Source organism: Oncorhynchus nerka, linkage group LG17 (genome assembly GCF_034236695.1).
Source record: "Oncorhynchus nerka isolate Pitt River linkage group LG17, Oner_Uvic_2.0, whole genome shotgun sequence".
Lineage (NCBI taxonomy): Eukaryota > Metazoa > Chordata > Actinopteri > Salmoniformes > Salmonidae > Oncorhynchus > Oncorhynchus nerka.
In genome coordinates, this window is record NC_088412.1 from 43,045,630 (window position 1) to 43,117,718 (window position 72,089).

The following is a 72,089-nucleotide window of genomic DNA, read 5'->3' on the forward strand; positions in this document are numbered from 1 at the left end:
TTTCAAAGCCCCCAACCTGAAAACTTCTAATAACACTATCACTACTCTGGACAGGTCTGCCCTCAGTTCAAGCTCAAAACAAGCGCTTGATGCAGTGAACCATGATGCAGTGAACAGGATGGCATAAGGAGGAGAAAGAAATGCAGCCGAGAGGTTTTGTCAGCTCATCTAATGCTCCTTTTAGCCTGTCTAATTGACCTGCATTGCCCTTGGCTATTCTCCCTGCAAGGAAAAATGTACTGTAGCTACAGTAGCTATACTACTATATGGCAGCAACCAGGCAAAAGCATTGTAACCTTTACTGGGGTCTATTGTGATGGATGGTGCTTATAGCTTATTGGCTGGCTCTGTGATAAATTAATATGAGTAATCACCTCTCAGAGACGCCTCTCTTCCTCCCCTTCTCTCTTTCTCCACCCGCCTGTTTTTGTATTTTTTTCTCTTTTTCTTTCACATATGCATACATTACAGTATGTGCAGATTACATTGAATGTATATAAACCTACTGTAACCGACTGTACAGTACCAGCAATTAAATTCCAGCCTTATCAACATGATTTCTCTCCGTTACTCCTTCTGTATTAGTATGATGACCCACATCCACTCTCATTAATATGTGTCACACAGGGTGTACGTGTGTGTGTGTGTATGTGTATGTGTATGTGTGTGTGTGTGTGTGTGTGTGTGTGTGTGTGTGTGTGTGTGTGTGTGTGTGTGTGTGTGTGTGTGTGTGTGTGTGTGTGTGTGTGTGTGTGTGTGTGTGTGTGTGTGTGTGTGTGTGTGTGTGTGTGTGTGTGTGTGTGTGTGTGTGTGTGACAGACAGAGAGAGAGAGAGAGAGAGAGAGAGAGAGAGAGAGAGAGAAGGCATGCATTATGCGTATTACGACAACGCAAAGTGTATATGGTATAACCTGCCATCTCAGATTAGTGCTACAGTGAAATTGGACATTTTTACAAATAAATAAACAATGAAAAGCTGAAATGTCTTGAGTCAATAAGTATTCAACCCCTTTGTTACAGCAAGCCTAAATAAATTCAGGAGTAAAAATTGGCTTAACAAGTCACATAATAAGTAGCTTGGACTCACTGTGTGCAATAATAGTGTTTAACCAGATTTTTTAATAGCTAACTCATCTCTGTACCCAACACATACAATTATCTTTAAGGTCCCTCAGTTGATCAGTACATTTTAAACACTGATTCAACCACAAAGACCAGGGAGGTTTTCCAATGCCTTGCAAAGAAGGGCACCTATTGGTAGATCAGTAGAAGCAAAAGCAGACATTGAATATCCCTTTCAGCATGGTGTAGTTATTAATTACACTTTGGATGGTGTATCAATACACCCAGTCACAACAAAGGTACAGGCATCCTTCCTAACTCAGTTGCTGGAGAGGAAGGAAACCGCTCAGGGATTTTACCATGAGGCCAATGGTGACTTTAAAATAGTTACAGTGTATAATTGCAGTGATAGGAGAAAACTCCACAATACTAACCTAATTGACAGAGTGAAAAGAAGGAAGCCTGTACAAACTGAAATTATTCCAAAACTTGCATCCTATTTGCAACAAGGCACTAAAGTAATACTGAAACAAATGTGGCAAAGCAATTCACTTTTTGTCCTGAATACAAAGTGTTATGTTTGGGCAAATCCAATATAACACATTACTGAGTATCACTCTCCATATTTTCAGTTATAATGGTGGTTGTATCATGTCATGGGTATACTTGTAATCATTAAGGACTAGGGAGGTTTTCAGGATAAAAAAACAAATGGAATGGAGCCAAGCACAGGCAAAATCCTAGAGGAAAACCTGGTTCAGTCTGCTTTCCACAAGACACTGGGAAAGCAATTCATATTACAGTATGAATATAACCTAAAACAAGAAGCCAAATCTACACTGAAGTTGCTTACCAAGAAGACAGTGAATGCTCGAGTTACAGTTTTGACTTAAATCTATTTGAAAATCTATGGCAAAACCTGAAAATAGTTGTCTAGCAATTATTAACAAAAAATTGGACAGAGCTTGAAGAATTTGTTAAATAATAATGGGCAAATGTTGCACAATCCAGGTGTGGAAAGCTCTTCAAGACTTACCCAGAAAGACTCACAGCTGTAATTGCTGCCAAAGGTGCTTCTACAAGTAATGACTCAGGGGTTTGAATACATGCATTAGATGTTTCTGTATTTAAGTTTCAATAAATTAGCAACAAAATATAAAAACATGTTTTCACTTTGTCATTGTGGGGTATCGTGTGTAGATTGGTGAGAGAAAAAAAACTTGTTAAGAAGGCCGGGGGAGTATGTTTCATGATTAACGACTCATTGAGTAACTGTAACAACATACAGGAACTCAAGTCCTTTTGTTCACCTGCCCTAGAATTCCTCACAACCAAATGCCGACCGTATTATCTCCCAAGAGAACGCTCCTCGGTTATCGTCATAGCCGTGTGTATACCCCCGCAAGCGGATACCAAGACAGCCCTCAAGGAACTTCACTGGACTTTATTCAAACTGGAAAACATATATCCTGTTGCTGGGGATTTTAACAAAGCAAATTTGAGAACAAGGCTCCCTAAATTCTATCAGCATATCAATTGCTGTACACGAGCGAGTAACAGGCTCGATCATTGCTATTCTAACTTCCCGGATGCATACAAGGCCCTCCTCCGCCCTCCTTTTGGCAACTATGACCATGACTCCATCTTGTTGCTCCCCTCCTATGGGCAGAAACTTAAACAGGAGGTTCCCATGCTTAGATCTATCCAACGCTGGTCTGACCAATCAGATTCCACGCTTCAAGATTGCTTCGATCACGTGGACTGGGATATGTTCCAGGTAGCCTCAGATAATAACATTGACGTATACGCTGACTCAGTGAGTGAGTTTATAAGGAAGTGTTTCGGAGATGTTGTACTCACTGTGACTATTAAAACCTTCCCTAACCAGAAACCATGGATTGATGGCAGCATTCACGCAAAACTGAAAGCACGTACCACCGCATTTAATCATGGCAAGGCGACTGGAAATATGGCAGAATACAAACCGTCTAGTTATTAAGGCAATCAAACAAGCAAAGTGTCAGTATAGAGGCAAAGTGGAGTCGCAATTCAACGGCTCAAACACAAAATGTATGTGGCAGGGTCTACAGACAATCACAGATTACAAAAAGAAAACCAGACCCGTCGCAGATATCAACGTCTTGCTTCCAGACAAATTAAACAACTTCTTTGCGCGCTTTGAGGACAATACAGTGCCACCGAACACTAGTCACTTTAATAATGCCACTTTAAGAATGTTTACATATCTCACATTACTCATCTCATATGTATATAATGTGTACTGTATCCTTCACTATTTATTATTTATTATCTATTGCATCTTAGCCACTCTGTCACTGCTCATCCATATATTTTATACTTCTATATTCTTATCCCATTCCTTTACTAGATTGTGTGTATTAGGTTTTGTTTTGGAATTGTTGATATTACCTGTTAGATACTGCTGCACTGTCGGATCTAGAAGCATAAGCATTTCAAGTCGCTCGCAATATCATCTGCTAACCATGTATATGTGACCAATAACATTTGATTTGATTAAACTCTGTTTTAAAGGCACCATTGGCCTTAAAGGTGAATTACCTGAGTGGTTTCCTTCCTTTCCGGCAACTTAGTTAGGAAGGACGGCAGTATCTTTGTAGTGACTGGGTGTATTGATACACCATCCAAAGTAATTCATTACTACACCATGCTTAAAGGGATATTCAATGTCTACTTTTAAAACATTTACCCATCTAGCAATAGGTGCCTTTCTTTGCGAGATATTGGATAACCTCCCTGGTCTTTATGATTGATTCTGTGTTTGAAATTCATTGTTCGCCTGAGGGACCTTACAGATAATTGTATGTGTTGGGTACAAAGATAAGGTAGTTATTCAAAAATCATGTTAAATGCTATTATTGCACGTACTGTAGAGTGACTCGTTCCCCAAGTGGAGTCCAACAGATTTGGTATACCAGTTTTTACCCATCAACATGGCCGGATTAAGAAATCATAGGCTTTCTTTTTGTTATAGCCCAGATAACTTATTATCTGACTTGTTAAGCACATTTTTCTCCTGAACATATTTAGTCTTGCCATAACAAAGGGGTTGAATACTTGTTGACTCAAGACATTTCAGCTTTTCATTTTGAATTAATTTGTAAAAATGTAAATTGTTCAAAAATAACTCCAATTTGACATTATGAGGTAGTTTGCAGGCCAGTGAAAAAAAATCTACTTAATCCATGTTAAATGCAGGCTATAACACAACAAAATGTGGAAAAAGTCAAGGGGTGTGAATACCTACTGTTATTGTATGAATATAAAGTAACTGTATGCATATAAAATATTGTTGATACAATTGAGTTTCAGGACAAACTTAAAATGTATGATCAAGTAAAACAAAACAAAACGTATTATATTTCAGCAATGTCTAAAAATGTGTTCAACATGGGGAAAATACTACAGTTCCCATAATGTGTTCGTTTAACAATGAAATTGACCCTGAGGGCTTAAAAAGAAGTCAAACAAATGAAACGTTTGGTGGAAATAAGATTGGCTTTTCTAAGCATTAAGGTTAAAAGAATATATGAACATTGTTTCCAGAGAAAACATTTCAACTCAGTTTTTCACAATTCCTGAAATGTAATCCTTGTAAAAATTCCCTGTCTTAGGTCAGTTAGGATTACCAGTTTATTTTAAGAATGTGAAATGTCAGAATAATAGTAGAGAGAATGATTTATTTCAAGCTTTTATTTCTTCAATCACATTCCCAGTGGGTCAGAAGTTTACATACACTCAATTAGTATTTGGTAGCATTGCCTTTGAATTGTTTAACTTGGATCAAATGTTTCGGGTAGCCTTCCACAAGCTTCCCACAATTATTTGGGTGAATTCTGGCCCATTCCTCAATGACAGAGCTGGTGTAACTCCAATACTTTGACTTTGATGTCCTTACCGTAAGTCATTTTGCCACAACTTTGGAAGTATGCTTGGGGTCATTGTCCATTTGGAACCAAGCTTTAACTTAACGTAATTTTCCTTCCTCGTGAAGTCATCTAATTTATGAAGTGCACCAGTCCCTCAACAGCAAAGCACCGCCACAGCGTGATGCTGCCACTCCGTGGGATGGTTTTCTTCGGCTTGCAAAACTCCCCATTTTTCCTCAAAACATAACAATGGTCATTTTTGTTTCATCAGACCAGAGGACATTTCTCCAAAAAGTACAATCTTTGTCCCCATGTGCAGTAGCATACCATAGTCTGACTTTTTTATGGCGGTTCTGGAGCAGTGGCTTCTTCCTTGCTGAGCGGCCTTTCAGGTTATGTCGATATTGGACTCGTTTTACTGTGGATATAGATACTTTTGTACCTGTTTCCTCCAGCATCTTCACAAGGTCCTTTGCTGTTGTTCTGGGATTGATTTGCACTTTTCGCACTAAAGTACGTTCATCTCTAGGAGACAGAACGCGTCTCCTTCCTCAGCGGTATGACGACTGCGTGGTCCATTATGTTTATACTGGCGTACTATTATTTGTACAGATAAACATGGTACATTCAGGCGTTTGCTCCCAAGGATGAACCAGACTTGCCTCCCGGATGGCGCAGTGGTCTAAGGAACTGCATCGCAGTGCAGACTTGTCTACAATTTTTTTTGATCAGGTCCTACACCCAAACAAGGGCACTGCGTTCATCCACTTCTGGCCTGCTCGCCTCCCTACCACTGAGGAAGTACAGTTCCCGCTCAGCCCAGTCAAAACTGTTCGCTGCTCTGGCCCCCCAATGGTGGAACAAACTCCCTCACGACGCCAGGACAGCGGAGTCAATCACCACCTTCCGGAGACACCTGAAACCCCACCTCTTTAAGGAATACCTAGGATAGGATAAAGTAATCCTTCTCACCCCCCCTCCCCCCCCCCTTAAAAGACCTAGATGCACTATTGTAAAGTGGCTGTTCCACTGGATGTCATAAGGTGAAAGCACCAATTTGTAAGTCGCTCTGGATAAGAGCGTCTGCTAAATGACTTAAATGTTAAATGTAAATGTAATTTTTTATGATTTTTCCATGATGTCAAGCAAAGAGGCACTGAGTTTGAAGGTAGGCCTTGAAATACATCCACAGGTAAACCTCCAATTGACTCAAATTATGTAAATTAGCCTATCAGAAGCGTCTTAAGCCATGACATAATTTTCTTGAAATTTCCAAGCTGTTTAAAGGCCCAGTCAACTTAGTGTATGTAAACTTCTGACCCACTGGAATCGTGATACAGTGAATTATAAGTGAAATAATCTGTCTGTAAACAATTGTTGGAAAAAATACTTGTGTCATGCACAAAGTAGATGTTCTAACTGACTTGCCAAAAGTATAGTTTTTTTTAACAAGAAATTTGTGGAGTGGTTGAAAAACGAGTTTTAATGACTCCAACCTAAGTGTATGTAAACTTTCGACTTCAACTGTATATATTGGGGCGGCAGGGTAGCCTAGTGGTTAGAGCGTTGGACTAGTAACCGAAAGGTTGCAAGTTCAAATCCCCGAGCTGACAAGATACAAATCTGTTGTTCTGCCCCTGAACAGGCAGTTAACCCACTGTTCCTAGGCCGTCATTGAAAATAAAAATGTGTTCTTAACCTCTTCCTTCTACCCCCTAATTTTTCAAACATTCTGTCATTTCCGGTCACAACTTGCAGGCTTGTTTTCGAGTTGCTGTGCGTTTTGTTGCCAACCTATTTTGTTACCTGACAACTTTACGGTTTTCACTTTTTAATTACCGTTCATATATTTATTTATTTTTTCCTCAACTTTTTCACTCCGGACGCTTTATCTGGACACGATTCGTCAGGACCTCCAACAGCCGAAGCTAAGTAGTAACATTAACATGATGCCTTCTAATTGCAGCCGCTGTGCTCGCCTTACGGCGAGGATAGCTGTACTGCAAGCCCAGCTTCAGACGCAATCGTTAGGCAAGGGTAATTTCAGTGTAGGAAAGGATGAAACAGCGTCTGTGCCACCAGTAAGTACAGATAGTAGTATAAATCCCCTGGCACAGTCCCCGCAGCCGGACAATTTTCTCACGGTTTCTGGAAGGAAATGCTGTAGAAACGCTCAACCGGTGTCGCTCATTCAGCCGACAGAAACTTTCAACCAGCGGGTGGTTGTCAGAGGCCGAGTCTTCTCTGGTCTCTACTCCTCCCGTTACGGGGTCTGAGACGCCGAAGCTTCCCACCATTAGCTCTGACAAATTGAAAACTCTAGTCATTGGCGACTCCATTACCCACAGTATTAGACTTAAAGCGAATCATCCAGCGATCATACACTGTTTACCCGGGGGCAGGGCTACCGACGTTAAGGCTAATCTGAAGATGGTGCTGGCTAAAGCTAAAACTGGCGAGTGTAGAGAGTATAGAGATATTGTTATCCACGTCGGCACCAACGATGTTAGGATGAAACAGTCAGAGATCACCAAGCGCAACATAGCTTCTGCGTGCATATCAGCTAGAAAGATGTGTCGGCATCGAGTAATTGTCTCTGGCCCCCTCCCAGTTAGGGGAGTGATGAGCTCTACAGCAGAGTCTCACAACTCAATCGCTGGTTGAAAACTGTTTTCTGCCCCTCCCAAAAGATAGAATTTGTAGATAATTGGCCCTCTTTCTGGGACTCACCCACAAACAGGACCAAGCCTGACCTGCTGAGGAGTGACGGACTCCATCCTAGCTGGTGGGGTGCTCTCATCTTATCTACCAACATAGACAGGGCTCTAACTCCTCTAGCTCCACAATGAAATAGGGTGCATGCCCGGCAGCAGGCTATTAGCCAGCCTGCCAGCATAGTGGAGTCTGCCACTAGCATAGTCAGTGTAGTCAGCTCAGCTATCACCATTGAGACCGTGTCTGTGCCTCGACCTAGGTTGGGCAAAACTAAACATGGCGGTGTTCGCCTTAGCAATCTCACTAGGATAAAGACCACCTCCATTCCTGTCATTACTGAAAGAGATCATGATACCTCACATCTCAAAATAGGGCTACTTAATGTTAGATCCCTTACTTCAAAGGCAATTATAGTCAATGAACTAATCTCTGATCATAATCTTGATGTGATTGGCCTGACTGAAACATGGCTTAAGCCTGATGAATTTACTGTGTTAAATGAGGCCTCACCTCCTGGCTACACTAGTGACCATATCCCCCGTGCATCCCGCAAAGGCGGAGGTGTTGCTAACATTTACGATAGCAAATTTCAATTTACAAAAAAAAAAAAAATGACGTTTTCGTCTTTTGAGCTTCTAGTCATGAAATCTATGCAGCCTACTCAATCACTTTTTATAGCTACTGTTTACAGGCCTCCTGGGCCATATACAGCGTTTCTCACTGAGTTCCCTGAATTCCTATCGGACCTTGTAGTCATTGCAGATAATATTCTAATCTTTGGTGACTTTAATATTCACATGGAAAAGTCCACAGACCCACTCCAAAAGGCTTTCGGAGCCATCATCGACTCAGTGGGTTTTGTCCAACATGTCTCTGGACCCACTCACTGTCACAGTCATACGCTGGACCTAGTTTTGTCCCATGGAATAAATGTTGTGGATCTTAATGTTTTTCCTCATAATCCTGGACTATCGGACCACCATTTTAATACGTTTGCAATTGAAACAAATACCCCAACCAAGGAACATCAAAAGTCGTGCTATAAATTCACAGACAACACAAAGATTCCTTGATGCCCTTCCAGACTCCCTCTGCCTACCCAAGGACGCCAGAGGACAAAAATCCGTTAACCACCTAACTGAGGATCTCAATTTAACCTTGCGCAATACCCTAGATGCAGTTGCACCCCTAAAAACTAAAAAAAATTATCATAAGAAACTAGCTCCCTGGTACACAGAAAATACCCGAGCTCTGAAGCAAGCTTCCAGAAAATTGGAACGGAAATGGCGCCACACCAAACTGGAAGTCTTCCGACTAGCTTGGAAGGACGGTACCGTGCAGTACCGAAGAGCCCTTACTGCTGCTCGATCATCCTATTTTTCTAACTTAATTGAGGAAAATAAGAACAATCCGAAATTCCTTTTTGATACTGTCGCAAAGCTAACTAAAAAGCAGCATTCCCCAAGAGAGGATGACTTTCACTTTAGCAGTGATAAATTCATGAACTTCTTTGAGGAAAAGATTATGATTATTAGAAAGCAAATTACGGACTCCTCTTTAAACCTGCGTATTCCTCCAAATCTCAGTTGTCCTGAGTCTGCACAACTCTGCCAGGACCTAGGATCAAGAGAGACGCTCAAGTCTTTTAGTACTATATCTCTTGACACAATGATGAAAATAATCATGGCCTCTAAACCTTCAAGCTGCATACTGGACCCTATTCCAACTAAACTACTGAAAGAGCTGCTTCCTGTGCTTGGCCCTCCTATGTTGAACATAATAAACGGCTCTCTATCCACTGGATGTGTACCAAACTCACTAAAAGTGGCAGTAATAAAGCCTCTCTTGAAAAAGCCAAACCTTGACCCAGAAAATATAAAAACTATCGGCCTATATCGAATCTTCCATTCCTCTCAAAAATTTTAGAGAAGGCTGTTGCGCAGCAACTCACTGCCTTCCTGAAGACAAACAATGTATACGAAATGCTTCAGTCTGGTTTTAGACCCCATCATAGCACTGAGACGGCACTTGTGAAGGTGGTAAATGACATTTTAATGGCATCGGACCGAGGCTCTGCATCTGTCCTCGTGCTCCTAGACCTTAGTGCTGCTTTTGATACCATCGATCACCACATTCTTTTGGAGAGATTGGAAACCCAAATTGGTCTACACGGACATGTTCTGGCCTGGTTTAGATCTTATCTGTCGGAAAGATATCAGTTTGTCTCTGTGAATGGTTTGTCCTCTGACAAATCAACTGTAAATGTCGGTGTTCCTCAAGGTTCTGTTTTAGGACCACTATTGTTTTCACTATATATTTTACCTCTTGGGGATGTTATTCGAAAACATAATGTAAACTTTCACTGCTATGCGGATGACACACAGCTGTACATTTCAATGAAACATGGTGAAGCCCCAAAATTGCCCTCGCTAGAAGCATGTGTTTCAGACATAAGGAAGTGGATGGCTGCAAACTTTCTACTATTAAACTCGGACAAAACAGAGATGCTTGTTCTAGGTCCCAAGAAACAAAGAGATCTTCTGTTGAATCTGACAATTAATCGTCTCAAATAAAACTGTGAAGGACCTCGGCGTTACTCTGGACCCTGATCTCTCTTTTGAAGAACATATCAAGACCATTTCGAGGACAGCTTTTTTCCATCTACGTAACATTGCAAAAATCAGAAACTTTCTTTCCAAAAATGATGCAGAAAAATTAATCCATGCTTTTGTCACTTCTAGGTTAGACTACTGCAATGCTCTATTTTCCGGCTACCCGGATAAAGCACTAAATAAACTTCAGTTAGTGTTAAATACGGCTGCTAGAATCCTGACTAGAACCAAAAAATTTGATCATATTACTCCAGTGCTAGCCTCTCTACACTGGCTTCCTGTCAAAGCAAGCGCTGATTTCAAGGTTTTACTGCTAACCTACAAAGCATTACATAGGCTTGCTCCAACCTATCTCTCTGATTTGGTCCTGCCGTACATACCTACACGTACGCTACGGTCACAAGACGCAGGCCTCCTAATTGTCCCTAGAATTTCTAAGCAAACAGCTGGAGGCAGGGCTTTCTCCTATAGAGCTCCATTTTTATGGAACGGTCTGCCTACCCATGTCAGAGACGCAAACTCGGTCTCAACCTTTAAGTCTTTACTGAAGACATCTCTTCAGTGGGTCATATGATTGAGTGTAGTCTGGCCCAGGAGTGGGAAGGTGAACGGAAAGGCTCTGGAGCAACGAACCACCATTGCTGTCTCTGCCTGGCCGGTTCCCCTCTTTCCACTGGGATTCTCTGCCTCTACCCTGTTACGGGGGCTGAGTCACTGGCTTACTGGGGCTCTCTCATGCCATCCCTGGGGGGGTGCGTCACCTGGGTGGGTTGATTCACTGTTGTGGTCAGCCTGTCTGGGTTGGCGCCCCCCCCTTGGGTTGTGCCGTGGCAGAGATCTTTGTGGGCTATACTCGGCCTTGTCTCAGGATGGTAAGTTGGTGGTTGAAGATATCCCTCTAGTGGTGTGGGGGCTGTGCTTTGGCAAAGTGGGTGGGGTTATATCCTTCCTGTTTGGCCCTGTCTGGGGGTGTCCTCGGATGGGGCCACAGTGTCTCCTGACCCCTCCTGTCTCAGCCTCCAGTATTTATGCTGCAGTAGTTTATGTGTCAGGGGGCTAGGGTCAGTTTGTTATATCTGGAGTACTTCTCCTGTCCTATTCGGTGTCCTGTGTGAATCTAAGTGTGCGTTCTCTAATTCTCTCCTTCTCTCTTTCTTTCTCTCTCTCGGAGGACCTGAGCCCTAGGACCATGCCCCAGGACTACCTGACATGATGACTCCTTGCTGTCCCCAGTCCACCTGACTGTGCTGCTGCTCCAGTTTCAACTGTTCTGCCTTATTATTATTCGACCATGCTGGTCATTTATGAACATTTGAACATCTTGGTCATGTTCTGTTATAATCTCTACCCGGCACAGCCAGAAGAGGACTGGCCACCCCACATAGCCTGGTTCCTCTCTAGGTTTCTTCCTAGGTTTTGGACTTTCTAGGGAGTTTTTCCTAGCCACCGTGCTTTTACACCTGCATTGTTTGCTGTTTGGGGTTTTAGGCTGGGTTTCTGTACAGCACTTTGAGATATCAGCTGATGTACGAAGGGCTATATAAATAAATTTGATTTGATTTGATTTGTTAAAAATCGCGCAACATTTCAGCGCCCTGCTACTCATGCCAGGAATATAGTATATGCATATGATTAGTATGTGTGGATAGAAAACACTCAGACGTTTATAAAACTGGTTAAATCACGGCTGTGGCTATAACATAACGTGCGTTTCATCGGAAAGCGCAGGAAAATCTGATCACTGAAAATGGAAAAATATATCCCTGCGCGACTTGAACCCATTGATAAAGGTGAACCACAATTAATGGGGCTGAGGTTGCAGTACCTACAGCTTCCACACGGTGTCTAGAGTCTTGTCATTTGCCTACTATTTGTTTCTTGGTCAAACAGATGCAAGGCAGCGCAGTTCTTCAGGTCTCGGACCGGATATTTTGGTTGAGTTTCTACCCGGACATTTTTCCAGACGGACAGCTATAGAATATACTTCGTCTTGTGATTAATTTGATCGCTTATTAACGTTTACTAATACCTAAAGTTGCATTACAAAAGTATTTCGAAGTGTTTTGTGAAAGTTTATCGTCGACTTTTTGAATTTTAAAAAATGACGTTACGTTATGAAACGCTTTTTTTTCGTTTATCACACAGTCTACATATAACGATATCTAGGCTATATATGGACCGATTTAATCGATAAAAAGAACCAATAGTGATTATGGGACATCTAGGAGTGCCAACAAAGAAGATGGTCAAAGGTAATGAATGTTTTCTATTTTATTGTGCAGTTTGTGTAGCGCCGAATATGCTAATTATTTTGTTTACGTCCCCTGCGGGTCTTTTGGGGTGTTACATGCTATCAGATAATAGCTTCTCATGCTTTCGCCGAAAAGCATTTTAAAAATCTGACTTGTTGCCTGGATTCACAACGAGTGTAGCTTTAATTCAATACCCTGCATGTGTATTTTAATGAACGTTTGAGTTTTAACTAATACTATTAGCATTTAGCGTAGCGCATTTGCATTTCCAGAGCTCTAGATGGGACGCAAGCGTCTCAGTAGGAGCAAGAGGTTAACTGACTTGCCTAGTAAAATAAAGGGAATAAAAAATTTAAAAACGTTAGTATGATGGGCAGAATTCTCTGGACTATATATATTCCACATTTTGCTATGTTACAGCCTTATTCTACAATGGATGTAATTGTTTTTTTCTTCTCATCAATCTACACACAATACACCATAATGACAAAGCAAAATAAAACATTTGCTAAAATGTATATATATATATATATATATATATATATATATATATATATATGCAATATCACAATATCAAGCTCTGTCAGGTTGGATGGGGAGTGTCGCTGAACAGCTATTTTCAGGTCTCTCCAGAGATCGATCGGGTTTAAATCCGGACTCTTGCTGGGCCACTCAATGACATTCAGAGACTTGTCCCAAAGCCACTCCTGCATTGTCATTGCTGAGTGCTTAGGGTCGTTGTCCTGTTGGAAGGTGAACCTTCACGCCAGTCTGAGGTCCTGAGCGCTATTCTTGTTCTGAGAAATGAAGGCTATTCCATGCGAGAAATTGTTAAGAAACTGAAGATCTCGTACGACACTGTGTACTACTCCCTTCACAGAACAGCACAAACTGGCTCTAACCAGAATAGAAAGAGGAGTGAGAAGCCCTGGTGCACAACTGAGCAAGAGTACAAGTACCTTATAGTGTTTAGTTTGAGAAACAGACGCCTCACAAGTCCTCAACTGGCAGCTTCATTAAATAGTACCCGCAAAGCACCGGTCTCAACATCAACAGTGAAGAGGTGACTCCGGGATGCTGGCCTTCTAGGCAGCATCCCGGAGGGAACTTGCTTCCATTCAGCCACAAGAGCACTAGTAAGGTCGGGCACTGATGTTGGGCGATTAGGCCTGGGAGAGAGAGAGACCTGAAAGAATTCAGAGGAATGGAAATGGAAAATGAAGCTCGAGAACATGAGTGACAGAAAAGATGGAGAGAGGGAGTGTGCTATATTTACAAGTTCAGCCTCAACGCAATGCAAGCGGGAGAAACCATTGTGGATGGAATAGAGAGGGCAGGAAGGCTTAGGAATGTGAACCCATTGACCTATAGGGGTGACCTTAGAAGGCCTTCCATTGCAGAATAATATAACAGCGTGCCCTCGAATTCAGATCTGGACCTTGAAGCCAGTTCCACTGCTTTTTAAAATAATTTCCCTCTTATGAGGGCCTGATTTAGACCTGGGACACCAAGTGGGTGCAATTCATTATCTGGTAGAACAGAAAACCAGCAGTGCTCCGGACCTCGTAGGGTAAGATTTGAATAACCCTGACATGGTGGTTCTCTATTGGCGTATCAGGATCCACTGGTTGGTTAGGGCCAGTCCCTCTTGGGTCACGGCTAAAGAAACATGGCTTAGTTTATCCAATGGGTAATTTAAGCCTGTTCAGCTTTAGTTGGGTCACACACAATCCAAAAACTCTAGGCAGCTGCCAATGATTTGTCCAACATTAGCATAGATCCTTATTACTAAATATGTCAAGACACTCATTCCTTTATTCCTTCATGATCACTAGGTTGATATGCCATTAGGTCAGCTCTCTCACCCCATATTCTGCAGACATCATCTCTTTCAGGATGACTGTTCTCTGTGACAGATCTTTTCTGTGTTAGGTACACTGAAGCTCTGTTGTGACTTACCAGGGACAGAAACATATGGCTGCAGGTGATTCATTCACTCCAGGAATTCAGATTCCTATCATTCACAGTTAGCTCTGGATGGAGCAAGACCAATATGATACTGAGGTCATGTCTAAATAGGATGCAAAGCCTTGTAACCACTACAGAATGGACAGAGAAAAGGGACCAGACAATCTTTATTTGGATCTACACATATCAGCCAACATGATAGTAGTTGTGCTGTACATTTTTGTGCTGCAATTTTATTTTCAAATGGCCTGAGACATAATTAAGAATAATACTATACAATAGAATATAGCATCCACAAAATGCCTGTTCTGTATCTGCTTGTTGTGACTGCAGAAGATAGCTATTTGAAAGAGCACTCTCCAAGTGTTCTATCCCTCTTATAGTTTCCAGTTAAATGATAGAACGAGGAACAATTGTACCCTACGGCCCTCTTCAGTTGAAACTGCATGCTACAACCTCACGACCAAGATATTCACTCCTGCTATGAGCAGTACACCAGCTAGCAGTTGCCCTTAGGCACAGAACTCGGATCAGCTTATCCTCTCCAAATCCCTAACCTTAACTATAAGGGTGAAAAAAGAAACATTGACCTTAGATCAATGTCTAGGGGTAACTTCACCACACAGGGAATATTATCCACGGCCTGTTAGCATTCCTAGTCAGGACCATAACAGTGTTTGTGGTGAACAAAGAGAGATTAAAAGGGTACAGCACATCAACAGCCATATTTCTCTCCACCAGCGGTTTGCCTCATCCTCCCTGCTGGATTTATTTCAGATTCGCATAGAACATCAAGAGTAACTTTCCGGGAAATAATCCCAGGGCACATTCTTCAGCAGTGATGAAAGAACAACAACGACAACGACAACAAACAACAAAGTACCTTGAATGCGGCTCATAATTGAAGTCTGTATTAACAGACTCTTGGCAGACAGTTGGTTTGATGAGGTACACTGTGTGCCCATCGAACAGTGAGAACTCAAGCTAAAAACAGTGGTCTAAGCCCTTGAAATGGGGGACGAAAGCAGAGGCCACCGGGTGGTCCTCTACAAGCACAGACTGGTGAGGTGTAGACATTTAGGCCGGGATTCAATCCGATCGCGGGTTATAGGCATTGTGGTTTTTAAATCAGCAATTTTCGATTGAGCCGGCATATGCAGCGTTTACCGTGAACGGGATCTCCACGAACATTGCCTTTAAAAGCTGCAATGCCTATAACCCACGATTGGATAGAATCCCGGACCTAGTCTATCTATGCCCAGTCTGAAGTCAACCCCTGGACCCCACATCCAGCTTAAAATTGCTCTCCTACAGAGTTCTCTGCCCCTCACCGGGAGGGCATTACCTGGAGCACACTTCCTCTATCTCAGCACAGGATGTGAGGTTACATCAAAACAGGAAGAAAAGAACAGAGGCCAGAGAGGAGCTCTGAGGTGGGCTTCTCACACACAGAGCTCTAAACACGCAACTTTGAGAATGTTGCTAGATCATTTATATCAGAACTCAGGATAAGACCCAGATGCAGATAGAGTTGAAGTCGGAAGTTTACATACACTTAGCTTGGAGTCATTAAAACTCCACAAATGTCTTGTGTCAGTTAGGACATCTACTTTGTGCATGACACAAGTAATTTTTCCAACAATTGTTTACAGAAAGATTGTTTAAGTTATAATTCACTGTATAACAATTCCAGTGGGTCAGAAGTTTACATACACTAAGTTGACTGTGCCTTTAAACAGCTTGGAAAATTCCAGAAAATGATGTGATGGCTTTAGAATCTTCTGATAGACTAATTGACATAATTTGAGTCAATTGGAGGTGTACCTGTGGATGTATTTCAAGGCCTTCCTTCAAACTCAGTGCCTCTTTGCTTGACATCATGGGAAAATCAAACGAAATCAGCCAAGACCTCAGAAAATAAATTGTATATCCACAGTAAAAGGAGTCCTATATCGACATAACCTGAAAGGCCACTCAGCAAGGAAGAAGCCACTGCTCCAAAACCACCATAAAAAAAACAGACTACGGTTTGCAACTGCACATGGAGACAAAGATCGTGCTTTTTGGAGAAATGTCCTCTGGTCTGATGAAACAAAAATAGAACTGCTTGGCCATAATGACCATCATTATGTTAGGAGGGAAAAGGGGGAGGCTTGCATGCCGAAGAACACCATCCCACGGGGGTGGCAGCATCATGTTGTGGGGGTGCTTTGCTGTAGGAGGGACTGGTGCACTTCACAAAATAAATGGCATCACGAGGAAGGCAAATTATGTGACTTTATTGAAGCAACATCTCAAGACATCAGTCAGGAAGTTAAAGCTTGGTCGCAAATGGGTTTTCCAAATGGACAATGACCCCCATGCATTCTTCCAAAGTTGTGGCAAAATGGCTTAAGGACAACAAAGGTATTGGAGAGGCCGTCACAAAGCCCTGACCTCCTTCCTATAGAACATTTGTGGGCAGAACTGAAAAAGCATGTGCGAGCAAGGAGGCCTACAAACCTGACTCAGTTACACCAGCTCTGTCAGGAGGAATGGGCCAAAATTCACACAAATTATTGTGGGAAGCTTGTGGAAGGCAACCCAAAACGTTTGAGACAAGTTAAACAATTTAAAGGCAATGCTACCAAATACTAATTGAGTCTATGTAAACTTCTGACCCACTGGGAATGTGATGAAAGAAATAAAAGCTGAAATAAATCATTCTCTCTACTATTATTCTGACATTTCACATTCTTAAAATAAAGTGGTGATCCTAACTGACCTAAGACAGGGAGTTTTTACTAGGATTAAATGTCAGGAATTGTGAAAAACTGAGTTTAAATGTATTTGGTTAAGGTGTATGTCGACATCCGACTTCAGCTGTAGCTAGTCACAGATGTTTTTTGACCCAAACAGGGGGTAGGCAAAAGACAGGTCAAAGGCGGGCAGAGGTCCGTAATCCAGGGCAGAGTCAATAAGATACAGAACAGCAGGGAGAGTCAGGACAGGCAGAGGTTGGTAAACAGGTCAGAGTCAGGCAGGTACAGAACGGCAGGCAGGCTCGGGGTCAGGGCAGGCAGAATGATCAGAACTGGGGAAACAGAACTTGAGAATGCAGGGAGATGAGAAACATGCAGGTAAGACCTGACAAGACAAGACTGGGGTTAATGAGGAAGATGGCCGACACCTGGAGGGGGGTGGAGACAAGCACAAAGACAGGTGAAACAGATCAGGGTGTGACAATTTACTGTCAATTGATCTAAATAAATCTACTCAAATCTATCACATACTAGACTAGATGTTTGGCACCATATTCCAGAACAACCCTAATTGTCTTTCTCAGTTATCAGATCCATGAGGGAAAAGCAGGTTGAACCTGGATGCTGTGAAATGAGGTGGGATGCTAGAACGGACCATGTGAGTGAGTAATAAACTGAACAAACCCACCAGTCAGCAAAGCAGGGCACCACCATACAGTACATAATGAAACCTAATTTACCATCCTAATGACCTGCACGCCCAGAAAGCAGGGTAATCTAGCCACAATACTCCTGACTGTCTGCCTGCCTGGGTTCTCCTCTCTCCTCTTAGTACACCATGCAGAAATACTACCCTGATTGCTCTATCTAACTGGAGGCTGATTGAGAGAGAGAGAGAGAGAGAGAGAGAGAGAGAGAGAGAGAGATGAAGAACAGATGTGCAGCATGAGTGATGACAGTCAGAGAGGTTGGCTGCTCCTGAGGTGATTACTGTGCTCTGTGGAGACTGCAAAAACACACAAACAACAGTCATGAACACAATACACCACACAAGTTAAGAACACATTTTTTGTACACACTCATACACACTCAGGAGAACACAGGTGCACACACACATACACACGATAGCACGCGCACACACACACACACACATAATGCCATTAAAACAGGTCCATGGATACCCACCACATGCTTTTTAATGAGCAATTTCTAAATGTAAGGCTTCTAATTATAGAAACACTCAGGATCAAATGGGCCACATGATAGGGAAGCCATGTCTTTAATGGCCCTACCTACAGTACCTGCTGTGGGTCTAGTAAATAAAACACAGATCTGTTCATCTAGAGGAACATAGTCTGCATTGTAAAACTGACCAGAGAGCAGCGGAGCTATGATTGTGTTTGTTGAAGGGCAGCATGGGGACGGAAGCATGTGCGAGAGCTCGTACCATCTCTGGATAACCATCACAGAGCTGATTATCCTGCATATGTCCTTGCAGCCCTGTGCAACTCCCATCTCAATGACACTGCACACGGATGCAATGTGAGCACATTTTGATTTAGCCATAGACAACCAGATGCTAAGCCACACAAACAAACACACAAACAGCGCAAATGTACCCTCATTTGCTCTACCAGACACCCAGACGGTCTAGCAGCGACTGATGTAATGAGGATACAGTCCAGACAGTGATCATATAATCCCATTACATCTACATTACTGAGGTCGTACGTAGTAAGTACTCCTATAAATGAGAGACAAGCCACCACAGTCATAACACAGCTTTTTGCCTGCATGTAGACAACTACAGCCTACTGAACATGAAGAGATGGAAAGAATGAGAACACAGAACACAATATGGCTTTGTGTAAAAACTGGAACATTGTAACTTTGGCTCAAAGCGGAGCACTGAAATAGCTGCTGCTGAGCCAGTAGGTGTGGTACCATGGCAACAAGAGGCTCAAGTTTGATGTCACAGCAGATCACCATGGCAACCGGCCCAGATCGCCTGTCACAGCGTGAGGTCAGTGTTGCTATGGAAACACACAGACTTTCTTTCTTTTTTGCCTAGTGAGCAACTGAACAGTAAAGGGGAGGGGGAGAGAGAATGAAAGAGGTATGAGGGGGAGGGAGAGAAAGAGAAGAAGGGTGAAGTGAAGAGTGAAGAGATGGGGAGAGAGATAGGGAGGGAGTGAATATGGGGAGCAAGAGTAAAGAGTGAAATGGGGGAGTGTCAGTGAGAAAAATATGCATATTCAGAACTGCACCAAAGACCTGCCTGTAGTAGTACTTCTGCTTGCTTACAGGAACAGGCAACCAGCGCACAGAAACAGGTGCTGCCTTTGGTTAAAAGAAACCATTTAAACAATGTTCAAAGATTATGCTGCTACTTAACCTCTTCTCCATGCAGTCATTCTACAAGCACAAACACAACCATCCAAGCAAACACACGCCACACACACACACACACAACCTTCATTGCACACAGACTGCACACACCGTAATCATTCACAATACATGCTTTGCAGCAGCATGTCTGTGATAAATGAATAAGTTGCTAAAATGTTCAAACTTAAAAACGGGCATTGCATTCCTGCATTATTCAATTATAGCATAGGATTCCATGAAGTCAGAAAATTATCACAGTATTAGATTAGATAACCCCCTAGAATATATCAGGGCTCTAAGAGTTCCATAGTTATGCAAGGGGCGCCATCAGGTGGGGAAAGGGTGGAACTACCTGGTCACGTTGTAACTGCGTCAAGTAATTGAGTACCACAGTATGAGTCATAATACCCATAAAACCCAGTAGTAAACCCAGAAATGGTTCCAATCAGTTTTTCCCCATTCAGTCTTTTTACGACAGAGACTTTAGAACGACTTCATTTAAGGTCTGTGTTTCGTGGAGGCTTACCCTGGCGTGATGTTTTGATAACCCCGCAAATCTCTCTTGGGCAAGGTCACTTCTTTCAATATATTTGCCTGTAATTACCCCCACCCCAAAAAATGCTAATAATGTGGCACATCCTGTCTCACACTTTGACATCATCCCTCTGTTTTTTTTTGTGAACTAGCTAATCTTAAATCTCTCGATCTGAAGCAAGGATGGTTCTGTGCTATGAACCGGATTGTAACCACCACTCCGATAAGTACTTGTGCATTTTATTTTTTTCCGACCTAAACAAGAGATGTTTTCCGATGTGAACAAGAGACATCGCTGCAGCTGTGTGATAAGACAAGCCGTTTGCTAGCTGCTTTCAAGCTATTTTGACTAGTTCAAATATCTGTGGTTAACTAGGTGATTGTAAAAAAATAGATAACCTAGATAGATAACCACTGACTGTAGTTACATGTAGAACGCAGGTCAACTTCCTTACAAGTAAAAAGAAAACCAGCATAATGATACTTATGGGGGGGGGGGGTGATTCAGGCCAGAATTAAGCCTCCTGAAGCTACTGATACCTCTCACCAAGTCACCTAATGTCTTACTAGTGCCATAAAATACCACCATGAATTAACATAAACTTGTCTCCATTGAGTCTTTTTCTAACGCATCAAACTGCCGATGCATTCAGGTCACGTTCATGTCAGTTTGCTTGTAAGTTTATTATTAAAGATCTCACCATGAACACCTTAAACGTCTAAATTTGTAAGTCGCTCTGGATAAGAGCGTCTGCTAAATGACTTAAATGTAAATGTAAAAAATCAGTGCCAGAGTAATATAATCAATTTCATTTGTCTATTTAGCTAAAATAGGCATATCACCTCCAATACAAAAATTATTAGGCTAGTTGATTTGCAGCCAGCCACAATTACTGTGTAGATATGCCTATTTCTCAAATCAAAACGGACACAAGGGCTTCTTTGTTGGAGGTAGCCCTATTCAGAAATAGGAGGTTGCCTAGTGGTCTCTAGTGACGCATTCAAAACAACTTTGAACTCGGCAATCTCTGACTTCCAACTTCACTGCCTTCAAAACAACTGGGAACTTGGGACAAAAATGAGCTAAGACTGGGAAAAGTAGTTTTGCACGACTCGGAATTCAAATTAAGAAACTCAGGCATCTTTCTGTGACTTGAAAATCACTGATGTCATGATTTGACCACAAGTTCCCAGTTTACCACAAGTGTACCATTACGATTAATGGTATTTACTATCTTCTGCTTTTATGAATAAACAGATTTATGAATAAATAGATGCCCCCCCCACACACACACACACAATGTTACTTATCTTACAGATAACAACGTCAGCTCATTTACACTCCATTCATATGCAAATACATTTTTAATCATACACTGCCTTGTCTGGTTGGTATCTTTTCATTTTAAGCTGGCCTTCCCTTATCTACCCTGAAAGAATATTATTTCAGTAGTCCTCTTTATGATAAAAAAAATCACAACTCATTAGTACACCCTTGTGGTTCAAAATATATCTGTTGTAGGTTCTAGTATGTAACAATGAATAATATTGACCTTACAAATACCATTAAGGGATATGTTACAATTTACAATAATGAACACCTTATGAAACAGCTCTGAAAACCAACCTGGCAATATTTAAGATTTAAATATATAAACATTTATCTTTTTTTGGTACATTGCCTAGAGAGTTTTCAGCTATACTTTTCGTGGCTGTTTATTTACCACCACAGACAGATGCTGGCACTAAGACCACACTCAGTCAGCTGTATAAGGAAATAAGCAAACAGGAAACCACTCACCCAGAGGCGGTGCTCCTAGTGGCCGGAGACTTTAATACAGGGAAACTTAAATTAGTTCTACCAAATTTCTACTTGCAACCAGAGAGAAATAATTCTAGATCACCTGTACTCCACACACAGAGAAGCGTACAAAGCTCGCCTTCCATTTGGTAAATCCGACCACAACTCTATCCTCCTGATTCCTGCTTACAAGCAAAAATGAGAGCAGGAAGCACCAGTGACTCGGTCAATAAAAAAGTGGTCAGATGAAGCAGATGCTAAACCACAGGACTGTTTTGCTATCACAGACTGGAACATGTTCCAAGATTCTTCCGATGGCATTGAGGAGTACACCACATTAGTCACTGGCTTTATCAATAAGTGCATCGAGGACGTTGTCCCCACAGTGACTGTACGTACATACCCCAACCAGAAGCCATGGATTACAGGCAACATTCGCACTGAGCTAAAGGGTAGAGCTGCCACTTTCAAGGTGCGGGACTCTAACCCAGAAGCTTACAAGAAATGCTGCTATGCCCTGCGATGAACCATCAAACAGGCAAAGCGTCAATACAGTGCTAAGATTGAATCATACACAGGCTCCGACGCTCGTCTTATGTGGCAGGGCTTGCAAACTATTACAGACTACAAAGGGAAGCACAGCCGCGAGCTGCCCAGTGACACGAGCCTACCAGAAGAGTTAAATCCCTTCTATGCTCGCTTTGAGGCAAGCAACACTGAGGCATGCAGGAGAGCATCAGCTGTTTCGGACGACTGTGTGATCACGACCTCCGTAGCCGATGTGAGTAAGACCTTTAAACAGGCCAACATACACAAGGCTGCTGTTGGGCCAGACGGATTACCAGGAAGTGTGCTCTGTGCACTTGACACAATTATGAAATTGCCTATCCCAGTTACTAATAAGCATAAACCAATTAAGAATATGACTGTAAAAACGGTTAAAAAAAGAGATGGCAAATAGGTCTGGCTGTACAACCGATTGGCAAACATAAAGCAAATTGAGAAAGTATGTGAATAAAAAGAAGAAGAAACTACACTGTGAAAGAAAGATAATTGTGACTCACCACCTGGATTCGGTCTGATGTAGCAAAATGTGAAAATGTGTTTTTTACATTGGATAAAATTAGAGACTCAGAGCTACAAAATTGTATATCATACACTGCATTTGAGAAACAATGGGAAAGTAATTCTGCTTTGAAAGTTGATCAATTTGAAAACTCACTTTTGAGAAAATCGCCTTTGAATGTTTTCGTATCTAGTGAAGAGCTCTTCTTTGTCTACACCCATTCAGCATCGTTCACACCCTCTTAAGCTTTAGCCCCACCCATCTTGTTTCACTCTCGGAGCGCACACTTGACACTCTGGCCGATGATTTGTTTACCTTTGGATAACATGAAAAACAGCCTAACCAGATCTGCTGACAACAATTTCATGACGCTTTTTTTGTAGACATTTACTGACAGCGGCCATATTCAACGGGTGTTGTACACACGTCAAGTAACGTTAGCTAACAAGCCAGCCAGCTAACGTTAGCTAGTTAAACAACAATGAACAAAGTGCCTTAGCAGCAAGCTCGTCTCTCATTAAAAAAAGTGTCAATAATTTGCCCCTTGGTAACCAGCGCACTTCTGTATGTTGTAAAAGGGTTACATGGCCACTGCAGTATACCCAAGTGGTGATGGGAGTAACTGCTTGCACGCACGTTACCACTCCACTATTTCTCCCTGTCATGGCTTTTGCTCCATCAGTACAGATACCAACACATCTTGACCACCAAAGTCCATTTTATGCACAAAGTTGTCCAGTACTTTAAAAATATCCCCTCATGTTGTCCTGGTTTCCAGTGGTTTGCAGAAGAGGATTAGTTAATTGACCCCATATAAACGCAACAGACATATACCAGGAGCTGTGCCAGGCCCGCCACGTCTATTGACTCATCCAGCTGCAACGCATATAATTCACTGGCTTGTTTGCGAAGCAGTAACTGTTTCAAAACATATCCTGTCATGTCACTGATGCGTCGTGAAACAGTGTTGTTTGATGGAGACAATGTCTGTATAGTTTTTTGGGCCTTTTCCCCCAGCATTGTCCCAGTCATATCCGTGGCAGCAGGAAGAATTAAGTCCTCCACAATAGTATGGGGGTTGCCTGTCCTAGCCACTTGGTAGCTCACCATATAAGACGCTTCTAGCCCCTTCTTATTAATAGTATCTGTTGCTTTTATACATGTCTTACTACGCAAAAGTTGTCTTTATTCTCGCTCAAAAAACTCCTGTCTTATTTTTCAAATTGTCATGTTTTGTTTCTAAATGTCTGCGCAAGAGTGAAGGTTTCCCACGAGTGAGTAACGGTTAATTTATTTGGATGTTAATTATTTGACAAGGCTACCTGTATTTGACATTGTGTTGTTATTTCGCTGAACACTAGATGGTTAAAAAAATCAATTGCCAGTTTTCCGTTAGAAAATATAAATGTAGGTGGCGCAGTGGTCCAAGGCACTGCATCGCAGCGCTAGCTGTGCCACCAGAGACTCTGGGTTCGCGCCCAGGCTCTGTCGATGCCGGCCGCGACTGGGAGGTCCGTGGGTCGACGCACAATTGGCATCGTCCGGGTTAGGGAGGGTTTGGCCGGTAGGGATGTCCTTGTCTTATCGCGCACCAGCGACTCCTGTGGCGGGCCAGGCGCAGTGTGCGCTAACCAAGGTTGCCAGTTGCACTGTGTTTCCTCTGACACATTGGTGCGGCTGGCTTCCGGGTTGGATGAGCACTGTGTTAAGAAGCAGTGTAGCTTGGTTGGGTTGTGTTTCGGAGGACGCATGACTTTCGACCTTCGTCTCTCCCGAGCCCGTACGGGAGTTGTAGCGATGAGACAAGATAGTAACTACTAATATTTGGGGAGAAAAGGGGGGTAAAAATAAATTTAAAGTTTTTAAAAGTTTACAAAATATATATATATATATATATATAAATGTAATGTTTGAAAATGTGAATCACATTTTGTACCCCCGACGGCATTGTGCGTACCCATGGGAATACCTGCTCTATGGCAAGGGAGTCAAACTAACTTTGCCCCAGGGGCTGCATGCGGTCTTCAACGCGGTCTGGAGGGCCGCACTGAAAATGTATTATATTACTCTATCAATCGTTTTTGGAATTTTTGATGGTCCCTGATTTTCTAGCTTTAATTTCAGTGATTATTAGCGAGCTGGACACAGTCAGCATGAATGTAGGTCCATTATTATTTCAACAAAGTTTCTATTTGGTTTTAGTAATTTTAAAGTATATTAAGTTCGTTCCCCCTCCCCAAAATATCATGACCATTTGAATTTCTTACTCAAACCATCCATGGGCCCCCTCGCGAGCCATAAGTTTGACACCCCCTTTCTACAGTGTTCAGTTAGTCTTAGCATGTTGAGCTAAAGCAGACACCCCTCCAAACAATACCAGGAGCTCATTGGTGGCCTTCAAAGAATGCAAATACAAAGGAACCAATGGGAGAGTTGTACTGAGGGAGTAGAAAGGTTGCGCCGAAAAGTTAAATATCATAAAAGAGTAACACCGCACGCACGCAAATGTGCAGAGATATAAAGTCAGTTCTGCATTTTCCCCTTGTGATTAGGGGAGGCCGGGTTAAAATGAACCTATACTGAACAAAAATATAAACACAACATGCAACAATTACATGTTCATATAAGGAAATCAGTAAATTTAAATAAATTCATTAGGCCCTAATCTATGGATTTAACATAATTTCCTTGATTAGTCCCAGTCCCAGCCAATCAGAATGAGTTTTTCCCCACAAAAGGACTTTATTACAGACAGAAATACTCCTCAGTTTCATCAGATGTCTGGGAAGCGGGTCTCAGACGATCCCACAGGTGAAGAAGCCGGATGTGGAAGTCCTAGACTGGCTAAAACTACATTGGATACGGATTATGGTAAAGAAATTAACATTACATTCTCTGGCAACAGCTCTGGTGGATAATCCTGCAGTCAGCATGCCAATTGCACACTCCCTCAAAACTTGAGACATCTGTGACAAAATTGCACATTTTTAGTGGGCTTTTACTGTCCCCAGCACAAGGTGCACCTGTGTAATGACCATGCTGTTTAATCAGCTTCTTGCTATGCCACACCTGGCAGGTGGATGGATTATTTTGGCAAAAGAGATGCTCAGTAATAGTGATGTAAACAAATTTGTGAGAAATAAGCTTTTTGCGCATATGAAATATTTCTGGGATGTTTATTTCAGCTCATGAAACATGGGATCAACGCTTTACATGTCGCAATTATATAATATTTTTCAGTATAGTTCTGTGCCTAAGGGCAACTTCTTCAGTGGTGGAAAACTACTCAATTCTCATACTTGAGTAAAAGTAAAGGCACCTCTATAGAAAATGACTGAAGTAAAAGTGAAAGTCACCCAGTAAAATGCTACTTGAGTAAAAGTCTACAAGTATTTGGTTTTAAATATACTTAAGTATCAAAAGTAAATGTAGTTGCTAAAATATACTTAAGTATCAAAAGTACGAATAATTTAAAATTCTGTATATTAAGCAAACCAGGGTCACACTCCAACACTCAGACATCATTTAAAAACAAAGCATTTGTGTTTAGTGAGTCCGCCAGATCAGATGCAGTAGGGATGACCAGGGATGTTCTCTTGATAAATGTGCGAATTGGACCATTTTCCTGTCCTGATAAGCATTCAAAATGTAACGAGTACTTTTGGGTGTCAGGGAAAATGCATGGAGTAAAAAGTACATAACTTTCTTTAGGAATGTAGTGAAATAAAAGTTGTCAAAAATATAAATAGTAAAGTACAGATAACCAAAACACTTAAGTAGTACTTCAAAGTATTTTTACTTAAGCACCTCACACCACTAATCTTCTTACTGGAACATAAAAGCTTCAGGAGGACTTGTAGTCCAACAAAATAAATATAGATGAGTTCTCTCCCTGTGGGGGCACATAAGCACAACCAGATGCTAGAGGCTGATGCTATGCAGCCCATAGAAGGGGAGCAGTGGGGTCCAGATTCAGAAGCAGAAAGAAAATGTTTAAGTGAAAGAAAAATATTCTACATGTACAGTGCATTCGGAAAGTATTCAGACCCCTGGACTTTTTCCACATTTTGTTATGTCAGAACTTGATTCTAGAATGGATTAAATAATTTCCCCCTCATCAACACACAATACTCCATAATGACAAAGCAAAAACAGGTTTTATACATTTTTGCAAATATATATATATATAAAAACAGAAATATCACATTTACATAAGTATTCAGACCCTTTACTCAGTACTTTATTGAAGCACCTTTTGGCAGCTATTACAGCCTTCTTGGGTATGACACAAGGTTGGCACACCTATATATGAGGAGTTCCCTCCCATTCTTCTCTGAAGATCCTATCAAGCTCAGTCAGGTTGAATGGGGAGCGTTGCTGCACAACTTTTTTCAGGTCTCTCCAGAGACGTTCGATCGGGTTCAAGTCCGGGCCACTCAAGGACATTGATACTTGTCCCGAAGCCACTCCTGCGTTGTCTTGGCTGTGTGCTTAGGGTTGTTATCCTGTTGGAAGGTGAACCTTTGCCCCAGCCTGAGGCCGTGAGCACTCTGGAGCAGGTTTTCATCAAGGATCTCTATACTTTGCTCCGTTCATCTTTCCCTCGATCCTGACTAGTCTCCCAATCCCTGAAAAACATCCCTACAGCAATTAAAATGCCTAGTCTCATGGCAAAGGGTCTGAATACTTATTTATATAGGGCATTTGTTTTTTTAAACCTGTTTTCACTTTGTCATTATGGGGTATTGTGTATAGATTGAGGGGGAAAACAAATTGAATCAATTTTAGAATAAGGCTGTAACGTAAGAAAATGTGGAGAAAGGGAAGAGGTCTGAATACTTTCCGAATGCACTCTGTTCGATTCCCATCTCATAGGTCACCAGGGAAGCATACGGCAGTAACACATTCAATCCAGATGAGCAGTCATGTAGACTTTAATGTCATTGTAAATGTATAGCTAAAGATCCCTAGTACAATAACAGGCTGTACTGTTATCTAAGATGTCTGATTAAGTCACGGGAACATTTCATTTCTCAGAAACTGGAGAAAAAAAAACTAGACATTTTGTAAGAGTACTTTCCTTACATAGGCCTAATGTGTTTTTCAACAACAAATGTACCTGCATGCACCCACACATTAGGTCATGTGAAAAGGCATTATGAAATAAAATCAAGACATTTGTGCTGTCCCTTTATTTTCAGTCATGTCTCAATCTGCTGCCTTCCTTTCCACTTCAAACTAGTAAGCCATAAACAGTGCAGTTGCATAAAAAATAAGACTAAGTCATAATTTCACCTTCATTTTACAAGCACATCTTCAAAAAGTATTTATTTTTTTAATACACCATTCCAGTACAGCATTTGTCCAATCAAACTGATGCATTTGATTCCCCAAGAGTCCTGCTGTCCTCAAAACACATGTACACATCTAGGGCCAGACATAACAAGTAGAGTTCCTTATCTATATCATTATAGCATCATCTGCACAACTTATTAATAACAAAGCAGCTGGTTATGTCTTATAGGCTAGTGCTATTTGGTTTGAATCCACAAACATTGATTTCAGATAGTTTCTGGAGTTGACCATGAAGATATTATATCGCTGCAGGTTCCGCCTGGCCCTAGCCATGTCATGCATACAGCACAAGCCCCATAGGTCAACTTTACAGAGCAATCCGATGCTTTCGAGTCTTCTCCAGTGAGTTGGTAAGCCACTTGGTTATACAATCAGAGATTTAGGCAGTTGGACAGACAGAGAAAACTGGCCTTAGCTGTGGATGGAGCCTCAGACAGGTGGAATGCTAGAGCCTACTTCTTTCCCAGTGATAGACTGAAACACAAGCAAAAGGAGGTTGTAGGTGTTAATGATACTGTAAAAATAAAAAATGTATATAATATTCAAAGTGCTCTAAAAAGTACAGGGATGACAACGAGAGATGATAGCGTCAGAGGAAAAAATAAGTACGATTTTGAATGGTTTTTCCAAGGCTCTGACAAGACTAATTTCAGTAAAAAGTGCATCAATATGCACGGGGTGGATTGGTTGCTTTGCTGAACATATGGTACTCCCAGGTTTTTTTTCTGTCTTATTCTCAACTGTATAATATAACATGTATGAGGAATGAATGACAGGTTGTTTGGCACCAGGTCCTGTCTCAGTTTCTGTGAACAGATACATATGGACATTGAAGATCCTTGGCAGCATTAACATAAGCCAGGAACTATTTCAGTGTGATACAGTCTGACTAGTCATATCCACTCCAGTGACCAGGCAAAAGCAGTGAGATGCAGAGCATAAACCAGGGTCGTGTTTATTAGTGCAACATAACAAAACGTTTAAAAATGTTTTAAGAACAAGTAGCATTTACTTATAGATAGTGGCTCTCTGTTTATGGTCTTCCATTTGGTGCTTAATGAACACCCCTGGTGGCCATAGGCCTATGCTGTGAAAATGACATTGCCTCCAGTGTGCATGCCATGTGAGAAGAGCAGTCATTAGACATGGTTTTGCTAAAAAATCATGTTCTCTTCAAGCTACCATTAATGCCAGTATGGAGCTGCTTCAAAAGACGTTTGGTGGAATTCCTACTTTTCCATGGGAAATGTGATAATGCATTCCTGCACTTTTTCAATAATGCCATTGATTTGTCCCACCACCTGTACTGCACTACACAGTGTTCAAAACTGTGGATGTGAACATTCAACATTTCTAACATTGCTTGAGGCAACTGAAACAAACCATCTGGGCGGTGTTGAGCCATGCAAAAGAGGACAGAGCCAGACTAGGACATGATGATATGAGAAAGTGAAGCTAAGAGAAACATACTTGTTAAAAGAGTCATCCTGAAGGTTAAGGACCAGGTTGTCTGCGGAAAGGTACACTTTGTTCTGGGACGTTGCCACCTGAAAGACAATACACAGAGACACAAAACACACAGTTGGAAACAAAGCGTCACAGAACTAGTCTTGTAGCAGCTCGTAGCATAAGGAAAATAGCCATCCTTCAGCCCTAATGATACTGATATAACCATTTAACTGCACTGTGGGTTACCATTGCAATGAGAACCAAACAGCCACAACAAACATAGGCTGCTAAAATGACTGACCCCATTCTTACTGAAACAATGTCTGATTAGGACAATAACATCACAGAGTCTCTGGGGATGAGTAACTATCCCCTCAATACATAATTAATAAAGTATTTCTGTACAATTATCATGACAGTCACTGATATCCAGTCCTTTATAAAATAACTCACCGTCTTAGCAATGGCCTGGGCAGCTCTAATTCGTCGAAGCTTCAGGTATCCAGGATTCTTAGTCACTGCTTGTCCCAACTACAACAAACACAGAGCCAGAATCATAGAACATGCTAAAGTAAATAAAAAACAACTGTTGACTAGAATAATCAGCCTGGTGTTTGAGTTCGTGCAAGGTCATGTGAAGACGAGGGGACAGGTCGTCCAAAAGGTTATGTTCAGGTTAATGTTTTACCATCTTGGCAGCCTCTGCCTCTCCCTCCGCCTGGATAATCTTATGTCTCTGGTCTTGTTTGGCTTTCTCCACGTAGAACTGGGCTCTCTGTGCCTCCTGCTGGGCTGCGGAGACACACAAGCTTTGTTTAAACTCCACGCGTGCACACACAATCTACTAACACACATTAGTGCATTGACTAACCCACACAGAGAAAAAAATATATAAAAACAGGCAAGTATGCATCCACAGACAGGCGTATACACCCCAACACATGCGCAAACAATATGTGGCAGATACATACCAACTTGTTTGGCCTCTACGGCAGCTGTGTACTCTCTGCTGAAGCTCAGCTCTGTGATGGCTACGTCATCCAGGATAATGTTGAAGTCTTTGGCTCTCTCAAACAGCTCTCGGCGAATCAACAATGACACCTACACAGCACACATACAGTTACAGACAAGAAAAGGGCACAAAAAAAAGAGCATTGGTTCACGATTCAGTCCATTTCAAAGGGGTCTGAACTTCCTGAGTTGGCCTCGGTTTTCCAGCTTGGTCATTATGAAATGCAGCGTCCATGACTGAAGCCAAACAAGAGTGGTTTGGGGGATAATGTGGGTGTCCCTTCTAGACAACTTGAAACAGGTCGTGTCAAAGTCCCCTAGGCTAGCTAGCTTGCGCTAACTAACTTTTCGCCAATTAGCGTCAGCTGGCTGGTGTGCGACAATGGCAAAGTTGGTTTGACATTTTATAGCCCATCTCTGGGGATTGTTAGGGACTGTCAATAAATTACAAAATGGGAAAAAAAATATTGCACTTTTACAGGGATGCAAACTGTAGAGTAGAAGTCGACCGATTATGATTTTGATACAGAATATTGGAAGACCAAAAAAAGCCAATACCGATTAAAATCGGCCAATTTAAATAAGTTATTTGTAATAATGACAATTTATTTTAACTTAATACAATACATCAATCAAATCAATTTAGCCTCAAATAAATAATGAAACATGCTCAAGTTGGTTTAAATAATTAAAAAACAAAAGGTGTTGGAGAAGTAAAAGTGCAATATGTGCCATGTAAAAAAGACAACGTTTAAGTTCCTTGCTCAGAACATGAGAACATATGAAAGTTGGTGTTTCCTTTTAACATGAGACTTCAATATTCCAAGGTAAGAAGTTTTAGGTTGAGGTTATTATAGGAATTTCTCTATACCATTTGTATTTCATATACCTTTGACTATTGGATGTTCTTATAGGCACTTTAGTATTGCCAGTGTAACAGTATAGCTTCCATCCCTCTCCTCGCCCCGAACCAGAAACACATCGACAACAGCCACCCTCGAAGCATCGTTACCCATCGCTCCACAAAAGCAGCGGCCCTTGCAGAGCAAGAGGAACAACTACTCCAAGTCTCAGAATGAGTGACGTTTGAAACGCTATTAGCGCACACCCCGCTAACTAGCTAGCCATTTCACATTGTTTACACCAGCCTAATCTTGGGAGTTGATAGGCTTGAAGTCATAAACAACGAAGAGCTGCTAGCAAACGCACGAAAGTGCTGTTTGAATGAATGCTTACGAGCCTGCTGCTGCCTACCGCCGCCCAGTCAGACTGCTTTATCAAATCATAGACTTAATTATAACACAGAAATACGAGCCTTAGGTCATTAATATGGTCAAATCCGGAAACGATCATTTCGAAAATAAAACTTTTATTCTTTCAGTGAAATACGGAACCATTCCGTATTTTATCTAACGGGTGGCATCCATAAGTCTACATATTCCTGTTACATTGCACAACCTTCAATGTTATGTCATAATTACGTAAAATTCTGGCATATTAGTTCGCAACGAGCCAGGCGGCCCAAACTGTTGCATATACCCTGACTCTGTGTGGCAATGAACGCAAGAGAAGTGACACAATTTCCCTAGTTTAACATTGCATGCTAACATGACTTTCTTTTAACTAAATATGCAAGTTTAAAAATATACGATTGTTTTTTTCCGCAAATGCGCTTTTGTTAAATCATCCCCCGTTTGGCGAAGTTGGCTGTCTTTGTTAGGAAGAAATAGTCTTCACAGTTCGCAACGAGTCAGGCGGCCCAAACTGCTGCATATACCCTGACTCCGTTGGACAGAACTCAGGAGAAGTGACAATTTTCCTAGTTAAAAGAAATTCATGTTTGCAGGCAATATTAACTAAATATGCAGGTTTAAAAATATATACTTCTGTATTGATTTTAAGAAAGGCGTTGATGTTTATGGTTAGGTACACATTGGTGCAACGATAGTGCTTTTTTCACGAATGCACTTAAATCACCCGTTCGGCGAAGTAGGCTATGATTCAATGATAAATTAACAGGCACCGCATCGATTACATGCAATGCAGGACAAGCTAGATGAACTAGTAATATCAACCATGTGTAATTAACTAGTGATTATGTTAAGATTGTTTTTTTTTATAATGCTTTTTTAAATGCTAGCTTTCACCTTACCTTGGCTCCTTGCTGCACTCACATAACAGGTAGTCAGCCTGCCACGCAGTCTCCTCGTGGAGTGCAATGTAATCGGCCATGATCGGTGTCCAAAAACGGCAATTAACGATTGTTATGAAAACTTGAAATTGGCCCTAATTAAAAAAAATAATAATAAAAAAAATATTTTTAAAAAAAATCGGCCATTCCAATTCAATCGGTCGACCTCTACTGTAGAGGGCTCAAAACGGCACTGAAACATGCAAAAAAAATCCCTGCTATGGGAAATACAGGTTTTAATCTCTCTAGGGTACGTGGGACGCTAACGTCCCACCTGACCAACATCCAGTGAAAGTGCAGGGCACCAAATTCAAACGGAAATCTCAATTAAAATTCCTTCAATATACATGTATTATACACCATTTTAAAGATAAACTTGTTAATCCCACCACAGTGTCCGATATCAAAGGCTTTATGACAAAAGCATACCATGCGATTATGTTAGGTCAGTACCTAGCCACAAAAAAAGCAATTTTTCCAGCCAAAGAGAGTCACAAAAATCAGAAATAGAGATAAAATTAATCACTAACCTTTGATGATCTTCATCAGATGGCACTCATAGGACTTCACATTACATGTATTGTGTATGTTTTGTTCGATAAAGTTCATATTTATATCCAAAAATCTGTTTTCATTGACGTGTTATGTTTTGCCTCCAAAACATCCGGTGAAAGTGCAGAGAGCCACGTCAATTTACAGAAATACTCAACATAAATGTTGATGACAAATACAAGTGTTATACATGGAATTAAAGATACAATTCTCCTTAATGCAACCGCTGTATCAGATTTCAAAAAAGCTTTACGGAAAAAGCACACCATGGAATAATCTGAGTACAGCGCTCAGAGACCAAAACAAGCAATACAGATACCCGCCATGTTATGGAGTCAACAAAAGTCAGAAATAGCATTATAAATATTCACTTACCTTTGATGATCTTCATCAGAATGCACTCCAAGGAATCCCAGTTCCACAATAAATGTTAGTTTTGTTCGATAAAGTCCATAATTTATGTCCAAATACCTCCTTTTTGTTAGCGCATTTAGTACAGTAATCCAAATGCGCAGGCACTAGGTCCAGACAAAGTCAAAAACGTTATATTACAGTTCGTAGAAACATGTCAAACGATGAATATAATCAATCTTTAGGATGTTTTTATCATAAATCTTTAATAAGGAGAATTATTTTGTCTTTAGAAATGAAAGGGAACGGAGTTAACTCACGGGCGTGCGCCTGACTGAGCACATGGCCTTCTGGCAGACACATGACTCACGTCAGCTCTCATTCTCTCCCACTTCAGGGTCGAAGCCTGAAACAAGGTTCTAAAGACTGTTGACATCTAGCGGAAGCCTTAGGAAGTGCAATATGACCCCACAGACAATGTATATTGGATAGCCTAAGACTTGAAAACCTAAAAACCTCAGATTTCCCACTTCCTGGTTGGATTTTTTTCTCAGGTTTTTGACTGCCATATGAGTTCTGTTATACTTACAGACATAATTCAAACAGTTTTAGGAACTTCGGAGTGTTATCTAATATAATATGCATATCCTAGAATCTGGGCCTGAGTAGCAGGCAGTTTACTCTGGGCACGCTTTCATCCGGACGTGAAAATACTGCCCCCTACCCCAAAGAAGTTAACTAATTAAACAAAGAATATGATCTACATGATCAGTCTCTGTGTAAAACAAATGAAATAGGTTCACATTAACCTAACTCACAGCTAAAAAAAATGTAAAGAAAGCAATCCAATGTTATTTGTTGCCTTGAGTGCCTGCAAATGACAATCAAGTCTTGAGAAAAAAAAGAAAGAAAAATGTAATATTGCAGTTAGCCATGAAAGCCTTTATAATAGAAATATTGCACTTGGGGAAAAAATATCTTAAGTAGAAATAGAATAAAACAGGAATTCTATTTTTGCTCTATTATAGTGGCCACTATAGTAGACATAGAGCACAAGGCTACATGTGTGAAAAAATAACATTCACTAAGTTTAAAAAATATATATATATAATCCCCCTCACTCACAAGTGTTACTGTCAAATTCAACACAACAAAAGCAATATCTTTAGACTACACATTCTGCCTGTGGACATCTGTTCTACAATGTGCCAGCAGCGTATGATACCCTTTGCTGGCATAATTGATCTCTTTCAGGCAGAGAGCCTGGCACACCCATTTTAATCCACTGTATTGAAAAAGTGAGAAAGCAGAAAAGTGTGTGGTGTTCCTTTCACCTCTATAGTGGCATCCAGCTTAAGCCAGGCCCAGCTCCAGCTACACTTCATCCATGAATCCACTTGTTTAACAAGCAACGTCTCATTTTCACCTAATTCTCTCATTCTGAAAATGAACCACATACTGTAGAGGGAAAACATCAGTTCACAGATAACTAGCTAACATTTCACACAGATTGCCAGGGTCCAATAAGCAACTAAGGCTTTATAACTTGAGGAACGGCAAAGAGTCAGTTAATACTTTAGCGAATTGGTTAGGTTACTAACGTTAGCGCATCTGACTTTATTAGCCATCTAATTTTCACACCATAAACTCAATTATTCGATCAGTTAAGTTGGCTAATGTTGCTCAACATTTCTCTGGCTAGCTAACGGATAATTCGATCCAGCAAGCAAGATAATTAACAATGCTAACAATACTTGTTCCACCACCTCAAACTTTCCAAATGCCAATGTTTTTTTTTGGTTACAGCTCATGAAGTACGCTTCATCACCCTCTTGCCCTCGTCTCCGTGGTCAGGTTTCTCACCTACCTCTTCGTTATCGTTCAGGGGACGTGCTGCTGTAACTGACAAACTGCCTTTCCACACTACCCCGCTGTATTTCCAGAGTGCGCGCTGATCTGGAAACTAGCAAATGGGTTGTCTCTTCTCTCTTCAGTCGCGTGCTGCATTCTGTTATGTAAACGATTGGCTGAGCCTTAGATACAGCCTGTATTGCTCTAAACACCCATCACTCGTTTGCTTACAGCCAGTAGTGATCCAAAGTTTGTATGTGAAAATTACTCCTAAAGACGCACACATTGTTGTTCTGAACTCACTTCACTCGTGCTAAAGAGGGAGGCTCGCTGGGCTGGTGCTAACACATGCGCAGATCAAATACATCCCGCTGGAACGCAGATAAAGGTGTTTACATGTCCGAATAATTCAAAAGATTGCTCAGAAAATAAGGTGTTTTAATCAGCGTATGCTTACTTCGATTTTGACCTCACGCCGATGAAGTTAAGCAGAGCAAGGTGTTTACATGAATATCGCATAATCTGCCTACTGCCATAATCAGTTTAATATCAAATTATTAGTAAACCTACTCATTGAAATTTAGAGCTATAATAAAATATTGTCCCATGTACATTGTGTAATTCACTGATGGTACCTAACCTCACCCCATAGGGATATCAAATGTCAAACCAAATTGGCCATGGGCATTTACGATCAGGTTATGTGCAGATGCGCTCTGAATTGATGATTACTTGGGTGCTGCCAGCTGTCGGTAGGATTGAAATAAACAACCAAAGAAATACTGTTATAGTACCCTTCAATCCATGACATACAAGTTTTCCTATCTCCCAAATCTCAGTTTTGGACAAGACTGAATTTATGACCAAAATTATCCTACTTACACCATGTCGTCAATTTTGACACTAGAAAAAAAAACTATCTGACTCATATCGACGCCACATAGGCCATTTTCAAAACGAGAGGTTGTTTTTTAGGGACAGTCACTTTTAAAGCAGAGACTGGTTTAGTACACAACCTTTGTACCATATAATCCTGAGACTGTGGCAGTACCGGTACTCTCTGAATGATGAGATTTAGGCTACCTGTGCGAGTCACTCTGCCATACCTGTGCTCTCTGAGTGATGAGCTGCGAGGCATTGAACTTGGCCACCACACTCTTCAGCACCTCGTTGACGATGGAGGGTAGTACTCTCTCGTCATAGTCCTTCCCCAGCTGCTGGTACATGGCAGGCAGGTTGGCGGCCACAGGACGGGACAGCACACGCAGTCCAATGTTAATCATCTGCAGATCTACAGAGGTAAGAGAGACAGGGAGAAAGAAGTGTGGGCTGTATCTTCCTTTACCTCATCTTCCATCTTTACTGATCTGAAAGCTTCACATCTTTACTGATCTGCTAGTGTATTGGTAATGTATTGGTCTACATGTATCCATACTGGATTCAAATGAATCCCCCTATTTCAGCAATCATGTACCTTTGCTTCCAGTTAGTGAAGCAATCTTCCTGGGCCTGGCTCTGATGTCATAGATTATGGGGTACTGGATCCATGGTACTCTGAAGAACAACAAAAACAGTTCAGTTAAATATGGTCATGTAAATTTAGCTTTGCATTGCGTCGAGCCAACTGATCATGACAACCCTGGCTTCATTATAAACCCCTGGACAGAGTCAGAGTGTAGGCCTACCTGAAGTGCAGTCCTTCAGCCAGCACTGTGTCCATCTGCATACCCCCAATTCTGTTGAAGATGATTGCTCTCTGACCTCCATCCACTGGGAACAAACCATTCCACACAACGTTAGAGGGGTGCACTCATTATCGTGATAATAGTGTTACCCATTTCACTACCAGACGCTAGGTTAGGCCTACCTGTGAATGTAGCTTCTTTGACCCCATAGGCCAGAGCTCCAGCCCCAATGAGCAGCTTGAGGCCTATTCCTGCTCCCTTGCCCCCCGCACCAGACATACGACTGGCTAGGTCCCTCAGGTTTGTCAGTAGCCGCTGGGAAGACGGGGAAAAAAAAAAAGTGTTGTTGCTATTGGACAGAGCTTATGTTTTCACAAAATATTACAAGGCTTCTTTTACCACTGTTTATTTATCATCAGGTCAGTAATACACTGCACATTAAGTGTTTGAGGGCTTGTTGTGATGTCCAGCTAATTGATCACCATTATCCCATCTAGTGGTCTTAAGGGGTACTGTGGCCTAGACCTGTCAGTGTCATTGTCTCCATCTCAAATATTCTTGACCATTTATAGTTAGTGATGCACTGATATGACATTTTTGGCCGATACAATATCCAATATTTTTCTTGACCCCCCCCCCCACAAAACAATACCAATATTTAACATTTTAGCGGCCTTTTAAGCATTCTAGTACAGTTATAGTTAACACACACATGAACGCAGCGGTCTAAGGTAGAGCATCTCAATGCAAGAGACGTCACTACAGTCCCTGGTTCGAATCCAGGCTGTTTCACATCCGGGCGTGATTGGGAGTCCCATAGGGTGGCGCACAATTGGCCCGGACCACGCTGGGCTGTCACTGTAAATAAGAATTTGTTCTCAATTCGGCTTTTTTGTTGTCTCGCTGAAATTCTTACTCTTTCAAATGACTGCTCGACTTGTTGACTGCTCGATCCACACAGCATACATTGTGGGCTAGGTTAGGAATGCTGTGTTGCACGTGTAGCGCAAAATTTTACGTGGCGTCTTTACGTCATGTACCTACGTTATAAAAGGTATGCACGGTAGCTTTGAAATCGGTTTTCAACTTCAGTGTTAAACTAGACATCGGGCGATACTGATGTTGGCATTTTTAGCGAATATCGTCCGATTCCGATATGTTCACCGATATATTGTGCATCCCTATTTATAGTATTATGAAACTGTGGATTGGGCAGGTCTTTGAGTAATGAATGAGCATGTAAACTAATCAAGTTTAAGCAGCACTTAAACCAATGTTTTCCACGTAAACTGATATGCAAGTAACTTGCATGTTAGCTGACGAACACGCAACTCCGTTTTCTTATATGGAGGCGGAGTTGAGCTTTCTCAGCTACCTGCATGTTTTATGATAACAGGGTTACCATGGCCAAATTGGTCTACTTCGAAAACGATGTCACGGGTCAGAATGTATTGGTCGTGGGTTTTTGGTCAACTTCTAAGTTGTTCTTTAAAAAGTGTATGTATTAATATAATCAGTACCAGTCAAAAGTTTGGACACACCTACTCCTTCAACGTTTCTTTGACTATTTTATACATTTTTGAATAATAGTGAAGACATCAAAACTATGAAATAACACATATAGAATCATGTTGTTACCAAAAAAAAAAAGTGTTAAATAAATCAAAATATATTTTATATTTGGAGATGCTTCAAAGTAGCCACCCTTTGCCTTGACAGCTTTGCACACACTTGGCATTCTCTCAACCAGCTTCATCTGGAATGCTTCTCCAATGGTCTTGACGGAGGTGAAACTGGTTGAGAAAATTCCAAGTGTGCAAAACTGTCTTCAAGGTAAAGGGTGGCTACCTTGATCAATCTCAAATGTATTTTGATATGTTTAACACTATCTTGGTTACTACATGATTCCATGTGTTATTTCAAAGCGTTGATGTCTTCACTATTATTCTACAATTTAGAAAATAAAGAAAAGTCAGGGCAGAGAAACACACATTATTCCAAACGACAATATTTAACCATAATTCATCAAGAAACTAGTTAGCTAAAAATGTGACTAGTTATTATCAGTCATCCAAGCATGCAACATGAGAACTGGCCTTTTTCTAGTTGGTTAGGGAGCGGTTTACCTAAATTGCCATTGGCAAACCTACACTTCCATATGAAATCTAAAAAAGACCTAGCTATAGTTTGAAAGCTGGCATAGTTAAGCGTTGCTGAGTGAGGATAGGCAAGTCAGAATAACGACCTGCGTAGCTAACGTCGTTAGCTTGCTAGCTAAGCTAGCTACCTCGATCTCCTCTTAAAATCATAGTCTAACGTTATAAGGCAATAACACACGTTTGTGTAGAATACAAAACTCATTTCACAATAATAAGGCATGTCTTGACTTTGTCTTTAGTAAGTGTGGTTGCTATTTGAAATACTCACGTTCGGCTCTTTATTTGCCATGCTTGCAGTAGATATCCAAGGTCGTGACCAATGAACGCGTCATCACCATAGAGAATGATAGAGCCTTCTAGTGGCCAAATGGACGTTTTAGCATTGGCAACGCCAGTGAGGGCTTACACAATTTTAATGTAGTCAACTAGACGGGACTTCCAACGCCATTGGCTGATCCCTCCTGGTGACCCTGTCAGAGTCATGTCCAACCGGGTCATGAGGGATCAGCCAATGAGAACATTGACTACTTCAAAATGCAGATAGCCTCAATGGCGCTGCCCATGCTGTCACAGACGCTATAATGACACGGCTACAAAGAGCCCACTCTCTCTCTATGGTCATCAGAGACAACTTTGTCTTTGCATATTCAGGTGAAAGGCTTTCAGGGATTTGGAGTTCAATGCAGCTATAACTTATATAGCTGCCCTCGTGGGTATTTTATGAAACTGGCTTGTGTTCAATGGAGTACATTCAAAGTTAAAGGTAGACTCAAGTGATATGACGTTTTAACACTGCTGCTACTCACTGTTTATATATGCAGTCACTTTACCCCAACCTATAGGTATAAATTACCTCACTAACCTGTACCCCGCACATTGACTCGGTACCCGCGTATTTTGCCTAATTTTGTTACTATTTAGTAAATATTTTCTTTTCTTGAACTGCATTGTTGGCTAAGGGCTTGTAAGTATGCATTTCACTGTAAGGTCTACTACCAGTTGTGTTCGGCGCATGCAAATTTAATTTGATATTACTGAACAAAATTATAAACGCAAATTGGTTGTCACGTTTCATGAGCTGAAATATTCCAGAAATGTTCCATATGTAGTAAGTGTATTTCTTTTGTGTGCACAAATTTGTTTTACATCCCTGTTAGTGAGCGTTTTTATTTTCGCAAGATAATCCATCTACCTGACAGGTGTGACATATCAAGAAACAGCATGATCATGACACAGGTGCACCTTGTGCTGGGGACAAAGGCCACTAAAATGTGAAGTTGTCACGCAACACAATGTCACAGGTGTTTGAAGTTGAGGGACTGTGCAATTGGCATGCCGACTGCAGGAATGGCCACCAGAGAATTGAATGTTAATCTCTCTGTCCTAAACCAGTCATTTTAGAGAATTTGGCAGTACCGCCAACTGGCTTCACAACTGCAGACCACGCCAGCCTAGGACCTCCACCTGCAGGATTGTCTGAGACCAGCCACCTGGGCAGTATTGGTCTGCAATTAAGCCCTTGTGGGGAAGGGGAAAAAATGCTTTATGGTTAGGCCCATGTCCTCTTACAGATATTGATCTGCAGTGTTGCTGAGACTACCTTCAACAGCCCACAGGTTTATCAGTGTTGAGTGGCTGTAGTTAAAATATGAACAGATTAATTCTGTTTTCACACAGGTACCTTGTGCCTCACTTGGCAAGTATGTACTCCCAGGAGACAAAATATCTTATGACGAAGTTCATGCATTCGGTGATAGTTAAGTCAACTACAAAAAAAAGCTATGGCTTTGTCTTTCTGACATCTTTTAATCCATAATTCATGTAGTAAACAGTCTATATTACATAGTTACATCTAAAGAAAAAAAAATCCAAACAATGAGAACATCAGCAACCACATCAACAGAGCAAAAATTACAAATGCAAGGTGACGAGCAGTGTACATCTTAGGCTTACATTTCTGCAATGACAAGGGAAAAAAATGTACAAATAAAATAATTTACATGGTTGTCTGTCATGAGCATTGTCATTGCCCATATATATATATATATATAGATATTTACATACAAAAAGTCTTGTCTGACAAGAAGCCAGTTGGTTGGATTTTGGTTTCTTTGTGCTGCTGTCACTGTAGATTGCAAATGCACTCCTTCAAACATGGCCTCCTGTGACCACTGAAAAACAACAATCAGCAGTGTATGCCTGGTCCTCCCCACTTCAAGGGTTGAAAAAATAAATAAGTGTTCTTCTTCAGACGTAGAAAAGTCGTACCCGGGAGGTGCTGACGTGAAGGTCGTCATCAAAGAACTTGGTCTCTATAACAACATTCCCACTGCAAGGGTGAGAAAAATAAATGTTACAAATCAGCAAACACTGACCATGAGCTGCAAAGCAGTCCCATAAAGGAAATGACCATTTCCTGCAAGTTTAGCATACAAAAGTGAGGTTAAGGAATATTTCAGTGTAGCCTAATTACTTACTCAAGCTGTAGCCTAGTGCATGCATATTGTATATTACTGACAAACAATTGCACAACCCAACTGTAGGAGAATGACCAAAAAGCCCAACATTTATTATTTGTTGCTTATCCTTACGTTAAAACATTCGCGGGCATCATCTGAGACTCTGGCGCTGCCTCTATCAAAGACTGCCATGTGTTTGTGGAGTTGGGAATCACAAAGCCAAACTCAAAGAACCATTCTGCAGGTAGAGGAGAGACACACAAAATACGTAATGAGTGCATTCACTATGCACATACATTGCATTCTTATTGAGTATATTTATAATAACAAGATTGATATAGATTGAAATAGACTAGTACCTTCTAAGCATTGGCCTTTGAAGAAAACCTTCTGTTCAAGATGGAACTTTTCCAGTTTTTCTGACGAAGAGAAATTTAGCTCTCTGGACACAGCTTTGCACTTGAGGATTTTCTTGGGGACTCGAGCTGCAAGGAAATTAATGGGACAGTCAAACTACTAATTAGGAGAGAATAGATGCACTCAACACAACAGCCTGATGTTTACCAAGACCTAGGGTACTTTCTCACATAAGAGATTCTAATATACTTTCTCACTACTGGCATTCTCTATAGATTCTTATATACACAACATTGATATAATTATGTGGAAAGGTAAATTAATAATCATTTTGACTAGGGTTGGGCAGTATCCAGATTCATACAGTCATATGGGGAGGGGGGGGGGGGTGAATGTATTCTGTAACCAAGACACTGGATCTTGACATCAAGCCACTCAGCAAACAAAATGCATAGCTGGAACCCTGAGCTGGATATAACACATTTGACATCTTATGTTATACTCAACTTATAGTTAGTTATAAGCGGAGTAGCACTAACTGCTTTTTCCCCCCCTACGGTATTGAAAAATCATTCTGTTGGTATTTCTAAATATACCGTATACCGGGGTATCACACAAGCCTAATTTTGACATTGGTTAGGGTGCAAGTTCTTGAGGACAAACTGGCAGACTGCTGAGATGGTTAGAATGGCGTGGTCAACAAAGCAGGACTGTCGCCATGGACAGTCATTAATGAAGTGGTCAGTTGCTGTGAATGCATTGCTTCTTTAAAATTAAGATTTATTTTGTCTACAATTTGTTCACATTTCCAATTTGATGTCTGTAAAGCCTATTGTATGTATCAATCCCAGTATTTATTTATGTTTAATAAAATAAATCAAATACAGAGGTCATCTTGGTAGTGGTAGGAAGATATGGCATAATAATAATAATAATACATTTTCTACACCAGGAGGAAAGCAGACAGTAACCTCAGGAGAATCCAGTACCTTCATGTTCAACCCCAGGAAGAGACAGGTCCTCTGTTCCCTGCCACAGCACCTTCCCAGTCTCAGCATCACGCAGGTTCATCCAGTTTCTGGGAGACCAGGAGTCAAGGAATACTACACAGTCATAGGTTTGACAGCAGTAACCTTGTCCAAGTTACTTCTATATATGTTGTCTTTGTCTATAGCAAATGGCAAATTTCCCTCAGCGCATCAATGAAGTAACGGCAGTATTTCTCAAGGTGGCACACAAGGTAACAGGAAACCCTGACCCATCAAGCTATGATAGTGGCAGCCAACTGAAAAACAATAGGGTGATTTTTAGTTCTCAAAGATTATATTTTCTACATACTGGTTTTAGTCATTTAAGTTTACTGAGTATTTTTTGGGGTACAGGGGAACTGGCATGTGTTAAAGCCAAAATTGGAAGCCAGGTATAACCATTTGTATTCTTCCAAAAATCTTCAAGAGCTGCCGCCGTGTGTGGCCCTAGTCATTTACACCAGCTCTCACGCCATGTTCTTTTAATGGAGTGGCCTATTTTAGTGGCTTAAAGCCACCCATTATTTAGCTACTACTAGATAACCTATTCTAATAGGCCATGAGGTACAAGCCAAGGCAAGTGGGTAACAGTACAGTACTCCAGCTGGTGCAAGTGCTAACAGACAGAACAAAGAATTTCAAACTCAGCTCTGGGAATAAAAAGCCAAATGGAAGACATAGCTGTTGTGTGTCAACTAGAGGGTACTATGTCAGAAGCACCTGAACCCCCCCCCCCCCCCCCTGCTGTCTCAAAACCATATGCTCTGCTATTCATCCTCTCGCCCAACACACACGGCGCAAAAGGGTGTCAAGCACAAGTGTCAGTCAAGTCATTCACCACATGGGATAAACTCTTTCAAACGAATAGGGGCCTTGACTGAATGATGGTCAAATGTTAAAACAGCAGGTGGTGGGGGGGGGTTGCCACGCAAACATGACGCAAACAACCTCAGCACTGAGCTTGGCTAGCAAGCTACTGTAGAGCAGGGCCGTCTTAGTGAGATGAAACTTGTGGCGCTTTGAACCACTTAAGCCTTTCAAATCTGACTGCAGCCCAGTGGGCCCACCAACAGCTCAGTTGCCTCCCTCCAAGCAGCTTCCACATCCTTCTAGAATGATCATCAGAGTCCACAGTATGCAGCTTTCTCATCTTAATAGAAACTCCCTTAGAAAACATAGGCCTGGAAAGGCACCCTCTTTCAAACTAAATGACGAGGCTGCTTTGTGTGAAGTGGCTGTTGGCCGTTACCTAGACAAATTAACTGAACAGTTGTCAGCCCTGCTGGACAATGACTGTTTGGGAGACAAAGCAGTGTCTACCCAGCTTACCGTTTATGAATTAACTGTAATACAAGCTGCAGCTGCTACTTTTTCAATGTGAATTATAAAAGCGGCCTCCTTGTTAAGCGCATTAACTGGCTGCAAAAAAACAATGAAGCCAAATGTTTCCAGTATATTGCAAGGTCAGACTAGGGCCTAGACAATTCATAATAGGCCTGGATAGGGTAGTCAAGTTTAAATTTATTCTGCAGCCAACTACAATTAGGCCCCGGTGGCAGAAAAGGTGACATGTCTCCTGGATCACACATACAGACATCCCTGGTGCTAAGCAGGGGAGACCTGCAGGGGGGGTGGGGGGGCAAGGCCCTGGTCCCACAACACTCACAGGCTTCTTAATTAGCCCTTATGGGCATGCTAGCCTCCCTAAAGTCCCATCCATTTTAAAGAGTAGCTCCTTGATGCAAAACACACGTGAATGCATGACCAATACACATGCAATAGACACGAGAAATTAAAATGAATAGGCTAGATCTCACCAAGTAAGCAGTGTAGCTAAAATGGTTTAACATGGTTTATTCAACTCAGTGAAAAACTTCTAAAGTAGCAAATAGCAGAGCCCAGCGTCAACTCAGACTACCACTGTTTGGTTAGCTAGTCCTTGTGTTCATAGTTCTGTGGATTAGTTTGTTCCAGGGACAGATTACATGCAAGTCATGTCCACTCAGGGGAAGCAGAAGGTGGCTGCAGCACACACTGCATTCTCCTCAGAGGCCAGCCTCTGCCTGTCTTAGGTATATAACAGAGGCCATGTTGAAGCACCGTGTTCCTGTACAGGCCTGGAAGCCCAATGTAGCATCATACCAAGAAACGGAATGCAACGGAGTCATGTATGGACTTTCTCAGATGCATGTCTAATTAACCTAGCTACTTGTGTTCATGTGCAGTTTTTTTTCTCTCCATACAATGACCTATTGTAGGGCAATGAAGGGACTACTGATGTTATCCTATAAAATACATTAGCGTACTATGGAAGCAAGGCGGTTCCCAGGAATCAAAGTTTTGAATCTGATTAAGCACGCTTTCAGGTTATACTTAGAAGGAACATGACTATTATGCTAGCCTTAGAACCTGCACTAACTGAAAGCAACTATGATACCCTTATCAGTATCCAAACAAGCAAATTGGTGCTGAAGCTGAGTTGTAGCAGGACCTGTGCTTTCTTTGAATACTCCCCACTGTGAAGCAACTTCTTGAACTTTCTATAATGATCTTTATTGCATAAGACATACAGGTCAAAAAGCTGGTCATGCCAGGGAAGAGTTCCTGTAAACTCAACCAAATAGTCACTATATGGCAGGCACACAGTAATTGACAACTTTGATCAGCCCACCACTGATCAACACAGTTCAAATAAATACACAACTTCTAGATTATTTGCTGAAAAACCTTAGAAATGGCAGCATCCAGATTTCCTTCGTGACGTTATAGTCACAATTAACCTGATGCTGGGTTACCCAACAATAGTTTTTGTTTTTAGTTCAAAGACTGACAATTCCTCAGAATACAATTGATTGCTTGGTCTCATGAGGATCAACTTACACAAAACAGCTTGAATGCCCTCTACAACCCACAACATGCGTTTTTTATTTTTATTTAACCAGTCAAGTCAGTTAAGAACAAATTCTTATTTACAATGATGGCCTAGGAACAGTGAGTTAACTGCCTTGTACAGGGGCAGAACATATTTTTACCTTGACAGCTCGGGGATTCAAACTAGCAACCTTTCAATCACTGGCCCAACGATCTAACCACCTAGGCTACCCGCCACCCGTAACTGCATAGGCCTAACTTCTTCACAAAGGTCCTGAAATGAGTATGTGTATGCAGCCAGGGCTCCAAGAAGAGGTAACACGCTACCCTCAGTCACCAGACCTGTTAGGAGGAGGACTATAAGGCAGCAAATCCCCATCCTTGCAAATCAAGGATTTAAGAATTACCAGCCTAGAAAATGAAGCCTGCCCAAGGAAGGTCACACAGATACACAGCCTGTCACAACAGTCAGGATTCTTACCTATTCAACTGAATATACCCTTAGTACTACCAAAAAAATGTGTAAAGTACAGAGCAGATTTAAATAATGGGCCTTCAGTCCATGTTAAGCCGGTGGAGGCAACGCAGGTGTGATTATTCTAGTCCGCATTACTGTGCCTATTTTGGGACCAGTGGCTTGTGTTATGTAAACCAGAGGGCTTCCACCCGAGCTAGGAGATGAAAATAAATTACCCATAGAAGGTACTTCAAACAAGCTCCACTCTGGTTTAACTATATGGTATGATGATGGTGATTGCAGGAGGTAAACTGTCAGATTTCCCACTCTGCCCTGCCAACAGCTCCAGTTATGTCCAACAGGTTCAGTATAGATCACCCTTCCAGTCAGACACTTATTTTCAATAATATTTTTATGATTTTAGCCACTGTACAGGCTGTTTAAATATATTAAAGCATTCTCCTGTACAAGTAATAGGCAAAGTAAGACCATTAGCAATACTGTTCTGTATGCATGGACAGATACAGGGAGCATCAGCAAACGGCTACCAAAGTTCAATTCAAGTCAGAACTAGCGAAGTTAGTCAATTTATCCAAAGTTATGTACCACATAACGTTACAGCTGCAGTGTCTAGCTAACTAGGCCGGATATCTAGCTAGGTAACTTGCAAGCAAACCAGCTAACGTTAGAAGCAGGATGGCCCAGAAAGACACTAGCAACCCCGCTAACGTCAAACTGTCAGACTGACAATATTAGTTAGCTAGGTTCACTAACTAGCTGAACTTGTGGCAAGCAGCAAGCAACACCACCTGGCTAGCTAGCTACGGCAGCTAACTTAGATAGGTGAGCAACCAGGCAAACCATTAATTGAAAAGGATACAGTTTAAAACCCTTCAAAATCTCCTTGGCTCTGTCTTCAGTTGAAGACATTATGTCGGAGTCGGACATCTTCAGTTTCTTGAGTGGCTTGTTAGCGTTAACTGATAGTCTAGCTAGCTACCAAACTAACGTAAATGCACCTAAAAATGGCATGAAGTCCGAGGACTCTGGCAATATCACATTAATTTGCCGTAGATCCCAGTTTAATCTCACTGGTAACTCCTACTGATCCCTTAATCAACCTACCATACGTGGAGTTTGGTCGGAGATTGACAGCAAATTCGTCCGAACACTTTACGCGGTAGCAGAGCACCACACAAAACAACAAATGAAATGAGGCTTCTAGGGAGGGAGTTGGCTGAGGGGACACGCCTCAACTCTCCTCCACCAGTAACCTCACAGATAGAACAATGAGACAGATCTTTCACCGTACGTATAAATCTGAAGCATCCGGCAGGCAATTCCACTCACCACCAAATATGGTTATGAAAGGAAGACCAGTGGCAAGGCAGTGGGAAAAGATAGAGGAAGACGGATTTTGGCCGACATTCTGCTAATTTTCGATTCGATTAAACATTTATCTCAATCATGTTTTCTGTTCCCATTTCTAGAATATGTTAAGAACAGAGTGGACTGTTTTGTAGACTTTACCCTTTGCCAAAGTAAAAAAATGCGTTGTTTGGAGTGGAAGGGGCGAATGTAGTTATGCAAATACGCTAGCTCATGCTTGGCTCTGCCCAACCCCTTGTATGTTCTGCCCACTATGAGGCTGTGGTCTATCTTGGATTAGATATATAAACATCTTTGGTAACCTTCTTCTTCTGTGGATTTTATATGGCGTCTGGCAACCAACTTTAAGGTGCCTTACAGCCACCAACTGGACTGGAGTATGAGCCAGAGAAGGTCCCTTGGAGATCGACAAGTCAATCGCGATCAATGGGTTGCTGACCACTGCATTAGACCATTTTCCTTGTATGACTGGTGGAGGAGAGTCAGGCATGTTCTACTGATGCTGAAAGACAAATGACAGATGCAAATATTTTAGCATTCGTAGTTGAGGCTTACTCAGACACACTTTTCTAAATTGATGGGTGTAGTGAAAGAGAGACTATAAACACCCCCCAGCCACATCTAGCTAAGTGGATGGGTCCCTATTGTCTAGACCTATTCACATGTTCAAGAAATACAGTATTCAGAGTCTATATATTACATGTTGAGTTTATATTGAATCTTATTGTTGTGCTTCAGGTATTTGGATCATCTGATTAGCCTTCCCTCACACCAGCCCTCCCAGGGGGACAGTTTCAGCCCCTCTGAGGAGGCAGGGGGGGGGGTAAATAAGCCCTCAGCCAACAGCGGGAAGTCACAGTATGAGACAGAGTATACCACGGGGGGAGAGACTGGCAACGAACTGGACTCAGAGCAATGGGAGAGGTGACACACATGCAGGAAGGAAGTCAGGCAGGCACACACACACACATGCAGGCGGGCACACCAGGGTTTCCGTTAGCCGGCAGTTGCCGTTTGAAAAGATTATAAATAAAACTGTGGACGCCAAAATGAACGGGAGAAAAAACATCCCATTGCAAAATAATGCTAATTGATGGAAATACCAGTGGATGTAAATACATTTGACCATCATGCTTAACGATCTATAAATTCGTTTGAATACACTACCATTCAAAAGTTTGGGGTCACTTAGAAATGTCCTTGTTTTTGAAAGAAAAGCACATTTTTTAGTCCATTAAAATAACATCAAATTGGTCAGAAACACAGTATAGACATGGTTAATATTGTAAATGACTATTATAGCTGGAAACGGCAGATTTTTTATGGAATATCTACAGGGGCCCATTATCAGCAACCATCCCTCCTGTGTTCCAATGAAACGCTGTGTTAGCTAATCCAAGTTTATCATTTTAAAAGGCTAATTGATCATTGGAAAACCCTTTTGTCCTTCTTTAGACTAGCTGACTATCTGAAGCATCATCATTTGTGGGTTCGATTACAGGCTCAAAATGGGCAGAAACAAAGTACATTCTTCTGAAACGTGTCAGTCTATTCTTGTTCTGAGAAATGCCAAGAAACTGAAGATCTCGTACAATGCTGTGTACTACTCCCTTCACAGAATAGTGCAAACTGGCTCTAACCAGAATAGAAAGAGTGGGAGACTCCGGTGCATAACTGAGCAAGAGGACAAGTACATTAGAGTGTCTAGTTTGAGAAACAGATGCTTCACAAGTCCTCAACTGGCAGCTTAATTTAATAGTACCCGCAAAACACCAGTCTCAACGTCAACAGTGAAGAGGCGACTCCGGGATGCTGGCCTTCTAGGCAGAGTTCCTCTGTCCAGTGTCTATGTTCTGTTTCCCATCTTAAACTTTTCTTCTATTGGCCAGTCTGAGATATGGCTTTTTCTTTGCAACTCTGCCTAGAAGGCCAGCATCCTGGAGTCGCCTTTTCACTGTTGACGTTAAGACTGGTGTTTTGCATGTACTATTTAATGAAGATGCCATATTTGTGAAAATATTAGAAGTCATTTTTGCCTCCTAAATAAGATAATTGTTTCATAGTAAAACGTAGGCCTACTCAGTGGCCACGCCCAAGTGAACAGACATTGGTTGAGAACTATGAAATACGCCCTTCTCTCCCCCAGTACAAAAACCCGTTGACGGAAGTCAAATTCAGTTCCCAACGACGTGAGGTCTGGTGTCCATACGTTTATAAGTGTGAATTTCAACGTGGAGGTGATGATCACCTGGCTGGAATGGTGAATATCAACTAGACCAGACAATACAGCACGAGCTTGCAACTTGGTATGAACTTTGAACGATTATTCACTAAAGAAGTGATACATCCTAGACATCGAGTTATCAGCTGCAGCTGTAAATGTACGTGGCCTAGGAAAGAACAGAATCTCTGAAGAACAACATGGTACTTTTACGTATCCGCTCTACAACACTATGACCAGAAAGTTTCTTCAAAGGACAATGGCGATCTCTGCTGGGTAAACCAGTCTTCCATCTTCGACCCATCTATCGAAGTGCAGCTCAGAGTAAATATATATATCTTGCATTTTCCTTTTACAAATGTGCGGTTATTGGAATGCATAAGATTCTGTGTTTACGTTTGCATAGCTTCTCAAGGTCCAATAGACCCAATCCCTTTGTCTCTTAGTCTTCACGCTCTTTCATTCAAACCCAACCCCCTTCCTTTGCGTAACCAGCGGTCATACCGGGTTAGCCCACTAGGGGCTTTTCATGACATGATTAGTAATCGATGTGTGATCTATCCTGTGTGTGTGTGTGTGTGTGTGTGTGTGTATATATATATATATATATGTAATTCTGTGTAGGTATTTAGTAAATAGGGGTGGCAGGGTAGCCTAGTGGTTAGAGCGTTGGACTAGTAACCGGAAGGTTCAAATCCCCGGGCTGACAAGGTACAAATCTGTCGTTCTACCCCTGAACAGGCAGTTAACCCACTGTTCCTAGGCTGTCATTGAAAGTAAGAATTGGTTCTTAACTGACCTTAAATAAAGGTTAATAAAATTAAGCCAATTTGTGTATTGCTGATTGAACTTATTAGCTAGGGTTCATGCAGAAACCAAGTACTTACGACAATCATAATGAGACCGATCTATTGATATAAAAGATCTTTAAGAGAGTGGATTCGGGAGATAACCGCTCTATATAAATGAATGCTTCTGTGGTGCCCCAGGTTATTAATGGTTTAATTCAATCACGTAATCAATTAAACGTTCAATTTGATAAAATAGCATGTCATATCATTTAATCACAGTTCGAGACAGGACACAGGAGTGATGGTTGCTGATAATGGGCCTCTGTACGCCCATGTAGACGTTCCATTAAAAAATCAGCTACAATAGTCATTTACAACAATAATAACAATGTCTACCTACACTGTATTTCTGATCAATTCAATGTTATTTTAATGGACAAAAAATGTGCTTTCTTTCAAAAACAAGGACATTTCTAAGTGACCCCAAACTTTGAATGGTAGTGTACTTCTACCGGTATACTGTCAAACCCTGGTGTTTTTCCCAGACTGAAAATATTTTACTTCCTCAAAGTTCCTCTTCTGTAAGTTGGCCTTCACACAGGTCTTTCTGTAATTGTGTTAATTTTACAGTGTTATTATTCTTATTATTAGGAAAGAAATCCTTACAGTTAACATCATTCAGTGGAAGTGGAGGAGACTGAAAAGAAAACATATGCCTAAAATATTTTGCCTCCTCTTTCAAAATATAATTTGGTGAATCATTTGTAACGAGTTTCTGTAAAGTCTTTTTGGTATAATTTCTATGTTGAAGATTCAAGAAAAATGTGTATTTTTCACAGTTTTCCATCCAATTACCTTTAGTTTCCTGTAGACAATAGATACTATATTCTTTCACTTTTAGCCAAGTAAAAATATATCTTATTTTTTTATGATCTTGTGAGCCATTACAATTATAACTGGCTATACGTATTTCCCCACTTAGCATAATGATACCCAAGTTTCAATTATACTTACCACAACCACTGTTTGTAAACTTACCATTAAAAAGCACCATGATGATTAAGTGTCCATATAATATATATATTATATAGTATATATAATATATAATATATAGTACTATAATATTTGAACTGTTAAGCATACTGTAGCTGCAACTTTGTAAACCTCCAATTGTCCTAATATTCCACCCACAAAAACCTCCCCCCGTATCTAGGTCTGTTGTCACTAAGACCATCAGACCATCTCCCTGACTCATGACGCACCTTTGCGTCCTAAGGCAAACCCTTGGCCGCCAATTGGCATCAATGGGCCAGAGGGAAATATGGGCAGTCCCATGGTAACATAAATATCTGTGAGGGTGCTTTTTAAGAGAACTAACCAAACAACATGGAAAACAGTCAGAAAAAAAAAAGTAACAATAGATAATATTAATAGAAAAAAATAACAGGACGATATTATAAATGCATGCTCATATTTAGAAAGTCCTAGCAAGTCTATAAGCATGTCAGCCCAGCCTGCTCAGCAAATTGGATTGAATTGTTCTAAATCTTTTGATAAAATGAAGAGAAAATAACCTAAATATGTCCATTACATGCCAAGACCTATTTCATATAGTTCTCATTATATCCTGTTGTATTCCAACAAAAAAAGGAAGGAAAAAGGAACATAGATTCGAACGGCCTCTAATGACTGCAAGTAAAAATTTCTTAGGCATCACACTGCCCAAAAAGGAATACCCAAGATTAACTTACAATCGACTCTGACACAGCCATGGCACGATACATGCAGTACTGACAATCCAGAGCGAGCACGCCTATAAAACCAACCCTCTCTCCACCCACACACATTTAGATTTTTATTCCCAGGGTCAGCTGTTTTACACCTAGGCCTATATCATTAGGATCAAGAAAATAAAAGGTAGCATGAATAGCTTATATAGAAATATATAATATACCTCTCTCGCTTAGAGAAGTGCTTCCATAAGACAGTTATTGTGTTAGTTCTACCGTTAATTTTAATCTGTTTATCCCAGTGTTAACCAGCCCGCCACACACTAAAAGAGACGTGGACATGTTAGATGAGACAACCAGAGTTGAGAATATTGAGACCATAAAGCTTAACAGATAAGCACATTTTTATTTCAGGAGAGGGGAATTGCATTAAAACAAATTATTAATTTCCAATGATTTACCGTCTGTAAAGATGGGGTGGCGCTAATCTTAAATTATATTCCGATTTTAAACTGTGAGAGGCCATTTCAGTCCATAGTGGGACTATCCCTAGTCAGTCCCTAGTGGGACTATCCCTAGTCAGTCCCTAGTGGGACTATCCCTAGTCAGTCCCTAGTGGGACTATAGATTGGAGATGGATAATATAAATAGCTATTGCTTAGTTCTAAAAAGTTTAGCCTACAATAATTTATTGATTCAACGGTTATGTGAATGGCAAATAATGGCAAATAATGATAACTCTGGGTTCGCGCCCAGGCTCTGTCGCAGCTGGCTGCGTCGTCCGGCCCAGGCGCACAGTGTTTCCTCCGACACATTGGTGTGGCTGGCTTCCGGGTTGGATGTGCGCTGTGTTAAGAAGCAGTGCGGCTTACTTGGGTTGTGTTTCGGAGGATGCATGGCTTTCGACCTTTCGACCCCGCACCCCTCCTATGCAAGCGCTTGCACAAAATGTTTTAATAGGTTTTATAGTATTTTTTTATACCTTTATTTAACCAGGCAAGTCAGTTAAGAACAAATTCTTATTTTCAATGACAGCCTAGGAACAGTGGGTTAACTGCCTGTTCAGGGGCAGAACGACAGATTTGTACCTTGTCAGCTAGGGGGTTTGAAATTGCAACCTTCCGGTTACTAGTCCAACGCTCTAACCACTAGGCTACCCTGCCGCCCCATAGTAAAGATGTAATTCAACTTAAATGTAATATCTTTTCATGTGCCGTGAACACAACCAGTCATGATATTTTCATCTGTTTGTCAAACAAATCACTTAAAAAAGAATGTTACCTTTGCACGTTCATCCAAAATAATTCCAGCATCCGAACAGTGCACTGTGCCCCTGCCAACTTCCCTTCAATTAGCATTAGGCTGAAACTATCTCACCAGAGAAAGCATCCGAGCGAGCAAAACAGCACCCCTTTGTCTTATTATTTGTAGTCCATGTATCTGCACAATCGAGAGCATCCTGTCGGGCTGTATCACAGCCTGGTACGGCAACTGCACTTCCCTCAACCACAAGGCTCTCCAGAGGGTGGTGTGGTCTGCACAACGCATCACCGGGGGCAAACTACATAACCTCCATGACACCTACAGCACCTGATGTCACAGGAAGGCCAAAAGGATCATCAAAGACATCAACCACCCAAGCCACTGCCTGTTCACACAGCTGCCATCCAGAAGGTGAGGTCAGTACAGGTGCATCAAAGCTGGGACCTAGAGACTGAAAAACAACTTCTATCTCAAGGCCATCAGACTGCTAAACAGCAATCACTAACTCAGAGAGGCTGCTGCCTACATTGAGACCCAATCTCCGGCCACTTTAATAAATGGATCATGAGTCACTTTATACAATGCACTCTAAATAATGCCACTTTAATAATGTTTACATATCTTACATTACTCATATCACATGTAAAAACTGTATTTTATACCATCTATTGCACCTTGCCTATGCCGCTCGGCCATCGCTCATCCATATACTTACATGTACATATTCTCATTCACCCCTTTAGATTTGTGTGTATTAGGTAGTTGTTGGGGAATTGTTAGATTACTTGTTGGTTATTACTGCACTGTCGGAACTAGAAGCACAAGCATTTCGCTACACTCGCATTAACATCTGCTAACCATGTGTATGTGACAAATCAAATTTGATTTGATGCTGTCTGGACAAAAAAAGAGAATGACATGCCATACTTTTTTGGTCCAGACGGCATCAGATACATGGGCTACACATACATGTCCTCTGCCTCTGCCTTGACGACGATGGCAGGATTATCATCAGCACCTGTCTTTTTACTAAACAAATGCTTATAGTATCCCCCTGGGATACAATTTGTCAGGGTTTCTACTAAGATAGCCTTGTCACACTTCTGACACTTCTGACAAGGGTCAAAGCTCATACCCCCAAGACATGTTAACTTCTCACCATTGCCAATAACAGGGGAGGTTAGCATTGTAGCAATTATATTACTATAAAATAATATCATTTCCCAAACATTTTTTGCATACAATATAGCTCAGTATTTTGATTTATGTCCCACAAGGGTCTATTCTTGGCACAGTACTTTTTAATATCTACATTAACAATATTGGGTTGTCTGTGAAACACTTTAAACTGCACTTGTATGCAGACAATACTGTTGTGTATACCCCCACTGTAGATCAGGCTCAATTTGACCTACGGGCTGCTTTCTGTGTCTTACAAAAAAACACGTATTGAAAAAGTATATGTTGTTTTCTAGACCGCACATTTAAACATCTGTACCTTGGATGGTGCCCACATTGATCATGCCCCTGCTTAGAAATATCTAGGCATTTGGATAGTCAATAAGTTGTCTTTTAGAAAGCATATCGATGAGTTAGTGAAGAAGCTGAGAAAAAATAGTCTTCTTCTATAGAAATAGGTCATTCCTCTCGCTTAATAGTAGAAAGCAATGTCATGATTGTTCTGTGAGGATCAGAATCAGTGTTGCCAACTTAGCGACTTTGACGCTATATTTAGCGAATATTCAGACCCTTCTAACAACACATTTTTTTTAAATCGACTAGCGACAAATCTAGTGACTTTTTCTGGTGTTATTGGAGACTTTTGGCTCTGACGTGAAAGCAAGTATCGTTCTTACTCTTCTCAAAAAGCAGCGGGTGCTGCCGTGGGCACCACCCTCATCCCAAAGCACTCACAGGCGGCCATGTCCTCGCGCAGCAGTCCCTCAGACAATTGTATCAGCATTTCTGGGGCTTGTTGAGTTGGAGGGAGGAGATGCCAAATCTATAGTCCATGCTGTCGGAGTGTTGTCTTAAAAAAGAGAAACTCCTGGGGATAGGGACTGACAATGCCTCTGTTATGACGGGGATTAACAATGGCGTCCATAAAGTGCTGAAGGAGTATGGCCTCAAATATCTGGTTCTTATTCGCTGTGTGTGCAACTCTGCAGCTTGCTCATTTGTAGTTTGAAACATATTTAGGGTGTTTTTTGCTCACCTGTTGTTTCTGTTATTCCTCTCTCCTACAGGGCACATCACAATTACATGCACATGGACAGTTATGCAAATTAGGTGATGACGTCATTTAGCGACTTTTAGGACAGCCAATAGCTACTTTCCTTACTGAGGAGTTGGCAACACTGATCAGAATGGGTCAGATCAGCTTGGAGGGGGGGGGGACAGTGACAGTAACCAGGCCTCTCTCCCCCACAGAGGAGGGGGGAGCTGCTGGATGGTTGACAGTTCACACCCTGTTGTACATTACAGTAGAAGGGGACTCTTTCTCCCCTCCAGTATGAACAAAAGGAAGGTCTTTGTTAACAGGCTCACCCAACGAAACTCTTACACGTTCAAAAGTGAATACTTTAACAATATTTCTAACATAAGAATGTTTGGAATGGTCAGTGGGGAGCTATAGAAAACTAATGTCATATGTTTTTTTATTTTGTGATGTCATTACAAATGGTATAAACAAAATAACTTGGAATGGATACCCCCTTTATCTGTCAAGTTTCCATCCAATACGTTGTGCATAGAATAGGATAGGATAGGATAGGATATAAAAGCGTATGAAAGTATTTTTGTAAAGACATGAATGTGATTTTAGGATTTTAGGAGGTATAAGACAAATAAATTGTGCATATGTAACGATTGTCGTCGAGAGAAGGAGAAGAGGACCAAAGTGCAGCGTGGTACATATTCATAATACTTTTAATAAAGATGAATACTGGAACAAAAACAACAAACCAACAAACGAAACAGTTCTGTAAGGTGCACCAAAAACACTAAACAGAAATTAACTACCCACAACCCATAGTGGGAAAACAGGTGGCCTAAGTATGGTTCTCAATCAGAGACAACGATGGACAGCTGCCTCTGATTGGGAACCATACCAGGCCAAACACAGAAATACAAAACATAGAACAAAAACATAGAATGCCCACCCCAACTCACGCCCTGACCAAACTAAAATAGAGACATAAAAAAGGAACTAATGTCAGGATGTGACAGCATAGCGTCTGCTAAATGACTTAAATGTAATGTAAATGTAAATGTAAGTAGCCAAGCCAGAGAGACGAAGAGCTGCAGCTCATGTCCATTGTGGTCTGAATCCTGAATGTCGACACGAGGAGGAAGTGGCTAGAAGCTCACCTCAGACAATCACTGGTACAGCTGTTCTGAGGAATGAACACCCATAGAGACCAGACAACTAAGAAGAAGGACATTGTGACCTCTTGTGGACAATCAGAGCCGTATAGCCACAGGAGACCTCACCAAAACCTTTTCCAAGAATTCTTGGTTCCGACAGAGATAAACAACAAACGAAGGCATTTCACACATAAATACATTCATGATTTCTTACTGCAAACATGCGGCGGGTTCGCGTGAAAAGTATATGATTAATGGGAGAATAGTTATAGAATGTGTCCAGAATAAGTGTCCCTTTTTCTCTATCCCTCTCTTCATTGGTTGAGTGTAAGCAGCAAAATTGTCAGTCCACTAGGGAACTTTGTCTCATGTAAGTGTGTGTGTGTGTGTGTGTGTGTGTGTGTGTGTGTGTGTGTGTGTGTGTGTGTGTGTGTGTGTGTGTGTGTGTGTGTGTGTGTGTGTGTGTGTGTGTGTGTGTGTGTGTGTATTCTGTGTTAGTATTTAGTCAGCTGGTACATAAATAATTTAACAAATTTGTGTAGTACTGCATAATAAGCAAGGCTGTATTTTTTGCAGATCCAAGAAGGTTATGACTAGTCAAAATGATTATTTTTATAAGAGGCATTAATAAGATGACTGTTTATGATGAAATAGCTAAAGACCTTATAGAGTTTAATTTGGGAGATGGTAACTCTCTAAACAACTTCTTCCGTTGTGCCTGTAAGGAAGTGCTATTTCTTATGCAAATGACCAGCTTACTGCTATTACATTGCTATAACTGAGACAACGTATTTTCACAGTAAAACATGTTAGGTCCCATACAGGATAGCTCCCACACCCACACACACAGCACACACACATACACACACTAACTGCCGAGGACACACAGATAAGACATACACCCACACATTGGGAGGAGGACACACAGCCTTGAGACAGAGACAAACGCACACACACATAATCTCCTTCCTAGCCGAACATTGTGTGACTGAGAACGGCACGACTAGACTCAGAGGAATGACGGACGGCTCAACAGGACCAATCCAAGAAGACAACACCTCAACTGTGGCCAACCAAAAGACCGGGACTTCCAGACTCAACCTACTTTCTGTACTGTACATAACATGCTTCCACTCTGTTATCGGCGCTTCTTTCTGCTGGTTCCTTGTGAGCCAAATGAATGAGCCCGTATACGTTGTACCAGATATCTTTACTCTGAATAAACTGTCGCTTGTCATATAATATAAATAGTAAATCCAGTGCCTTCAGAAAGTATTCAGACCCCTTGACTTTTTCCACATTTTGTTAAGTTACAGCATTCTAAAATGTATTAAATGTTTTTTTCCCTCATCAATCTACACACAATATCCCATAATGACAAAGCGAAAACTGATTTTTAGAAATGTTTTATATTGACATAAGTATTCGGACCCTTTACTCAGTACTTTGTTGAAGCACCTTTGGCAGCGATTACAGCCTCAAGTCTTCTTGTGCATGACACTACAAGCTTGGCACACCTGTATTTGGGGAGTTTCTCCAATTATTCTCTGCAGATCCTCTCAACCTCTGTCAGGTTGGAGGGGGAGTATTGCTGCACAACTATTTTCAGGTCTCTTAACAGATGTTCGATCAGGTTCAAGTCCGGGCTCTGGCTGGGCCACCCAAGTACATTCAGAAACATGTCCCGAAACCACTGCTGCGTTGTCTTGGCTGTGTGCTTAGGGTCGTTGTTCTTTTGGTGAACCTTCACTCCAGTCTGTGGCCCTGAGCGCTCTGGAGCAGGTTTTCATCAAGGATCTCTCTGTACTTTCCTCCTTTCATCTTTGCCTCGATAGTGACTAGTCTCACAGTCCCTGATGCTGAAAAACATCCCCACAGCATGATGTTACCACCACCATGCTTCACCGTAGGGATGGTGCCAGGGTTCTTCCAAATGTGATGCTTGGCATTCAGACCAAAGAGTTGAATCTTGGTTTCATCAGACCAGAGTATCTTGTTACTCATGGTCTAGGAGTCCTTTAGGTGCCATTTGGCAAACTCCAAGCGGGCTGTCATGTGCCTTTTACTGAAGAGTGGCTTCCGTCTGGCCGCTCTACCATAATGGCCTGATTGGTGGAGTTCTGCAGAGATGGTAGTTCTTCTGGAAGGTTCTCTCATCTCCACAGAGGAACTCTAGAGCTCTGTCAGAGTGACCATCGAGTTCTTGGTCACCAAGGCCCTTTTCCCGCAATTGCTCAGTTTGGCCGGGCGACAAGCTCTAGGAGGGGTCTTGGTGGTTCCAAACTTCTTCGATTTAAGAATGATGGAGGCCATTCTGTTCTTGGGGACTTTCAATGTTGCAGAAATGTTTTTGTACCCTTCCCCAGATCTAGCTACTGTAAATTGGACAGTGCGGTTAGATTAACAAGAATGTAAGCTTTAAGCTTTCTGCACATAAGACATGTATGTCTATGTCCTGGAAAGTTGGCTGTTTCTTACAACGTCATTCTAGTCACATTAGCGCAAGTTAGCAACAAACGTCCCGGTATAGGGACACCAATCCCTTAGAGGTTTTAATGCATATAAGGAGCAAAATTGATTCAAATTGGATCCTGCTTTGAATTCCAGGTCCAATAAAACTAATGGGCTTCATATAACCTTTATTATTGAAGACACGGGTAATGCTAATGTTCTGTTGTTATTTCAGACATGTACGCAACAACTCAAGTCATCTGGCTATTCAAACACAAAAACAGGTCTCCAACTTCCATTTAGAAACTCAAATATATTCAAATGCTACTGAGAGCAATGTTACAACCAAAGTGCTCTCAATGTTAAAACAATAGCAAAAGTTACGCAACTATTAACATAGCCATCCCACTTGGCACACCTTGGTTGAACCAACGATGTTTCCACCAGGGGCCCAACTTTCACTGGCGACGCGGGGACCTCCCACATTCTGAAATTGCACCCCCCAAAAAGGCCAGTTTTATTGCTTCTTAATCAGAACAGCAGTGTTCAGCTCTGCTAACATAATTGCAAAAGGGTTTTCTAATGATCAATTAGCCTTTTAAAATGATAAACTTGGATTAGCTAACACTACGTGCTTGGGACACAGGAGTGATGGTTGCTGATAATGTGCCTCTGTATGCCTATGTAGATATTCCAATAAAAATCAGCCGTTTCCAGCTACAATAGTAATTTACAACATTAACAATGTCTACACTGTATTTCTGATCAATTTGATGTTATTTTAATGGACAAAAATGTTACTTTTCTTTCAAAAACATGGACATTTCTAAGTGGCCCCAAACTTTTGAACGGTAGTGAACATTCACCTCTGCCAGCTTCTGCCAGTTTTCGGCACCATAGCATGTATTGTAGCATTTATGCTATCGCTAAATATACTTCCTTCATTTGCATAACATTCAAAGATTTACATTACCACATATGCATAATGTATCATTACATTTCCAACTATAAGCTCAACATTCATGTAAATCAATACCCAAAGATGTACATAAATAGAGGGCTCAGGAGACAACAGCATACAAGGAAAGTATGAGCCATGGCTGTGGCATCACAAACCCTTACGGCTGAATCTCAAATGGCACCCTATTCCCCATACAGTGCACTACTTTTGTCCAGAGCCCTATACACTGTAGCTATGGGACATAGGGTCCCATTTGAGACCCAGGGGACCTAACACAGCAGCCAGAGAGTCACACAGAGTCTGGGGTCAGACAGAGTCACGTTGGGGGTCATGTGGATGGAGGTAGTAGTGGCACACAGGCTTCAGTTACAGTTTGCGTTTCAGAGCCCTGTTCTGGGGCCAGAATGAGGTAGAGAAGGACTAAAATGAGGTCATAATACAGATCAAGAAGTATACACCAAGTCAAATGTATGATTTCCTTGGAATACACACGGAACACCTAAATTGTTCCAATGGTTTCATTCCAGTTCCATTCATTGGTATTTCCATGTGGCTCTCTCTGAGTGAGTAGCAATACAGTACTCGTCTACTACGTCCTTTAATGCCCAGTGTGGTCAAAAATGTGATTTTCCTGTGTTTTATATATATTTCCATACTATGAGGTTGGAGTAATACTGTGAAATTGTAAATAATTATGATAATGCCATTTTAGTGTAAGAGCTGAAATTTCAGCCTGTTTTGTTGGGATAGAGTTTTGGCCTGCCTGGTGTCAACACCCGGTGGTAAATTAGTCAATAGACCAATAAGAAAGAGTTCCAATCCTCTCTGCCAATAACAGCTTGTTTTCAGTTTTTCCCTCCCCACTCAGACCACCCCCAGACAGTCCTAGCAAATTCTTTCTTGAGAATTGGCTATTGGCTAAGAAGATTTTTATTTTTATTTTTTTTAACTATTTTAATTGAAAACAATCACAGTAAGGTACTTAATTGTTACCCAAATATGATTTGATATTGAGATAAAAATGGTTTTATTAGACCTTAAAGCTGCAATATGTAACCTTTTGGGTGACCAGATTCACATGGAAATGTTAGTTATAGATCTGTCATTCTCATTGAAAGCAAGTCTAAGAAGCATTCGATTTATGTTATATTTCTATGCTTCCAATTAAGTTTAGTTTTTGCGTCTTTTACTTTCGGTTTTGTATACCAGCTTCAAACAGCTGAAAATAACACAAAAAAAATGCTGGTTTAGGTGATACAATGATTCTCTACACTGCTTTCTTTGTCACATAAACTGAAATTAGGCAAACTATTAGAATTTTAGCAACCAGGAAATGGCAGAGCGATTTCTGCATATTGCACGTTTAAGAATTATGACATCACTGGCTAATAATCCCTCTCCATCTTGTTCTAGGTTCCAGCCAGGATCCTCTTCCAGGATCCTGTGTGTCCTAGGCTTCTGTTCCTCACTGCCCAGGGACATATGGCCAGCTGATGGAGCTCCCAGACAGCTGCATGTCCCTGATGAGGGTCTCGATGGGCATCTTGCCCACCAGGCGCATGAAGAACAGCTGGGAGATGAGATTAGCGGGCACAGCCCTGAGAGCAGGCAGGCGGAGGAGAAGACGTCCAAAGCGCTGTGGCTGACCCGGGTACTGCATCCTCTCGTACTCCATCAGAGCCACCTGGGCCTTCTCCTGCAGAGACTCCACATGGACGGGGTCTGTCAAACCACACGCATCTGAAGAGGACAAACCAGGACACACAGACGGACTTAAGCATGGACTTAAGGTCAATCAGAAGTGCAGAAATGGTCAGCACTATAGTGCAGAACACAGGCAGGAGCAACAGTAATGGAAGAGAATATGACTTCTCAAACAACTTGAGATCAATGAGACATGCTGATTGAAAGGTCAGTTGTGCTTCTGCAGGGGTGTAGGTCAATATTTATCATATGGACAGAGATGTAACACTTTAAAAAGCTGTTCATATGAGAAATGTTGACCTACAGACTGAACTTTACATCAGCATGACTAATGTTGTCGAGATTTGAATACTAATAATGGGTTTTCTGGGAGTTAACGGAACACTCATTCTAAAGCTATGAGCCTGGGCCTATATCCCACTTTCTCTCATATTCTCTCTTTCTAATCTGAGCGCAAGCAAGAGTTATAATTCTTGCTAGGAATCAATTCAGAAATAGTATTCCTAGGGATTGTGTATAGTGAGGCACTGCAGTATATCAGTATTTCTAGTAAGTTGGGGGACATTTTGAAAACGGAGCCAAAAGAACCCGGCCAGAGTGACTCACTATGAACACTAAAACCAGCAGAGTAGCAGCCTGTTAGGACTAGGTGTTGTATTTCTCAGGTGTAAGGGTTTTGGTTTGGACCAGGAGTGACGACCGACCAGTACACTGACCTGGAGAGAAGAGGGCGATGGCCTTGAGGCAGCTGTACTCTACTGAGTCCACTTGGAGCCGGGTCAGCTTGTCCACCTGGTCCTGGAACAACCTCACCTGGTCCATGAAGGACACCACCCTCTCCGCCGACATGGGCTGTGAGTGGAAGCCGGCCGCGGCCAGCAAAGGAGCCATGTGTAGCGGCAGGGCTGACTGGGCTGCATTCAGGGTGAACAGCTCGCTCCAGCTCAGCCTCAACAGAGCCACCTGATCAGTGACAGGCAGTTCAGGGAAGAAGGGGATGTTCCTGGCCCACTCAATGGTGCTGAAGAGGAGGCGTGCCGCCAGCTCGCAGATGTTGTCGATGCCCATGACGGAGCCTCCTCCAGCACCATGCATCTGCTGCTGGCCGTACTGGGGTCCGTAGCGGATGCTGGGGTAGGGCTCGGCGTGGAGCAGCTGCGAGATGAGCTCTGACATGGGCTGGCCGTTGAAGAATTCGCCCCCTACTGGCCCGGTACCGCCACCTCCGCCGACCAGAGAAGTGGGACTGATGCCTGGGTGAGATGGAGGGATACGTCCACGCTGGACTGCTGGAGGGAAGAGAGAGAGGGAGGAGAGGGGAAGAGGGGGAGAGAAAGGGCTTTGTAGAGGTTGTAGAGGCTAATGCAAAACACGCTGGCAAGCTAACGTTCAGCATTGAACATAACAGGTGTTTGTTGATGGGAAAGTATGCTGACTCTAGCCCTTTAACGCCAAATGTTACATACACGTAACAGTGTATTTAAACACCTGGTAACGTGTCTGTACGCAATCAAAACATCAAATAACACCACTCTCTTCTAGATTAAATCCTAATAGATACTTTTGACACTATCTGGTGGCCGATCATTGTAATTACCAAACCGGAAATCGTCACTCTAAATGGCACGCCTCTGCATCTTGTCAACACGGCAGTTCTGCTCCCCCGAAACGGTCTCGTAAAAGGTGAGTTTCTGAAATTCAATGCATGCAAAATGCTTATTAGATGTCCAGAGATGCTTGAGTAAACCTTCTAAGAACAATATTCAATTTCGGTATAGAACACTCGAAAAAGTCACTTTGCATATATGTAACATTGGGCGTTAAGTGCTGCAAACCACACATTTTAGCAGTGGTATATTGGCCATATATCACAATCCCCAGAGGTGCCTTATTGCTATTATAAACTGGTTACCAACATAATTAGAGCAGTAAAAATAAATGTTTTGTCATACACGTAGTATACGGTCTGATGTGCAATGGCTGTCAGCCAATCAGCATTCAGGCCTCGAACGACCCAGTTCATAATGCTTTATATACAATGACATTGTTTGTACATCACGTAAAATAATGAAACCTTACATCCAGAGTCTGGATATCTTTATTAAACATATATTTGAGTGATAACTGCCTAGAGGCATGTTCAAAAAAGTGAGCCAACTGCCCATCTCCACAGTAATATATATAATAGACACCAATTAGAGTCGGGAGTTTTGAATACTGGAGCTAGCGTTCGCATGATATGCAATGCATTTTCAAACTGGTTGAACTATGACCATTTCCTCAAAAGTTTTGTTTGTGTGTTAATATTTGCATGGAGTGAACAGTATGTGTATACTCTGGCTGGCAGTATTTCATACATGAAACGCATGGACTTTTTGCAATGCAGAAATAATGACACACTGAAGATAAGCAACTTGTGCAATATACTGTATTTGATGCTGCTTTTATTACTTGTGTTTCAGAAATAATGAGTTAGATTTCATGATGAATGTTTACATTTACTGCAAGCTGTTCACAATGCAGAAATACATATAGTTGAAACTGTGGAATTTGCACCCCTTTCTGCCCAATGTTACATGTACACTATATATACAAAATTATGCGGACACCCCTTCAAAGTAGTGGATTCGGCTATTTCAGCCACACTCGTTGCTGACAGGTGTATAAAATAGAGCACACGGCCATGCAATCTCCATAGACAAACATTGTCAGTAGAACTGCCTGTACTGAAGAGCTCAGTGACTTTCAACGTGGCACCGTCATTGGATGACACCTTTCCAACAAGTCAGTTCGTCAAATTTCTGCCCTGCTAGAGCTGCCCCGGTCAACTGTAAGTGCTGTTATTGTGAAGTGGAAATGTCTAGGAGCAACAAACGGCTCAGCCGCGAAGTGGTAGGACACACACGCTCACAGAACGGGATTGCTGAAGCATGTAGCGTGTAAAAATCGTCTGTCTTCTGTAGCAACACTCACTACCAGGTTCCAAACTGCCTCTGGAAGCAACGTCAGCACAAGAAAACTGTTTGTCGCGAGCTTCATGAAATGAGTTCCCATGGCCGAGCAGCCGCACACAAGCCTAAGATCACCATGCGCGGGCCTCCCGGGTGGCGCAGTGGTTAAGGGCGCTGTACTGCAGCGCCAGCTGTGCCATCAGAGTCCCTGGGTTCGCGCCCAGGCTCTGTCGTAACCGGCCGCGACCGGGAGGTCCGTGGGGTGACGCCCAATTGGCCTAGCGTCGTCCGGGTTAGGGAGGGCTTGGTCGGTAGGGATGTCCTTGTCTCATCGCGCACCAGCGACTCCTGTGGCGGGCCGGGCGCAGTGTGCGCTAATCAAGGTTGCCAGGTGCACGGTGTACCCTCCGACACACTGGTGCGGCTGGCTTCCGGGTTGGATGAGCGCTGTGTTAAGAAGCAGTGCGGCTGGTTGGGTTGTGTATCGGAGGACGCATGACTTTCAACCTTCGTCTCTCACCATCTGGCAGTCCAATGGACAAATCTGGATTTGGCGGATGCCAGGAGAAAGCTACCTGCCCTAATGCATAGTACCAACTGTAAAGTTTGGTGGTGAAGGCTGTTTTTCACGGTTTGGGTAAGGCCCCTTAGTTCCAGTGAAGGAAAATCTTAATGCTACAGCATACAATGACATTCTAGACAATTCTGTGCTTTCAACTTTGTGGCAACATTTTGGGGAAGTCCCATACATTAATGGTTTGCTGAGATCGGTGTGGAAGAACTTGACTGGCCTGCACAGAGCCCTGGCCTCAACCCCATCGAACACCTAACTTCTAATCGGCCAACATCAGTGCACAACCTCACTAATGCTCTTGTTGCTGAATGGAAGCAAGTCTCCGCAGCAATGTTCCAACATCTAGTGGAAAGCCTTCACAGAAGAGTAGAGGCTGTTATAGCAGAAAAGGGGGGACCAACTGGTCCATGTATTGGCAAGGCAACAATGTCACATTGTTGATAGCAGAAACTGTCAGGTACCAGTGCTATGCTTACACTGTCTAACAACTAGTTAGTTGGACATTGGTTTCTTTCAGCCTCCGTTGCTGTGAATTATTCCAAGTTTCAGACAATGTCATTCCATTTCACTGCTAGCCTGGATAGTCTGTTATTGCTATACTCAACTTGTAGTCTTGCTAAACTAGTTCAACACAGGGTCTGTCAAACTACCAAGGCTAGGCTGTGGTTAGCTGTGTCTGACTTGTCATTGAAGTATTATTGACTACAAACAGTCTGGAAGTAAAGTAGACCACTACTATCCCTGGTGAACAGTGACCTGTTACCCGGCGAAGGTGATCCAAGCGTTTCCAGGTCATGAGGAAACACTGTGGCCAGGCTGCGTCAGTGCTGTCATTGGGTCAGATCCCTGCATGACTATCCTTGCTGAATATAGCTCTGGGCTGTTGCCAGCTCAATGCAGAATAAATATGACACCTAGGAGTGGCTGGCTGGCTGCCTGGGTTATCCAACCTATGTACTGCCTGGGAAATGCCTCTGACACAACGGGCAGAATGATACGTACTACGTAGCAGGGGTACTTAGAGTAGGGGTCAGAGAGAGGGAAAATAAGGATAGAGTTCAACTGGATTTACAAATACTATAGCTACATGAATGAAACATGTTTAAATTCAAAATAATAATTAGGTGGGTGCTTATATTTGTCCTATACTCATGTGTGAATTGGAAATGACCATGACCCCACTCACCCACAGTGAGTTGGGCCAGGATCTGCCATTATCAACAGCAACCCTGTGCCTTGCTCAAGGGCACATTGACATATTTTTCACCTTGTCAACTCTGGGATTTGAACTTGCAACCTTTCGGTTGCTGGCCCAATGCTATAATGCTCTAACCACTAAGCTACCTGACAAACCGATATTTGAAACTCTTTTCCTCACCCCTAAACACATTTTAAAATCGAGCTTGCTGTAGTTTACAGCGTAGATATGTAAATCATTTGGCCAACTGACGGAATTGTGAAATGTCAGCTCTGTTTATCATGGCAGGGGCATGTTTTTGTAGAACGAACTTGTGCCAACAGTCCGTTATGGTATATGGAACATTGGATTGGCAGTATCTCTACCTCTGCTTTAGGCATCGTCTGAGTGGCAGAGATGTTGTGCAACAGAGAAGATAGGATAGTTACCTTCTTTGCGCATGCCAACACTTAAGCATTTCTTCAGCCGGCAGTATTGGCACTGGTTGCGGTGATGCTGGTCTATCTGGCATTCTCGATTCGACCTGCACAACAGAACATTAGACAGAATGTATTACCCTGATCTCTCTTTCTCTCTCATGAATTAATAGTCTTAGAGTGGCTGCTCTGGCTGTGTGAAAGGAGTCATAGGCTGGAACATAAATAAATGGTTTTGTGGAGTGCAGAATACAAATGCTTCTCTGTATAGGTCTGTAAAGCTTTGAAATATATCTTCCTGTCCTGTAAGATTCACAACTTATGAAACAGATTGAGAGCACTGTAACTACTATGTACACTGTGCAGTAATGGATAAACAGTTTTGATTGAATGTGGCCCTTAGATAACGATAAACAAAGGCTCACATTCCTCAGAAGTGTGATATGGTAGTACTGTAAGAGATTTTACTAACTGTACTGTAGGTGGGAGTGGGAAATGCACATGTGTTTGGTTCTGATACAAAATAAGTCTGTTCGCCATGTGTATATTATACACCTGAAAATCTTTTTATTTTTATTTTTTAACTTGAGATAAAGCTGTAACACAACCTAACACAAAGAGGACTCCCCAAGGGAAATATTATCTAACAAGTTACAGGGTCTGTAAGCATGCTGTACATATACTGTATGACCACCAAGAATAGGACTTTTAGGGATCCATTACAGTAGCCTATTAACACAGTAACCTTTGACATTAAATGGTGTGTTTCTTAGACTGCCTTTTTGAAATGGTTGTTTTTCACATTAACGTATTTTCTTGATATTTTACGGAGCGGCTTCACCTACCTGCAGGAGTAGTTGAGGTTCCTTCTGATGCTCCTCTTGAAGAAGCTCTTGCAGCCCTCACAGGTGAACACCCCGTAGTGCTTCCCACTGGACTTGTCCCCACACACCACGCAGTTCACCACGCACGCCTTGTCCTCGTCTCCCTCCTCCACATCACTCCCGGCCTGGGGTGAGCCCTCCTCCTCATCCCCACGCAGGTAAGCCTTCTCCCCCCCCAGTCCGTTGGTCTCTCCATTAGAGTTGCCCCATCCCCTGATCACCATGGCCATATCTGAGTGACACGGCTGACACACACAAAGAGGTATTGGTTTTTAGTCAGCTTCCAAGCAAAACTGACAGCGTTATGAAAAGTCAAAACAACTGAAACTGCACATGTTCCAGACTCCTTCTCTTGACCTCTTTCCCCTTCTGTCTCCGTCAAATGACCCGGAGATCCCTTTCACTCCTCTATTTTTCTACTGCGGTGCTGTCCTCCGACCTCTCACTCTCTTGTTCTTCTCCTTCACTCCTCTGTTTTTCCTGTGACCCCTAGACAATGGCTCCTCCTGAAAGTTCTGACACAACAAGCAGTTCAGATTTCAGGAGGGAGAAAAGGGTGCAGCCTGCCTTTTCACAGGAAACAATAAATTACACTTATAGGCTCATGCTCTCGCTCGCTCTTTCTCCGTCTCTGTCACTTCCGCCACACTAGGAGGAGGGTCTATGAGGGGTAAAATAGGACCCCCCTTCTTCATTTGTCTCTCCTCTCCTTACACCATGCTACTTTCTCCCTGGACAAGCAGGGAGGAGGGAAGGAAAATACCAGAAAGAAAAGGACTGCTCTCCTTCAAACTGCCCGACTTACTTTACCCTACTTACAAACTAGTCGGACCAGTTCTGGGCTGTGTGTAGAAAGTGTTATCAATCAATCTTACAGGCAGCAGCAGCTCAAATTGGTGTCGAGAACTTCTTATACATATGTGCCACAAGCAGATATTCAGAAAATCTTGGAAATGAAATGTTGTCATTCAACCCCATAGAAGGTTGAGTCACAAAAACATTTATAAATAGCACTTTTTTGTTTCATTAGCTTGGCAGCACTATTCTATCCACCCAGATGACAGACAAGCCAGGGAACAACCACACTGAATCTAAAGGCTCACTATTTACAACAAAGATTTTAAATAGATCATGATAAAGTCACGCACAGCTCCCTCTGGTCCTGCTAGTCTGTACAAGTTCAAAGTGCAGTGACGTCCCCTCTCTTGCTCTCTTCTTTGCTCTGTTGCTTGTTGTGAAACAGCGTCTGCTTCTTGCTCCTCTCCTGCTCCCGGGGATCTGGGATATAGTTCAAACGACCAGAAAAAAAACAGAGTGGAGAAATAGAGACGTCCCCTCTCTCTATTAGCCCTTAGACAGAATGGGACAGAATGGGAGCTTAGACAGAATGGGAGCTCCCCTTAGCAAGCCTCCTCTTGTCCCCTGCCCCTCTGTTTCTGTTTCTCTCCCTCCCTTGTTTTGTCAGTGCTTGTCCATCCAGCAGTAATGGATTCAGGCCTAAGCTTCTCTGCATTCCCGTATGCACAGTAACAGTGTCACGCCCTGGCCTTAGTTGTCTTTGTTTTCTTTATTATTTTGGTTAGGCCAGGGTGTGACATGGGTGATTTATGTGTTTGGTCTTGTCTAGGGGTTTTTGTAGATTTATGGGGTTGTGTTCTTTTAGGTGTCTAGGTAAGTCTATGGTTGCCTGGATTGGTTCTCAATCAGAGGCAGGTGTTTATCATTGTCTCTGATTGGGAGCTATATTTAGGCAGCCATATTCTTTGGGTATTTTGTGGGTGATTGTTTCCTGTGTCAGTGTTTGTGCCACACGGGACTGTTTTCGGTTTTCACGTTTCTTGTTTTGTAGTTGTGTTCATGTTTAGTGTCTCTTATTAAAGAACCATGAACTATAACCACGCTGCGTTTTGGTCCGGTTCTCCTTCCCAGGAAGAAAGCCGTGACACACAATGTACAATTGCATTTTTAAAATGGTTTTGTCCCCTTTTTCCTCTGGCCCCGGCTTGAATAAATTAGGTAAACCAGCAGAGGAAAAACACTGTCACAGACAATAGTAATACCTAGCTCTCTCTCTCTCGCGCGCTCATTTAGTTAGTTCACTTCCCATTTCTTCCAAAGCTAGCAACTGTATGGTTAAAAAAGGTTTGCATTGTCAGGTGAAGGTCTCCTGAAGAAGAGAACAAGGACCCTGCAGCCAAGGAGTCAGATAACCTCACAGCCTTCATATTACAGAACAACCTGACAGCCTTCATGTTACATATATATTTGGACCAGCATTCTATGGTCCAACAATATAGAGTATGTACTGTTTTATTAGTCAATGGCTTGAACGACAATCGGGTCTTGCATGATTTCTTTGAAAAGTGCAAATACAACTTGATTTCATTTTAATTTTGATAAGAGGAAAACAATTATAATTTGTCTCATCTTTAAAGGAAGAGTCACTTTGGCATACATGTACATTGAGGTGTAGCATGAAGTGACTTTAACCCATATAACCCACACAAGTCACAGCTAACGTCCCTGTGCTATGGATACCTCTTTTGTTTTGATAGGAGGTTATCAGCGGCAAACCTAAGCTGTGTTAAACTGAATGAATGCCCTTTCAATTAAGGCCACGAGTGTGTGCTTTTTGTTGGTGTATGTTATAATCTTTTGAGATCATGGGGAATAGAAAAGATATGTACACTGCTTGTTTCTCTAGATTCCCAGGAGCTTTGGGGTGGCTGTTTGTAAGAGGAGTGAGTGGGAGTGAGTGTGTAATTACCTCTGTTGTCTTTTTGCAAGAGAATGTGTGCATGTGTTCATGCACTTATGTGTGTGACTCTGCGTGTGTGTATGCACTCGCGTGTGCATGTGTTCAAGTGCTTGTGCGCTCATGTGTGCGTCTGTGTCTGTGAGTCCCTTGCTCTTTGAACTGTAGATCAGGAATGCAGCTGCTCTGCATGGAGTCTGCTGACACAGGGTCTGTATATTCTCAACACAGCCAGAAGCCCAATAAAGAGTGGAGAAGAGGGGCGCACAGATACAGCATGCAGTAACTGTCCCTAAGCCTCCACTAATGTTGACCTGATCCCTATATGTCGAACACACACACACACACACACACACACAACTTAAAGCAGGCTACGCCTGAAATAGACAGATGGGGTGAATATCGGTATCCAAAAGAACAAACGTCTTAATCAAGCAGTTCTGTATTTGATGCAGGTCTGGTATTTTGACCATGCTAGTGAATGTGTTGATGGTGTGAAGGAATTTGGCCAGTGGGTTTAAAGTTGAACCCTGTTTGTGACTGACTCTCTGGCTGGGTGAACAGCAGTGCAAGACTCCCAGCACCGCTCGACCCATTCGTGTCACTAACCTT

General features: G+C 41.9%; 3 protein-coding genes across 4 annotated transcripts; all 3 read right to left on the bottom strand.

Annotated features, from left to right (window-relative positions):
* Positions 1 to 28,224: 28,224 nt before the first annotated feature.
* LOC115145290 (prohibitin-2-like) lies at positions 28,225 to 40,029 on the bottom strand. Its single transcript, XM_029686749.2, has 10 exons — positions 39,920 to 40,029; positions 37,675 to 37,807; positions 37,493 to 37,577; positions 37,282 to 37,361; positions 36,914 to 37,098; positions 30,823 to 30,952; positions 30,540 to 30,643; positions 30,305 to 30,382; positions 29,873 to 29,949; positions 28,225 to 28,876 (listed from the first exon to the last, which is right to left on the bottom strand). The coding sequence occupies exons 1-10, from the start codon at positions 39,938 to 39,940 to the stop codon at positions 28,855 to 28,857; spliced, it is 915 nt and encodes a 304-aa protein (XP_029542609.1). The 5' UTR covers positions 39,941 to 40,029; the 3' UTR covers positions 28,225 to 28,854.
* Positions 40,030 to 41,431: 1,402 nt separating this feature from the next.
* Positions 41,432 to 48,025, bottom strand: LOC115145291 (retinal rod rhodopsin-sensitive cGMP 3',5'-cyclic phosphodiesterase subunit delta-like). Its single transcript, XM_029686750.2, has 5 exons — positions 47,704 to 48,025; positions 43,457 to 43,545; positions 42,470 to 42,595; positions 42,243 to 42,348; positions 41,432 to 41,980 (listed from the first exon to the last, which is right to left on the bottom strand). The coding sequence occupies exons 1-5, from the start codon at positions 47,769 to 47,771 to the stop codon at positions 41,899 to 41,901; spliced, it is 471 nt and encodes a 156-aa protein (XP_029542610.1). The 5' UTR covers positions 47,772 to 48,025; the 3' UTR covers positions 41,432 to 41,898.
* Positions 48,026 to 57,119: 9,094 nt separating this feature from the next.
* On the bottom strand, positions 57,120 to 70,084 carry LOC115145292 (nuclear receptor subfamily 2 group F member 6-like). Of its 2 annotated transcripts, none has more exons than XM_029686752.2 (4): positions 68,684 to 70,084; positions 67,851 to 67,945; positions 63,416 to 63,985; positions 57,120 to 62,735 (listed from the first exon to the last, which is right to left on the bottom strand). In XM_029686752.2, exons 1-4 carry the CDS (start codon positions 68,950 to 68,952, stop codon positions 62,461 to 62,463), a joined length of 1,209 nt encoding a protein of 402 aa, XP_029542612.1. In that variant the 5' UTR covers positions 68,953 to 70,084; the 3' UTR covers positions 57,120 to 62,460. The 2 variants fall into 2 exon arrangements, with proteins under 2 accessions (XP_029542612.1, XP_029542611.1); XM_029686751.2 differs by having other exon boundaries at positions 63,416 to 63,988; positions 68,684 to 70,083.
* Positions 70,085 to 72,089: the final 2,005 nt, after the last annotated feature.

Coding starts and splice junctions, on each gene's coding strand:
- LOC115145290 (XM_029686749.2), bottom strand. CDS start 39,940: ATGGCAAATAAAGAGCCGAAC. Junction 37,099..37,281: donor TTCACTAACTGGAAGCAAAG/GTACATGATTGC, acceptor TTACCTCTGTAG/ATCTGCAGATGATTAACATT. Junction 30,383..30,539: donor AGGCAGAGGCTGCCAAGATG/GTAAAACATTAA, acceptor TGTTTGTTGTAG/TTGGGACAAGCAGTGACTAA.
- LOC115145291 (XM_029686750.2), bottom strand. CDS start 47,771: ATGTCCGACTCCGACATAATGTCTTCAACTGAAGACAGAGCCAAGGAG. Junction 43,546..47,703: donor ATTTTGAAGGGTTTTAAACT/GTATCCTTTTCA, acceptor CTGGTCTCCCAG/AAACTGGATGAACCTGCGTG. Junction 41,981..42,242: donor ATGCCCGCGAATGTTTTAAC/GTAAGGATAAGC, acceptor TCACCCTTGCAG/TGGGAATGTTGTTATAGAGA.
- LOC115145292 (XM_029686751.2), bottom strand. CDS start 68,952: ATGGCCATGGTGATCAGGGGATGGGGCAACTCTAATGGAGAGACCAAC. Junction 63,989..67,850: donor TGTTGGCATGCGCAAAGAAG/GTAACTATCCTA, acceptor TCTTCCCTCCAG/CAGTCCAGCGTGGACGTATC. Junction 62,736..63,415: donor CATCGCCCTCTTCTCTCCAG/GTCAGTGTACTG, acceptor TGTCCTCTTCAG/ATGCGTGTGGTTTGACAGAC.